Below are 72089 nucleotides of genomic sequence, written 5' to 3'. Positions count from 1 at the left end.
AAAAAAAGATAAAGTAATCTAATCCTTACTGCAATACAGATTTTTTTCCCCCTAAAGGAGAAGCCACCAAAAATAAAGCAGCAGCTAGGAATAGGGAAATACTCAACATTTCATAGAAGTGGGAAGAACTTAAGAGCAACGGGGCTGTGATAATTCAGACCAGCTGGAGATCCAGTCTTAGCAAAACAAGTCTATTATACTCAAAGTGATTAACCCTCAAGAGCTAATAACATCTATACTACTAAATTGTGAGACAAATGTATGTCTTAAGTACAAAAAGTACACTGATAACAAGACCCTCCTTGATTTTAAATAAACTTCAGACTGAGCTTTCCCTACAGGTGTTTTATTTTGAGAAGTATCTGCCTACTGTTGTCATTTATCTCACTTAGGCACATAGCACTAATTTGGCAGTATTCGGGTCCTACAAAAAACAACCCCCATGAAGAGACAAGCTATGAAATTCTGTCTAATAATTCACCTCCTTTTCTATACCACTCAGCTGGGCATGGAGTGGATGAAAATGGTTACGGAATGGGCATAGTCAGCTCTGCTGTCCCATCAATGTCTCATCCGACAAAGATGAGGATGCACCTAATAGGAAATAATAGTATGGCAAACAGAACTTTTTTTTCAGACAATGAAAGAGCAGGAGATTGTTTTTCTGCTTTGCATGCTTTCTGTATGGAGACGAAAAGTTACACATGTTCAGTATGCAGCATGCTTTATTCGTATGTTGATATGCACAGCAAACAACTATATGTTGTTTTCTGATTTAAAAAACTTCAACCTAATTATAAATGGTAATTAAGACATAATTATTCTGGCTCCATATCCATTACCATAAAAATTAAATCTTCATGACATTTGTAGTTTCCAACAATACAGTAAAATAAAGTTGCATAGAAAAGAAACAGGGCTTACATCTGTTATTTTAACTATGGGAAAAGAAGAATGGCACATATGTTAAAGATTAATCCTGATCAATTTACATAGAAATCTGGGCTCATGGTAATGCCAAAGATGAGGAAACTGAAAAACCTATCAAGGGTCATATCTGAAATCCAAGAATCAGAATATAATAACCTTTCCATGTTAGTTTGCAATGCATCACTGATCCGTGTATGAACCAGCACTGTGGTACCAGAAACAGAACATAATGTTGTTGGTTTTGAGGCTGAACTTCCCGTGCAGGTTTTCATGGTTATAAAATCCATTTGATACCAGTAGAGATACTTCTGATCTGCACCAGAATAACACCTTGACAGCTGCAGTTATTTAAGTTGCTGCCATCACCCTTTTTGCTAGCTAGATGCTACTGCCCACAGTGCAGACAACAGAACTGATCATCATCTTACCTCTCAGTTTAACTAAATTTTTTACTCTATGCAACCCCCAGCAGCAAACTTAGAAGTCCTCACTCGAGAAAGAGAAACCTGCTGTCTTGTCTGTCTGCAGTTAAAAGAGAAGTGACCATAGGAAAAATTAAACCATCAAATTAAATACCCTGATGACATAAGGAATAGAGTTATTCATGTGACTTTAACTTTACAGTTCAGATCAAAGTCTTTCAAAGCCAGTCAGACTCTCATTCAACTAAAAGGCATAAGCATCATCCCAACAGTGAGATTCCCAAGGATTTAAAACATGTATTGCTATTACGGGTACACAGTTTGGAGGGGATAGTTTGCTCATGGGGGAGGCTGGGAAAGGAAAGGCAGAGTGCCTCTCTGAGCTGGATGCAATGATGTCAAACTCCAAGACTCAGATTTGAAATACACAGGCTGCCTAGAAAAGCCAGGTCTAGGCAGGACCAGCTCTGACTCTTGACTAAAAATAGAGCTGGGCATGTAATGTATGTAGTGAATGTCAGTACTTTCTGGCTGTAATTTGCCAGCACCTAAATAGTTGAAGCACAAAAGTAATTGGTGTTTGGTTTTGGTTTTGTGGGGGTTTTTTTTGTTTTGTTTTTTGGGGGGGGTTTTGTTTGTTTGTTTGTTTTTTGGTTGTTTTTGTTTGTTTGTTTGTTTTTGTTTGTTTTGTTGGGTTTTTTTTTTCCAAAATTCAGTTTCTTGTCATATACTTGTTGGGCTGCAGATCCTTCCTGAACTATACCTGCAAGATAAGCCAAGAGGTATTGTTTTGGGACTTTCACTGTATTGTTTCCCAAACAGAAAGTGATCTTAACACATCAAAGAAAAAGTAAACAATCCTCAAAACATGTTAACTAATCATCACAGTACTTCTGTGATTAAGAACTCATTTTAAAATTCTACGTATACATTCCATGTCACGTTCTGTTATTAAAGAAAATTCTTCTATATCAGAGGTCTGCATAAAGACCCTGTGAATGACATGTGTAACACGATGCACAGAGCACTGTGCGTTTCCTCCTCTGGATTTTGAAAGTGTTTTGAATTTCCCAAGCTAGTGAAGTTTGGTCAGCAATAAATTCATGGAAAGGAAAGGGCAGCAAATACCCTGTTTTCAAATCTGAATTTGCATTTTGTTTTCCTTTCTGTCCGAGACCCTACTACTAGCAGTCATTTAAGCCTTGATGGTAATGTGCCAAAAATATCAGGAGAGCTTGACCACAACTGGCATCTTCTGAAGGTGGAACTGTTTTTTGTGAAATTGTATTGAACTAAGTCATTCATTTCTCCACATATACTACTGAAGCCTAGAAAGAAAATCATAACCACAGGAATACAGGGTTTCAAAATAGCAGCTGAGTCCACAGAGGCAGCTAGACCAGAGAATCCACAATTGATTTGGCGTTCACATAAAAAGAGAGAAGTAAGGAACTTCTCAGAGATCAAAAACTGAAACTATATCTATCAGGATGAAGTATTTGCCCTAATACTTTTAAAGTATTTTCAGTGTGGCTGAATAAGTTATTTTTCCTCCCCGTATCATTTTATACTGCGCTGCTAAGGGTCAGGTATATGAGTTGTTTAGGGCTACTAATCTGGAGCTTCAGCCTCAACCTACAAAAAGCGTTCAAGCAACTGCTGCTTCAAAAGCATTAACCCACTGCCTACTGCGAACTTGGGATTAGACCTAGAAATTCATTACTCTCTTGTGGTCTCAAAAATACAACTTTCCACCATGCACTATCTGAAGGGAAAGGTATTACATAGAACATTAACAAACACATTTCAATTTCTCCTTCTGTTTTTAATAACAAAACAAAAAAAGTACTGAAGTAACTAGGCAATTCCAAAAGCTTCAAGTTGTTGCAATTGGAAAAAAAATTTTTTAAATAACTAGTTGTAAATCTACACATGGCTATTTGGTACTATTTGGACAATATTAGGTTAAGTACAAAAAAAAAAAGCTCTTCTCCTTCCTGATACAAACAGCCACAATAGCCTCTTCAGCTTTTCTTTTTTGACATTGAATAAGTCATGTTTTTCCACCTCCTTTTATACAGGGAGTTTTCCATTCCTCCGATTATCCTGGCTGGACATTCCAGTTTGGATCCACATCTTTTGATCATGAGTGATTAGAATTGCTCACAACGTACCCAGAGAGGTCTCTTGAGCGCCTGAACATGAGTATTAGAACTCACCCTTTGGGAGTACTTCACTGGATACACATTTCATTTTTTCACGGCCATGTCACACTGATGGCTCAATACTCTTCCTGTGTAGAAGTATGCAATCAATGCACCCAGATCCTCTTCCTCTGTGACTACTTCCAGCTGTGAGCCTCTGGAAGAGATGTTTTGATTCCCAGGTGCCTAGGCCTGGGGTTTGCTCTATTGATTTTCTATTACTTTGGTCTCCAAGGCTGTCCAGTTCTTTCCTTTATAATACAAAATAACTGTTCTTATGGTCCCTCCTAAATTTTTGTCATCAATAGATTTCATCAGCATAACCCTATTGTTTATACCGAAATCATTAATAAAAAACACAGAACAAAAGTAATTCTTTCCAAGCTAATCCTCGAGGAAATAAGAAGTAATCTCCATCCAGACAATCTTTTTTCATAACTATTCATTGTTGACGTATTTTAAACAGTTCCTTATGTTCTGTGTACATTCTCTACCACTTACCATCATAACTAATAATTTGCCATTATTTCTCCCAGTCCCTAACAGTTTCCCAGTGTTAGATTTAAATTGCAAAGACTCCAGCGAATAGTAAAGTATAAAGTATTTAAAATTTCTCTGTAAACTCCTGTATTGAAACTATTAACTCTCTTGTTCAACTCATGGGAGATGAATTTTCTCTTTTCCCTCGTGCACAAATAGATGTCGATCCCAGTTGCTGTGAGGCTTTGAAGGAAAAGAGCAGACATAACTATGGAAACAGAACTTGCAAGAATATTTAAAATATCTGTCAAGTTGAGCAGAAATCCAAAGAGCTCCAGTGGGAAACTTCCACAATGTAGAGTTAATGCACTCCTCCTTGACAAATCATTATCTAAAACAAAACCGTGTTGTATTTCATGTTCATCCCTCCTTAAAAGTACCTCCTCTAGATGTCAGTATGTCTGAAAAGGGTTCTCCATGAATCCTTACTATGGTCAGCTCTTTTTATAAACTGTCAGTTATATATTCAAACTTTTATCAACATAAAATCTAGAGAGTAATTTTACATTTCTATTATTCATTTATGAATTATCTTGGAAAAAACAAATATTTCTACAGACATTTACCCCCTACAGTCTGCACACATTTAACTCAAGCTTCTTTTCAAAGTACACCCTCCTCCCCCAAAAGATCAAAAAAAAAAACAAACAAACCACCCACCAACATGCCTCCCCAGGTTTACAGTTCCCTGAATAAAGTTTATTTCTTAGTTACCTATTTCTTATATATTCTAACTCAAAATAATTTTTTTTATTATTATTTTTGAGACTAGTACTTTGGTCCACAGGTTCACTCTTCATTCACTCATTCACCATCCTTTTGGCATCTACTCTAATATTCACACCTTAAGTTTAACACTCAGCAAGATTCATCCCAGTCCCCACTTGCATGAAAATGTTTGCACTCACCTGCAACATAAAACTAACACACATGGTAGGTGATAATGCTTCCTAAGTGCGTATGACAATACTAGCCACATGGAGTGGGAACACGGGAATGCAGCCCTTAGCCTCTCCCTCCTTTGTTTCCAAATACTTTTAGATCAAATGCTGTATACATGTGAGAGGCCCTCGCTGCAGTAGGCATGGCTACTAAAAGCAAGAGATATCCAGCAGCAAATTCTGAAACAGATGGTGTGAGGTCTTTCATATATTTTCAGCTTCAAAGACCAACAGACTGTATAAAAGACAACAAGGTTTTGGTAACAGATTTAAGCAGTACTAGAAGAAAACCACAGAAGGTTATGGCAGAAGAAATGGATTCAGGAAACTTCAACTCTTCCATTGATTTTTAAACTCAGTTTCCCATCCTCAGGGAATAATAGCACTTTTTGCTGTAATAGTCCGTGACAGAACGTCCCAGCTTTCATACACTTAACAGGCTGATTTTCAGGGATCTAGCCACTAAAAATTCCATTATTTTTAAGCACTAAGAGCCTGGTCAGAATCTAGGGTCTATCCATGAGTCTTTGGAACTCTAGAAAGAGTTTTCTAATTCAAGCTTGGTCCATCACATCCTCATGGGGTAGCTGGAACCCAAAATGACAACATCTGTTGCCACCCCCCATCAGAGCTGCCTCTTTGCAAATTCTCACTACAGATGTATATCTCTTGCTGAAGATTAACTCCTCAGAAGTCACAGCATAAGTATATCCAAATGGGTTTACACATAGAAATAAGGCTTGGCACAGAATTTCTAGAAACAATGTTGTGAACAAGAAAACAGAGATTATGAAACACTAAATAACTCTAGGCTGCTGCTTCTTCCACACAGCCTTTCCTCGGGAATCCATTCCTGCTCAGAAAAGACTGGGGTTCAGTGCTTAGTTCTTTCTTCAAAAACTACCTCAACTACTCCATCACTAGGAAGCATGTTCACTATCTTCCTTACCAATCAAAGCTTATGCCCCCATCTTCTCTTTCCAAGACCTTTTAAAATTATTTTTTATACTTTCTCTTGCTATTAATAGTTTCCCACAATTCCAAACACCATTGTTTCACTATTTTCATAAATACTGGCAAGCTGTTGCTGAGCTTCTGTTACCATCTTTCTAGAATACTGCACACCACAGAAGCCTTTCACTAAAAGTGAAATTTCATTAAAATTTAGCAAACCCATGAAATAATACAATCCTACCAACTCGTGATGAAAATACATAACAGAGATTCTTAGGCCTTTTGTGTATTCTTGCACACATCACTTATTCTTTCTGTGCTTCATTTCCTCATGTATAATACTGGAGCAATACTTTATTGCTACTGTTCTTTGACTGCTCTCTGTAGACTCCAATCCTGCAATGTGGTGTATTTCTGAGGAGTCCCACAGTATGTTTTTCCTCCTACATGTTTACAGCACCTTGCAGAAAAGGATTTCAATCTTGGAGAAATAATTTCAGTACTATTTTAATATAAATACTGGTGCAAAAAGATAACAAAAAGAGTTTAAGCACTTAATAAATAAGAAAGCACCATAAGTTAAATGATTTCTTGTATAGTTCCTGGGATCCCAGCCACAAATACCAGAAACACAGTTCAAGAAGTGTTGCTCAGAAACGGAAAGTTGAGAATTAGATTAAAAATAACCAAGGACAAATGAATAATAATCTTATTTAAACTTAGGTTTAAAAATAAGATGGTTTTATTCTGTAGTATTAACCAAATAAGGCAGATCTTGCCACAAAAAGAAAAATTGCATTAATAACACAAAAGAACCATTAGAATACCAGTGAATTAATTTTCCATAGAAATTATAAAGAAAAGAAAATAAAAGGTGCAAAAGCACAAACTTCTGTAGGGAAAGAAACTCATGATAGTGCATTACGATGGCCGTTACAGGTGGTCATTGGTCACTATAATATTGTGGGAATTTACCAGCACAAGATGTCTGTAAACCAAGGAGTAGCTGGTTAATGAGGCCATTAGCTATATCAAAAGTTGGAACTTTGATACAAACAAAAATATTCAAAGGTGAACAGCAAAACAAGGAATCAGTTAATAGTAAATTTTAGCCACAGTTACTGTAAAGTAATTCTAATCACAGACTGGCAAGGATGAGACATAGATACAAAAAAGGTAACATTAGTATATAAAATGGGACCTGCCATATTAGACCACAGCTGTAATTCAACCACGTGAATATACTGCCTCTGAGAGCGATTTCAAACATTTCTCCAGAGGCACCATAATCCCCCCAACTGACAATTACAGATTACTCTGCCCACAGACATTTTTACTTAGAGCCCTATGGCTATGTTTTTAACACGGATTATGAATCATCTCAATAACATTTTCAGCACTGGACTCGTTCTCCATCCATATTGCTAATACAAAAGGTAAGAAACCACGAGAAGAGACTTTGACCCCCTACTCCATTACTTGATGTAGGTGGGGGGCTGAGGGGGCTCAGCAGTTTGCTCAGGCCATGCATTGTTTGTGTATCATAGATGCAGCAATCAAAAAAATAGTTCCCAAGTAGGTATCTCAGAAGACCTTCTGAGCAGAAGGATACCACCTTAGCAAGGAGCTCAAAGACATCAAAGCGACCTAGGTAAATAATATTCACTGTCCAATTGCCCTGACAGGGTCAGATTCAACTTTTTATTCCTTTTCCTTGTGAACCAAGAGCTTCCTAGGGGCCAGGAGTTGGTCTGTTTAAGACCAACCCCAGTAAAACCAGGACCCCAGGATACTCCTACCTATTCACAGAAGCATGTACACATGCCTAAAATCCTTCCTTGTAACTAGAGGTCTGGATGTTTTGTGGAAGAGCTTAATCTCATTCTAAACAAATATGGCAGCATACCAAGGCGGGCAACCAACAGCAAAGTGAGAAAGCTGAAGACATTAGTGTGCATCCAAAGTCAGCATGAAATCAGCCAGATTTTCAGCTAATACAAACCAGCATTAACCTCATTAACTTCTTTGGCTCAGAATCATCTCTAGACTTACAGGACACACACCACACGAGTTCCCTCATCAAACTTTTCACAAGCTGAATCTCAGCCTCACCCACCTCTTTCTCCCACAACCCCTCGGTTGTATCCTGTTACCGACACAGCTGGTCATCATTATTGCACCCTCTGCAACCCTGCGAAAGCACGTCCTGCACAAAGCTAAGTGCTCCTTTTGCTTCTCTCCTACTGCTAGAGAAGCTTGAAAGCACCACCTAATGGCACAAGTAGCATCCTGAATATTAACTTTTTAAACTGTTTCTAGAGTACCTTAAGGAGATATGGGTTCATGTAAGTAACTCTAGTGGCCACTTTCCATAGAATGTAAGGTACAAAAATGGGAAATATTATTTTATACCACACTAAGGATGAGACATTGCACTTTACCAAGGCATATTTATACAAAGGCATATCCTTCTATATTGTATGTCAGAGTTCACTGATATCCTCTATTTCCAAAATGGCTTAAATATGGAGTTCATTAGTGCAGTGACCACAGTTTTGCATCTGCATTTAAAAGCGAACCGAGTGAACTGTACTAGAGATAAGTAAACAAGAACATTGCTACTGTTAACTGCATCTGAAGCAAAAAAAAAAATGTGCTGCACAAGATATTTCAAGAGCTCAACTGTGGGCTGCCTTATATCATTAATACTTACTAAACAGAATTTGGAACAACGGAAAGCTGTCTGATTTCTTACTTTATCCAGAGTTTACCACTTGGCTACTGTAATGTTCCCAGCTACTTTCAAGAGTACAACTGAAATGAAAAACTGTGATTTCATTCACAACGGTTTGGAGTGGAATTTGGCAGGACACCACAGATTGCTGTGGTCAACCTCTGACTCTGAAGTAAACTGCCTGTTATTTTATTCAGTCCTGAGCAGAACAAATAAAACCCTTCTTGCCTCCATTCTCGCCATAGGAAGCCAGAACAGGAGTTAGTGGTCAGTGTATGCCTATTTACATCCTTTATGTATTAGTATCCAAACACACAAGACAAGTGGCACATTGTGACTAATAGAACTTACATTGCTCCATCACCATCCAATATTTTTGTCTTTATAGAAAAAATTATGCAAGATGAACTGATGATACTCCATCACTAACAGTTACGAGAATTCTACCTTCTGTCTAGAATGTTTCTTTTATGCACATTTTACAGCAGGTCAGCAGCAGATCTAGAAACAAAATGCAGTATCCCAGCCCTGTTCCAAAGCTCTAGTTGCTCGACTGTATATAAAGCATATGTCATATAACAACTTTACCAAAAGCAATAGCATAGCTAGACATCTTCTCAGCTTCTAAGTCTTTTAGATGAAAACCTAGAAATAATGGCAATGCTGTTCTCCTGGTTCCAACTCTTGGATCTGACTTTATTTAAAAAAAAAAAAAAAAAATCAAAAAAATATCAAAAAAAAAAAAAAAAAAATCTATTTCCTCCGTGGAAGCAAATATGCTTAAAGTAGGTCTCCAGCACCGTGCAGGGACTTGAGTTGCCTACATGCACTAGAGGTTGGAAATATGAAACGTAAATAAAAATGTCAAGAGAATAAGAGACACAAAAGAGAATGTTTTCTTTTTCTTTAAGAGCATCAGCGTTAAAAGTGAGGGTATTGGAACAATTTTATCATACACAGGAACTTTCTTCCCTGTAGAATTTACAGCTCCCAGCAGGCTATAAACTTTTCATATTGAATGCATGACAACCAAGTATTCAGATGTCCCATGGCCTTCACAGACACAAAGGAACAACAGTGTTACTCTTCCTTAAAAGTATTCAACTATGGACACAAACATGAACGTACCTGTACAATCTTTAATGTCAGTTATCCTCAACTATTGATATATTGATGTCTCTAGCTATGTTTTGGGGTTTTTTTCTTTTTTCATTTAAATCTCATAAATCTGTTATTCTGATCCCTGTTTTAATTTCCATTTAATTCTGCTATAATATTTGTCTCTGACAAGTGGCTACCAGATGAAGATTTACAAGAAAAAAAATTTTACCTACTTTGAAATAAGCTGGTACTGAAGCTATTTCCGTAGGAGCTAGCAAAAAACTGCACCTGTAAATCCTTATTGCTTATTACCTACATTGCAGCTCCTCTATACAGCTTTACTTGACGTGCAACCTTTTTTTGTCCTAGCCAGTCATGGTTTTCCCATATGAAGATCTGTTTTATGGAACATTCAGTCCTCTTTGGAACGTCAAGGTTTTCACTAAGACCAGATCCAAAGCAATTTGAAGCTTAACTAGGGCTTTGGATCTTACAATGAAAGATATTGCTATTTGACTCAGCCATACTAGCTACATGTTAATCTCTTTCTTTTTTTTTTCTTTTTTTTTTTTTTTTTTTTTGTATTTTTTGTATTTTTTTCTTATTCTGATTGCGCAGAGGAAATACTAATACTAGCCAAATGAACAGAGAACTAGTTTGAGCCTGGGATCATCCATGAACAATCAACAATGAAGGAAAAGAGATAATTCCATTTATTACAAATTATAACATTTTTACAATGTGTTTTGACCTTTTCTGTATGATTGCCTGTTACACTGGGTATAAACCATAACAATATTTAGCATACTGAGAACTGCCTATATATCTTGTATTTAGAAGTGCTTGTTGTTTTTATGTTTAAACCAGATAACACAGATGGTTTCCCCCTCCACAACTGTATAATAAATCTAAATTGTCAATCCCAGCGTGAAGGTTGGAACGAAGACTTGCAAAACATACTTAAAGCTCTGTGGAGCTGAATTGGAGGTTGCATATACTCTGAAAGAAGCAGAAATTAGGACATGCCCTCTAAAAAAAAAGACAGAATGACTCCCAGTGATTAGTTTAAAAGAAATTTGCATGTTTGCTAAGTGACAGAAGTTAAGAGAGCATCAGCATAGACATTACATTCTCCTATTGCTCCTAAACTAACTAGCATGCACTTGCCCTTACTAGTAAGGATAGATATGTTTGTCAGCTTAAGAACCAAAGTTTTATTAAATTTTCACTAAAAATAATTTTAAAAAATAGCAGTTCTGGAACACTAAAGCATTCTGACTGAATTCAGGTAAGGAACTAGGTGATTAACTCTTTACTTCAAGAACTGGAGGAACCTAATCAAGGGAGCCTTTCCATTACTTCAAAAGAAGCCAGATTTAACTGTCACAGAGTTCAGGTGGAGGCTGGGCACTAAAATCCCCTAATACACACAGAAGAGAACAGTCTTTTGTGTTTATACCAAACACACTCCATAGAAACCACTCAGTGATAGCAAATTATAACACTAAGTAAAGCTGGACACACACACAAACACAAATCCAAAAAACCAAAACCACATTTTCATATGAACGGAAATTAAATCATGAATTTGGTTCTAGTTTGGTAAATTTCATCCAACAGTAATTTTTTTAAATATCGTATGTCAAAACAGTTCATTAGCTCATTGCCCAACATTTCACTGCATTAACAAATGGATTTTGTTTTGGACCTGATGCCTTAGAAGATAACAATGCCTTTGCAAGTATTACCATGCAGCTAAGAGAGTATTTGCACTTCACTCTTACTTTGAGCTCAAGCTTTGAGTCTCTCATCCTATAGTTAAAGACTGTCCTAATTACTGCCTCAGGATATTCCTGGGTAGGTATCCCCTTTTCCATGAAAACAGATCATCTAAATGACATAAAATCTGTAGAAATTGCCTGGAGGGGGAAAAAAAAAGTTTATCTGAAGAAATACCACTGATCACACAAAGCCACCATTAACTTATTATAAAAAATAAATATTGCCTACACTTATTCAGAGAACATAGCTCACCGAGAATGCCTTTTCTAAATAACTAAGAGTAAGCCATCTCTTGTGTCAAGAAGGAAAACACATCATTTCAAAGTTGTCCAGGTCAGTGGAATATGGGTTTGGAAAGATGTCAACAAGGTAGGAAGAATGAAATCTTTCCATTCCCTTTACATACTTCAGTATATTTAAGTATGTTAAACTAAATGTGCAATGCAACAAAATTGTCAGGTATTCTCTGAGCCGTTTCTATTGGTTGCCTTTCTAAATTTTTTTTTTTTTTTTTAAACATTTCTGTCCCTCCTTTCCTCCAAGTGTTGCAACTCCACTATAAAAATTAGATGTTTTTTCACAGACAAAGGATCCTAGTCAAAAAAACTTCAAAAACTTCTGGAAGAAGCACTTGAAGAGGCCTAAGCAATTCAGTGACAAACCTCCTCCTACTTCTGTGCTCAGTGGGGGACCTGGATGGACACACCAGGGTTACAACCACGCGATACTGCTCCACAAGAACTCCATCTTGAAGACCCTTTTAGGATTATTGTGCATTACTCCATCAGTTTGCAAATCAGGCTCTTCTTAAATTGAAGACTGGGGGAGGGGGGCAGGGGGGAGAGAGGTGAATCCATAAAATTACCATGCGCTGAATAAATAGTTTTCTGTTAGCTGATGAGCTCCTATGACACTTCCATGGGTACCTCCATGTAACAGGCTGGTAACACAAGATAGTAAAGCACAAAGCCTAAGAGAACCAGATGCAATTTCATCTTTAAAATGTTTCAGTTGACTTCACAGATTTTAGAATTTACAATTTTTATTGCACAGCAACAAGGACTACATGTGAAGGAAAAACCATTTCATAAAAGGCTGAGTATATCCTTCTATACCATTTCTACATTGCCTTTGGTTTAAAAGAGTTTAGGAAAAAAAAAAGGCAGATCACTATGCAGAGATATGGATCATGGCAAGTAGCTCTAATGATTCAGTACTGAGAAAATCAAAGATGTGTATGTTCAAAGGCATCTCCACACTGAAGTTCCATTTAAAGGTTTTGTAGAAACTATTTTAGCACACGCAAACACCCCTTAAAAGGTCTCCTGGCCAGTCAATTATGTTGGCTGTATGCTATTAAGTACAGACAGCTCTACCATAGGGCTGCAGAACAGAGTGCGCCTTCTTGCACTCTGCATATCAATCTCATCTTTCCAGGGCTGGTATACAACTTTCACATGTGTAAACCACTTCACCTTCGAATAAGAGTACAGCTGGGGCTTTCCTTTGGTAACATGGATTTTGGCCAATGTAATGTTTACAGAACCAAGCATTTGAGAAGTTTTATTACTAAGTATATTCCCAGAAAGTGAGGAAACTTTAAACCATGCCTTATGCTAAAGAAGAAGTGAAGCTAAAACACCTAACCGCCTCTCTGCTTCCTGACATTTATTAGGCTGGCTTTATAAAACCAGGTCAAAGAACAGATAAAAGTGGTTGAACCCATTCTTTCAACAACATGTTTTTTAGCAACAGCTTTTCATGATGATTTTTTCCCAGACAATCCATCAACTAACAAATTTTTTTATTGGCATCATCAGCTTGCAGATGTATGCATAAGTACGAGAAAACCAGTACATGGATCACAAAACAGAGAACACAAAATTCACAGAGACAATGCTTGGAATTTGCAGATCAACACAGAAATCCTCACCACTCGCACTTCTGACTGATAGCTGCAATGCTCACAGCCTCCCTGCTCTCCTCGTGAAGCATCAAGCCACACACTCCCTGCCTTCAGTCCCAACACACAAATACAAGATGTCAGATGTGAGGAATTAGGAAAGGAGAAGCTGTTTTTTCTTCTTTCCACAAAATAGCATGTGCAAAAAGTGACTAAAGCCATTTTTCATGAAGAAGGCTCATGCTCCTGCTCCAAAGCATAGGGCCTCCAATACAAAAGTTCACTAAAATATATCTTCCTTTTTTTAAAAAAAAAAAAAAAAAATAACATTCTCTCAGAATTCAATACACAGTTCTGACTAAAACCTTGCAAGATTTTTCAATTTTAAGACAGGCAACCATTATGCAGCACAACAAAGCACACTAAAAATGTTGCAAACATCCAAAAACAGTAACAGGAAACAAACATCCAGCTCTTGATCTGTACTGGAAAACACTCAAGAACAACCTACAGCTTCAGCTCTGTAATAATTCTTTTGGTACTTACTGTCAACGGGACCAAATTCTTGATGCTATTGAAGTCAGTGGCATAACTCCCAAGTCACTGCTCTTGACATAGCTCCCTGGCCCCAGTTTAGCTTGGGAATGTTTGTTTTAAAAAGTTTTGAATGTTTCAAATGTACCTATTATTATCAATCAATAGGATATATTTATATTTCTCCTAAATGCAACATTTGGTATTAATCACATAAAATACAAATAATTTACTCCATATATCCATGCAGGAGCTAAATGTTTTTCTCTGGAAACACCAGCTTTATTGCATTGCAGGGCAGAGAAGAAAGCCTTAAAATATTAGCTTCTGAATTGAATTTAGACACTTTCTGAAATGAAATCTCATCTCCCTTACTGAATTTAGTAATCGATCCAGATACTTTTCTTGAAAGCTATTTTTCTCCTGCCCCAGACAGAGATAACAAGAGTCCTGAATCATCCATTCATTTCTTCATTTTTCACATTTAGACTTAAATCTCATAACAGTTTAGCTCTGACACCAAGGGGACATGACCACACAAGTCTGACTGATTGTCAAAGAAAAAACATCACTTTAACTTGACAGTGTCTTCTGAGACCAAACTCTTTCCTTCAAAGGCTTTAATAAAGGTCATAGGTTTCATTTAGAAATAGAAGGAATGTTTTTAATTTAAACTCTTAATTGAACAATGATAGTGTTTCCACTAATAATGCAGGAAAAAAAATCCTATCAGGTTGTCTTCAGTGTACAAATTAACATCTGTCTTTTGATGATTCAAAGTTAGGTACTATTTTAGGACCCTGACAGTAACCAAGAAAAAAGGATGAAAAAATACACTCTTTGGAGAAAAAAAAAAAAGTATTTTGCTTTACTATACAAGCACAACAATAAATGATCTCCTTATCCAAATTAAAACGTCCAACCACACCACAGCTTAAATAAACAATATTACTGAAAAGAAAAGCATAGAATTTGGAGAGGATTAACTATTCTGTGATGCTATTAACACATTATATGCACAAGGTGGTCCTTCGTGCACATACAGCAGCTGCAGGGCATTGCCATCCTCAGCATGAATTCCATCCTGCTGTTAGCTGGGAAGGACTGAAGTATCCCCATTAGTACGGTCCGTTCATAAGGTCTGTAAATTGACTAAACTTCTACACCTTTCAAATAACAAGAAATATTGCATGCTTAAAGGTTTTCTTCCACCCTTAACATCTTGTGTCTGATATGCCGCTGTTCTGCATGGTTACAGAGCACAAACACAGAATTTCACTAACTAGTTACCATAGATGGGTAGAAGCTGTACCACGCTTAGGGTACTGTATGCACAACAAGAAATTCAAAGAATTTGAATTGCTTGCCCTGTTCCTAATAATAAATATGCTTTGTACCTCTTTTAAAAGCCGTCTTGGCAGACAGCTTACATTATTCTTTTAATGCCACTGGCCCCATAGCTCTAAATCTTTATCTGCATCACTACTCTCAAACATATTGCTAACATTTAATACTTATGGGAGAGGGAAAAGCCATGACCTCTTCCATCAGGAAGTTGTTCATCACTGGATTTTATCCAAGGGGAATGTTAATGATGATACAGAAAAGCAGTTAACCATTTTTCATAAATAAAAGGCATCTCCTGTTAAGGATACGTTTCCGGCTTACTGTGGGAAATACACTAAGAGGTGACATATTAACCTTGGTTTGTTTGTATGAACTCTTATCTTCACATACGGACAAAAAGGTTCTAAAATTATTCTACCTGACAGTTGAGGGACTGTTCCAATTTGTCCGCTCAAGAGAAAAGTAAGATTTAAACTGATTACATGAGGGAATGGACCAGGCCCCTGTGCATACTTTGTACTGTGCAAACATACTCCACACAGCAGCACTGAGAAACTATTGGGGAACAGCACATAAGCACACTCTCTATAGTCCCTCTGCCTTGCCCAGTGTCTACAGCTTACCTTGATTAGGAATGCCAGAGGACACATCTCTGCCTATTCCCTTTAGCATTGTAACAGATACAGGCAATGGCCTCTGCCTCCCTCTCAACAAACTTCCTGAGGATGCCCAACATTTTGTTGGCTTTTTTGACCACTGCACACTGATAAGATGATTTCAGGGAACTGTAAAATCTCAAAGACCTCTTTCCTGAGTTTTAACTGCCAGCTCCGAGTCCAAGATCATGCAGGCATGTTCCCTCCACAATGCATTACCTGCACTGCTTACACTGAAGCTTATATACTGCCTTTTTGTCCACTTTATAGAGTTCTTCCCTATATGCTCTAAGAGTCAATGAACTCAAGGCAGTGCTGTAACACAGACACATTAAGAAATATCTGGTAACTGAATGGTAAAATTAGATAAAGAAAAATCCAAGGGGTTGTTCTGGTTAAAAATGAGAATTTTGTTCTCAGTGATAATAGGCAATTATTGTTTCTTTTGATTCAGATTGGTAAAGTAGGAATTTAAATAAAATGCAGTCATTCCTTTCATGTAGTAAGTGACTAGGACTTGCAGTTGAAGGAATAAAGTAGGTTTGTTATGTCTGGAAGACTTAGAAACCATAAAAATCAGTTATTTCTTTCCTTCTACGAAATTTCAGGAGTGACATGGTGGCATTGGAAAGGGCGAGATAAGCCATTTATTACTATTATCATACTCTTATTTGGTTAGTGTTGGGAAAACTACAGTTCCCTTTTGCAAACTACTTCTTGTGTTAAAAAAATATCATTAGCACCAGCTCCACAGCTGCTTACACAGTGAGTACCTACAGGTAGCTTAATTGACAAGTCCTGACTTTGGCCACACTTCCACTGCACCACCGAAGTTCACTCGGGCAGCAGTTCACACACAGCACAAGTAAGACCAAGCAGGGTCAAATACAGGCCCCATCATATAGCTCCCCATAAGCAATAAACAAAACATGAAGGATGTGACCTATGGTGTATTAGATTTGGCAGCATTTTATAGCCCCATCTCTGTGGCACCTATGCAGTTGGAAAGGTAGAGCCATTGTGCTAGTGAAATGCTAGAGCTAGAGTTGGAGGGGGGCTTTTCACTCCCTAAGGGAGGATTCCTCTTGTCTGCTGTTCTCTGAAGACAGTAAGCCTGCTCTCTCATACCCACCATGATGAAGCACGGAGCAGAGCCACAGAACACACTCAATATCAAGATTAAAAAAAAAAAAAAAAAAAGGTACTTTGATCCATTTTGGAGATCTCCGGGTCTCTGTCCAGCACTTTCCTTTTGCTATCTAACTCTGATTAATAGGAAACTGCTCTTTGAGTCATTTGTAATAAAAAAAAATGGACCAAAAGATGATCTCCTCTTTTGCCATACTGGAAATTAATTAATTTTGCTCAACTTCAAAGCAATCAGCAATTTTACGGGTGTTAAATGAAGTTAAGTCCTTATTTACCAATGGAGCTGTTCACCCGAATGAAGACAGATTACACAATAAAAATGTCCAGAGTTATATCCCTAAATAATGTCCAATTACCAGTCGGTTTTGCTGTTTGGGACCTATTTTGCAGAATGTTGAATATTATTGTATTACAATACATTTAATATCTTCACTGTCCAAAATGTTATTGATACAGTGTCTCCTGTATTTCAGAATTTAATTATTTAGCAATTCATTAAATAGATCAGACAAATCAGATTCTAGCACAGCATGTAGTAGAACGGACTGCAGTCACTGGTATTTATGATGCTTTGCAATTGAAAGCAAACATGCCCTTCCTAATTATATTTATGAGCTTTTTATTTGTAATTTTGTTTATATAAATAGTAGCTGTTTATACAAACAGTAGCTGTCAGGTTGTATTAGAATTGAATGTGTGTGTACATGTGGAAGGTGTATAAAGCAAGGTTTTTTTATATATACATATATAAAATACATATATACACAATGCTCCTAAACTTTTGCATTAACAGCTTTTTTCCCAACAGATTTTCATGAGGCATGAATCTTTATTAATTCAGGATTTAGGCTGTTAGTATAGCATAAAGTGAGTTTATCAGCCTGCTCAAATATATGAAGTTATTTTATTAGTAATGTAAACCATTCACTCGGTGAGTTTCTCTGCAAATCTCCTTTCCCTGCAAATGAAAATGCGATTAGACACAGCACCATGGAAGTGAGAACAAATGGGTGAAGTGTGAAATAAATGTAGCAGAACATGGATCTCGCGTTCCTAACAGCTGTTTGGCAGTACAACGTGTGTATGTGACAGTAATGACAACATACTGTCCTCAGAGGTAATGAGACTCATATCTAGACGAGCACAGAAGATGCGTCATAGTTCCAGGGAGCCCCAGGACAGACATCTTGCTGCACAAGATGCATCACTTTGGGTTACAGGAAGCCAGGGAGCAGGCATTCCTACAAGCAACAGTAATTTCCCTACCCAGGTGGGAAAGCAGTATTGATTTGTTGTGTCATTACCAGAGTGGCATAGTTAATGGTTAGAGCTGATGTAATAATATAGTATTCCTTGCTGTTGTTAGGTACTGAAATGTAGGTCTAAGGCCCTACTCTGGTCTCCTTTAGGACAACAATATTTAATTCTCCTTCAGTGAGTAAACAAAAAATCAGAAAAACAGAGCTTTTTTTCTTTTGTCAGCTAGAAGCTGCTGTCATTGCTGACAAAGGAACAGGGCAATGCAGCAAAGGTGGGATGACTACATCAGAGAAAAGCAAGACCACCAAGAGCTTCCAGTGTAGTGTGAGAGAACAAGACATCCATATAAAACATACTGCCAGAAAGCCCAAAAGACACCTCCAACATAGAAGGGAGCAAGTATCAAGAAAGCTTTTTTCATGGTTTCCATTATCCCTTTTCTCTGGTGAGCTTGTTCTGAGAACAACCCCAGTCATGAAAGTTTACAGACACCATAAAGGCCTATTCATCCACAGAAGTAACCAAGCTCACTTGGGAGGAACCATGCTCTCCTCCAGGCAGACTTTGCATTACTCCTGTTGTGTGGGAACCAACGCCTCAGGTGAAAGGACAGGCACAGCTGCCCAGTTCATCGCATAAGAAGGACGCACCCTGTTACATGACAGGGAACGTGCTGCTCTGCTCAGCTCAGCTATGAGCCTTCAAACAGACCTTCTCTCAGTGTGCAGCATCACTGGGACTGCTCAGTGAAGGGGCAGCATCTCTTCCTCAAGGACTCCTTACCTCAGGTACCACCAAGTCTTTTCTCTTGTGAGGAGCGAAACGATGCACAAGGTACCAGAGATGGAGTGCAAGATACAAGGTGAATGTGAATCAGGTGCAAATCCCAAAGCGCACCTGATTCACATTGCCTACCAAAATCAGTGGTGAGCTATGTGACCCCTCAAGTAGAGAGCAGCTGATTACAGCTCTGTATCACCACCTATTATTTAGTTTAAAAGACTAAATAGCTTGAAGGAAAGCATCAATAATAACTGTTCTTGGGTTAGAAACAGAAAATGCTGTTTGTCCTGTGTAACTTAAGGGAGGGTATTTGTCAGCTCACAAGGTATTGCTTTCTGTTGCAAGCACAGGAAACCAACTGCAGTCTGATGCACGTTTATCACAGATAAACTACCTGGAAGTTTCTGAAGGGCCAGCACTGCCAAAAGATTTCTGTTATTAGCCATACACACATGCTGAAATCCCTGCAAAGTCAGTATTTGACTACACACAGACCAGTCCCATAGTCCTCACTCACATCAGCAATCAATTAAAAATCAATATTATTCTAACAGTAGAAATGTAATGCACTCTTCAATAGTAACAGAACCTATGTAAGGTATGCAGGAAAACCAGCAACTGTGCATTTAACTAGGCAATGCTAAATGGCAGACAAAAGTAATTCTTATTTTTCTCAGAGTTGCGCTCCCTTCTCTTTCTACTTTCCAAGAACAGTTTTCAGGACACAACATGATGGTTGTTGACACGTTGTTGGTGTTTTGGTCTAATAAAAGTAAATTTGGGATACCATAAGTCTAGATAGTATTCAGTCATTTCTGACTTCTCATAAAAATCAGAACAGTTAAGAATCATGATGAAAATTTAGACATCCTATTCTTTAGCTAGCAATCTTCTGCTTTATTCTTCACTAGCAATTTCTCCAACAGCAGCGAAAAATAATAATTATCTGTTAGTCAGCCATTGGATTTCAGAGGGACTAAATGGATTCATAAGAAAGGAACAGATATTAGTGATAACAGAAGCGATTTCTCTCTAGTTCACGCTCTTGAGGGAGTGCATGGGAAGGATGGATTCAGAGAATGCTGAAAGGCTAATTATTTTATGAGGGTTTTTTAAAAACTTCTTTTTTTTTAGAGCAGATATAATCTTATAACAATTTGCCCAGAATACAACCTGATTCATTTTGGAGGCAAGTGCCATATTTTAACCATTTATAAAGCTAATATCTAGTAAAATTAGTATTTATCAACACTACTTACATATGCATCAAGTGTCATATTCAGACCACTTATACTTGAGGGCAACCATCCTTCAGCCAATGCAGTAAAATGTGCATAGTATAATAAAACAACCAAACGATTATTTAGCACACAGGACACTGCAAGATTCGGTCAGGCAGGCACTTGTTATTCTGCTACAAACTCACATAACACATTGTGATTCTCTGAAAGCTAATTCCTAAAAGCAAGCATGGGCAAAGGAAATCAAGTGTGTTTCAGATCAGGATCTCCTCCATATACAACAGTAAACACTGCACAGCGCTTGCCTACATGTAGATTTTCACCATGCAAACAGAAATATTAGGAAGCAGATAGAAAAACAGCACCAAAATGGAATAGCATCACAAGAGGAAGAATGGAATGCAGATAAATTCTCTTTAATGTATATTTCTGTGATTCCTGGATATAAGATAAGAGAATCTAATTCCCTGAGTTCAGTTTACAATGCAACACATAGCTGTTCACTAACACGATGTAATGAGCCCTATATTTTAAAACCACTTTTGTCTTCAATTTGCAGCAAAATTTTTATCAAAAAAGATAAACCATCAGATAAGAATGATTCATCACAGCAGGTACAAAAAGGACAGGATTAAACATATGTACATATCCAAAGTTAACATCCACGTACGGTAGACTAACATATTAACAGAAAATAACTTTCATAAATTGACAAGATGTTCTCTGTGTAAGGGACCACAGAACAACCAAATATTGAGCAATTCCGTATGGAACAGATTTTCAGGAGAACATTGTGAAAGGTGCATCTTCCAAAAATCAGTTCCATAAGTGAAAAGTACTTTTGCCTACCACTGATGTCATCATTTCATCAGGACTTGGGATCAGAAGATTTAGCAATAGGCTGTGACATACCACCTTTCACAGAAGTGATTCGGTTTTACAGTGCATCCAAATCCACATTCTGCACAGGAGACAGAATTCACTGTAAAGAATCACACTCATTCAGTTACTGAGGTTGAGTATTAATTTTCTGAGACTGAAGAACAGAACACAGCAAATACTGTTCATGCATTTCTAATCTTTAGTCAAGCTCATATATCAGTATTACTCCCTTTCAATTTGCTAGTATTTCTCAAAGTGGAACCATTCCCACTGGATCTCTTATTTGGCCCTTGAGTCTTGCTGGTGCTGCCACTGACCACCTTGGCAAGCATGTCTCTGATACTGTGGCTATGACCTCTGCATACATTAACACAGTAAGAGAATAATGCAACATATGTTTTGACAAAACAGTTGTGAATAAGAGGAATCTGCTACTTATTATGCAATAAACACCATAATCAAAACCAGATGTGTGTTTCCTTCACCCATTTTAATTACCAAACTGAGAAATATGCAGGAGGTCAGAAACAAGAAAGACACTGACAAGGAGTTTTCCTATCACTTACTGTAAAATAAACAGATGTGCACTTTGTCACATTTGAGAACTTTTTCACATACAAAAGAAGACATGGCAAGACCGCACTCCAACCTGCCTCAAATGTATTTCTTCAAAGCATTAAGTAAAACAGATGAGCATTTTGTTGATAGTGAGCTAAGATATGAAGTTCACTGACCAAAATATCAGCAACTGATCACAAGGCAACTTGGGACAAGATTTTCATTAAACAACCCACATTTGCAACGCTTCAGATTTTACCAAAAAGGTTTTGGTATTGGTTAGTTATTAGTTTTGTGCTTATTATTAGTTATTGGTTTTCTGCTTCCACCACTCCAGTAAGTTCAAATAGAAAACCATCCTTGTCTCTCCCTCTCCTGCATGATACCATATCTTGCTCACTGAATTTCACAGTTATAACAAGAAGTGACAAGAGAAGTGCCAGACCTTACGCTTCATTTTGTTCACAGGCCATTTAATACATGCTTTGGAGGAGATGGCCATATGGGCATCTGAAATTGTTTTCAGTTTTTACAGTCCTCACTGATGAGCAACGTGAGATAAAAAGCTGCTCACCCAAAGTCAACTGTGTGCCAGTAACAGAGAAAGAACTTGAAGGTGTTAGACAAGCAACATTTCTCTTTATTAGTGTCATTGAAAGGGTCTTTTTGCATTATCTAATCTGAAGCTTTAATTTTGGGAGGAACAGTCAAAACCAGTAGCTTCAGTCCCTTATTGTTCATCTAAAGTCATTAATAGAACACAGGCTTTACGCTAAGCAATGAAAAATAAGCTTTAACTGACATTTCAATAGCATTTCTCTATTAACATTTAGCAGTGTTGAGAAAAGAGCATCATTTCTCTATTGGCCACCTGAAGGGTCCAAGGGTTGATGGTCCTCCAGACAGCTGACTCTTGTCTAGCACTGCTAATGAGTTGGAATTTTTAGATAAAAACCTTCAAATTTTACCTCAGAATACAAGAAAAGCAATTGCACTTTACATCTTCTCATGGGTACAAGTAAGTGTGTAACAATAAGAAATTAATTGCTTAATTTCAAGTTAAAGTTAACTACTCTCTCTGTAGAATCAACACTGCCTACTCCAGGAGGCAGCCATGAGGTGAAGTCCTTAAGCAGAACATTAGTTATTCTACAGCTTGCTACCACATGGCTCCTAACCCCCAAAGCATACAACAGAGCCAAATATCTCCAAAGAGCCACAAGTCTTACCCAAATATGACACCAAAGTTAGAAACAAAAGCCCTCCCTTTAAACTCTTATTTAGTTTTTGCAGCTTTTCCTCCTGAGAGACTTTTAGTAATAATCTGAACTTTTACACATCACTCATTTGACATGGACTTAGAATGTTGCTGGTCTAGGTAAAGGAAACTACGGTTTTCTCATAACATTGCATCTTCTAAGAATGCTTAGAAACAAAATGAAAAGGACAATTAATAAAAAAAAAAAAGCACTAAAATATCTGTGATCCAATATACATACTCAGCTATCCAGATCTTACTCAGTCCAAGTTTCACAATGGATAAAGGTGTAAGAGAAAGTATATATTCTGAGAAAAATAGATCCCAAGTTCTCTAGCCCCTCTCAAAGACTAACAAAGGATGGCATCTCATCTTCACAGTGAGCCAATTTACATTATAAAAAAACCTAAAAAAATCACAATGTTCATTTCCTCAGTAACAGAAAAGCATACAAACAATATACAGGTTTCTGGTAGAAGCTGCATTTAAGAAGTATAGGTATGTGCCCACCATAATCTCCTTCAAATCCGTTCTTATAAAATGGCTACAACATTATCTTTCATTTTATTTCCCTTGTTTCCCTGCCAGTGCTAGACACTGGTTTTTACTCTTACTTACCAGCACTGAGCTAAGTAAGTGTGAGCTCCCCAAGGCAAGGCTAATGGCAGTGGACCACTCTGCTTTACCAAGGAAGGGTAGAGCCCTTTCTCTGCAGTTTTAAAGGTCTTGACACAACAGGTTGCCATTGAAAGATTTCTGTCTGGAGGTTACAGGGACTGTGAAGCAGACTTAACAAAGACAAATACATAGCAGTTAATCAAGCCCAACATTTCTTCCAGCTGCTTTAATTTCAGTGTTCTCAGCACAGCATCAGGTACTACGTGATCTAGCTCCGGCTGCAACATCCAGACAGGCCAGGTTGCAAGGTGCTCAATATTGGAGCTGCACCCAGCCACATTTATAACCTCACAGTTTACTAATGAGCCAAAAGACACTAAAAAGAAACAAATTATCACACTAGGAAAAAGAAACCTACCTAACTGGGTTGTATCGCCTCTTCCCACTTCAGCCTCCACCTCCAGTGTTCAGCAGTTTTCACAGGTGGGGCAGGTAGAAGCTAACAGCACTCACAACACCTGATTAACCCCAGGTGGGCTGTCATTATTTCAAAGCTGTTTTCAATATTCAGGTATTTTTAATCATCTGCTATCTCCATCAGTTACAGTCACTGTGAGTGCCTTGAAGCCCTTTTCAAATTGATAATGCCTTTCCAAGGTCAACTTTGAAAACTATGTTAGAGCAAGCGTGCAAGATTAGCCAGATGTAACACACTAACCCTGATTTGGGGAAAGAAGATAGTTATGCAGTTGCAAATACAACCATCTGCTAGCCAACTGGCTGCAAAATGAATCCAATCCTATATTCCTATATGCTTTAGAGAACTCTGACATTTCTTTTTAACTGGGAACATCCATATTAACCTTGAATAACTGTATGCTCTGATCTCTCAAAGACAGATAAGGGCTTCTAAAGATATGAAAAGACTCATTAGAATAATAAAATATACTTAAGCATCAGTTTCCACCCTTGTGGGCTCTACAATAAGACAACTGGCAGAAGCAAGTTACACATCTTAAGCTGCAGGCATCAAAATTAATTATTATACACCAAAGCATGCCTCAAAAGGGACCAGTGTAATTAGGATAATAAGCATTAGTGCACATTGTGAATTTTATATGTTTTTTTTTTAAGTTTATAAATCCCTTTTGTACATAATTGTTTTGTTATTTGAAATAAAAACACAAACCAGAAATTTAAAATCTTATTAAAATATATGCAGTTAAACACGGACTAAAGTGTATATAATCCTCCTACAATTTCAGACTTTATGGACAATATCTATCATTCTAAGTCTTTAAGTATATTAATTGCATGGATTTTAAGTGCCATTAACATTCATTCAATATTGTTATTCCAGAAAGCTTCCAGCTAGGATTAGGACCTTTTGGAAACAAAATTTAATTTGCAGGGAAGATAATCGTAACATTTTAATCTATCTCAATGTATTAAATATGAAAGGAGAAAATCAGCTAATATTGGTTTTAAACACTGGAGACCTGGCCTACAGCTTACAGAAATTAAAACCTATCCCTCCATTGACGGCAGTCTGTAGAGCAGGCTATAAGTGAACTGGGGCCCCAGTTGAGGTATAGTTCACTATGTACTACACATTTACTGCTGCATGGGAGGTGTGAGCTAACGCGCCTTTTCATACTCTCACCACCTCGTCTGAGGCCCCTAAGAAAGGGAGCAGATGCTGAGATGGAAGCAGACGGTGCATTGATTGCTTCTTTTAGGATTAGCATTAAAGTGTGTAATATATAACATTTAACCCCCCACTCTCACAAAACACCCTCTGCTCCTGCACCTTTCCATCAGCCACTAGCACACTGCACAACAATGGAAAAGAAGGATTTTGCCTTAAGCCAACAGAACATTTATAATTATTTGACTTTGTAGGAACAGCATATGTTAATCTTGCTCCTGTTTTTGAATACAGTAGTTGTTTGCTTTTGAAAGTGCTACAAGGCAACATTAGGTCACCATATTTATTATACCATATTTATAATTACATCTCAGAGTCACTTTATAAAACAGCTTGTTAACATATAAAAAATGTTGCTGGCAAGAGGAAAAATTTGGAAGGGTAGTTCTGCATATAGTGACTTTCTCTGAAATTTAGGTTTGTTAACCCCAGGCTCCAAGCAATTTTTTCCAATTAATTACTGTTTTCCTCTCTAATTTTCTCCAAAATTTTGGTTGTCACAAAATATGCAATTTCCTCCCTCAGATTATTTCATAGCATTACAATTAGCTTTGAAACAGCTATCATTTTCCACTCAGAACTTGCTATGTTTTAGAAGTGAACAAAACAATTTTTTCCTACTTTCAGATCTGTTGTAAAGCCTAATTAACATCTGTAAAGTACTCCCAATACCTTAGATTTAAAGTAAGAGCAGGAAAAGAGTTGTTAAAACTGCCCCTGAATTTCTTCAGGAAGAATGGGGGGAGGAGTCTTCTACAAATTTCTTTCCACTATTCTCTTTTAATAGAAACACTGTACATTATATGGCATAAAATTTGACAAAAAAAAAAATCATTGTTTTGTTGTTAAGAACTATGACATGTATTCACTGAAACATCCCCTTTAGAGAGAGGGGATGTGCATGCTGCAAGCACTGCCTGAAAGAAGAAAGGAAAATTCCACTGAGAATTTAATTTGCCACTTACCATCGCCAAAAGAAGGGCTGATAACACAGATCACACTAACTAATCACACTCTTAACATCTCTTTCCACATTAGTTTAGACAATTCCTCTCTGTGAGCCGTTGCTGTATATCTTAGTTGTTTATACATATTACAGATATGCCCTTCAGGACATAGGGATTTGTGATCCAAAGCTAAAGGAAACCGTTTTGTTAATGTCAGTGGGCTTTGGGTAAGACCACTGAACCCCAGACAAGGACAGAATATGCACCTTAGCTGCCTTGAGCCAGCAGCTACCAAGTCCTCATCTACAAAATTAAAAAGGAAAATCTCACAAAGTTAAAGTTTCATAATCATGTAATCTAGGGATGCAAAACCAACTTCAACAAGTTTATGTGCAACAGAACTAGAGCATTTTAATTAACTAATAGAAGTTTTAAAGTTTTCTTTTTTTTTGAAAAGTAAAAAAGACAAAAATCTGAAGACCCTCAGAAGACATTTCACTCTACATGTACGTAAGGGGAGACAGGGAGGGGAAGCAAACAAAGCATTGGTGATTATATGACACTTATCAATGAGAGAGAATACAAGGAAGATAAACTTGACTGTGTAAATTTTAGTCATCAAAACAAGCATGTTTAGATTTGTCCAAAATGAAAGGCAGGGACTGGTTGCAGTGGTGTCTGGCTTATGGCAAGCCTCACATCGTAAATGCTTTGGATAAATATCTGCTGACCAAACACTGACTTGTCCAGGACTTTCCAGTAATCATTATAGAGAAGACTTGCTTAGAAACAAAGTTTAATGTATCAACTTTGGCCTGCTTTAGAATCTGTTTGTAGCCTACATAAGGATGCAGGCATACCAAAGAATAGCTGAATATTGTAATCCATGCTCTCATGCCTACCTGAATGTAGATGATTGCCATTACCACAAAGAGAAAAGCAAGCTCCAAAACAAGTCAGAGGCTTAAAAACAGGAGGAGGCAACTCCTGGACTTATCAAAATTGTTGATAAAATTTAGGAAGCAGAACAGGGCAGCAGTTGAAGGAACAGTGACACTACTACAGCAGCAATGCTTATATTACATTCCAAACAGGTGGCGACCAACCTCAGCACACACACAGAGTATGTTAGTCATTATAACTTTATACAGCTCCTAAATTCAAACAGAGAGTAAAAACCTACAAACACTGGCCAGGGCCTTTCTTCTAAACTCTAAGCACAAACCAGAGGTAGTACTGCTGTAGGAAAGAAAGATGCTCCTGTATAAAGCATGGTACAACACAAATCATCAGTACAGCAAGACCCCCAGGCATTTACAAAGGAATACAATTAGTCTGTGTAAAAGAATATACAATCCAGCTGCCTCCGATAGCAGAGTCTGGACTTGATAGCAAGTTGTACTTCCTACATGCCTACATCCCAAGACCTCAGTCACTTGGTTACACAGGTAGAGTGCAAGCTACCTAAAAAGGCTGATAGAAAATGCATTTACTACCACCTACCTACTGAACTCTCAGGACTCCTGACAAGTTACCAGTCCTTTTCCTGACATCTGTCTTTCAAAGGCACATCAATTTGCTCCCTCTCCTAGAAAACTGGCTTTTCCCTCTCCTTCTTGGGCTACCTTTTGGAAACACAACTGCAATTTATGTACTTAATCACTAGCTACATTCTAAGTTTCCAGGCACATAATGGTTCCAACGCAATTACTTCTAAAAAACACCACAGTGGAGACCACAACACATTTCATTCATTTCTGCATCTCTTATCTGGCTCACCACACCCATTTTTTTTCCAACTGCTTGTACACCATCTGAATGCTTTTCTTGTATCAACTGTATTTAAGGAAAGAGTTTCTTTACATTTTTGCAGGTGAGTCCCAAGTCTTAATGACTGTATGACTTGCTGAGGGAGTGGTTTTCCACACACACACTGAGCAGTATCAAACCTTTTTGAAGTCAGATACATGTTTACATTTCCTCCAGCCACCTATGTTTTTAAAACTTTTTTTTAAAATTTATTTATTCCCTCACTCTAGAATTAGCATTTCATACGCTCACCTCTTACAAAGCCTATTTCTTTTCAGTTGCTTGACCTTTAAGTCATTTCTTCTCTTTATCACCCAAGTTCTGCAGCTGTAGTTCCTCATCATCCAGCTGGAGTTCAGCCCATTCAAGCCCCTCATGAGTTGGAGAATTTAACCCTGAAGGGTCCTTCCTTTTTTCTGCAGCTGACAACAGTTACTCTCTTTAATGAATCCTAGTTATGACTGATTTCTTCTTATTACTATTTTCACTATCAGAATAGGCCCTCACTTGTTCCTCTCTTGTTTTCCTTTCCATCTATTTTCTCCTAAAGCAAGGCACATGGATATACTTTGGTGAGCTTATTGCAACTTAGCCCCCTCTCCCATCTTTCCACAGCCACATCAGCTACTTCCTTGGGGTCCTACCATTTCCATTCCTTCTTTCATAAAATAACATGAACCAATTTGCTTTGCTACATTTTAAGCATTCAGAACATGCTGTTTTATCACTTTCAAAACAAAGCCGTCTCATCCAGCCATTACACCAGCTGGGACTCTTTCTGCTGCATGACAGGGCTCACCATACCTCATGTATGCTCCAGCCTCTGCTAACTAACAACAGAATTTGAGCATCCAGCTCTCCTAGATAGGAGTTTCAGGAGTCAGATTCAAACATCAGAGAAGTCCTACCCATGACTCTCACAAACTGTTAGCTGTTGTTACCTGCTTACATCGTCATGGCATTGCAAGAGGGAACCTGCCCTCTCCAGGTGCATAGTGTTGACTCCCTCTTGGTATCATCTTGCAAGCCCTTCCTGTAACCTGTTACGCATTTCAAATGTTTTTGTCCCCCATTTGCCACCTCTGTGTCCTCTCATTTTATTTGAGCAGAACTGGTTTATTCCTCTGCGTTTGTAAACCTTTTTCCGGCTTGTGAAAATCTTCAAATAAAAGCTGCCATGTAAATTGCCTTTTGGATGTGATAATTGAGCTACCTCAGTTCTTTGTTCACACTTACACTGCTGGGTTAACATGTAGCTCTAGCATGATGTATCTCTAATCCAAATAGTTGCCAGCAAAATGGTAAGCTGAGGCATATTTAAAAAACAAAACAAAAACAAAAAACAAACAACCTACAGGAACCTCCCACGTTCTCCATAAAGCAGCACGTAAAATGGACAAAACAAACCAAAAAAAAAAAAATCTGTTAACTCCAGTCAGTAACTACTGGCATCACAGAGACAACACAGAACAGCATGAAATACATCAGGTAGTGGTTCACACCTTTTTTGCAGAGTCATGCCACGAGAAAAAGGAACAGGGAGTATTCATGTTCATATAACTTTTGCATTTAAAGACATAAGAATTACACATTGATAGAATTTGTGTGTCTGAACAGGCAGATATTCTTTCTAGAAGTGTTTTGGTTTTCTCTGATAAGTTCTTTTTCCATTTATATGTTATTCTTGACCAATTTCACCACTTTTTAAATAAAATAACATTTTCAATAAAATCCTGTTGTTATTTGTTTCTGCCAATTTTGTTCTACTAAATTCAGTTTTGCCTGCAGCAGCATTTCAATTCTGACTTATGACTTTTACTAGTAAGGCCAATTAAATCTCATGATATCACTTTCATTTAACCTAAACAGAATTAAGAGCTTCCCTCAAAGCAGATTGGTTTCTTCTAAGCCATATTTTAGGCGATACAAGAATGTAAAACCACAAAAAAAAAGCCCCAAACAAAAACCCAACAAAAACAAACAAAAAAAGGCAAAACCAACAAACAAAAACCAAGTTACAGATCAGAAAATACTCAATGTCATTCAAATGCATTTGCAAGCACTGGCTATTTTAAACCAAGTCTCCCAATAAAGGCTCAAATGAATCTTGGAGATACTGGGGATAGACTATTATAAGCATTGGCTTCCAGCAAAGTAAAATAGAAAAATGGCGAAGGAGGGAAAAAATAATAATTTCTGATTTGCAGGGCCTCCTAATCAGGTCTTTCTGTTCTGTCTTCATGAGTAAAACAGGCATTCTAAACTCTTACTATGAGTTCCTATTATTAACATCCTACTGCACTTAGCTGAGCTCTTGTTTTTACTATGTGTCCCCACTACCAACAAGCTATAGGCACGTACCACTAAAACCAGGGAGAAGCATGCTAAATAGGACCTTAGCCCTCTTATTTTGCTTACCTTATCTCTGTGATCTATCTATAGCAAAGAGAGCACATCTCCAAGAAGGCACATTGCCTCACAGCTGAAACAACCCAAGCCATTTTATTTTCATTTACCCTAATTTAATACACCTGGAGGCAATCCAGAGACACTTGTATTTGGGTACCAATTTCAACCTGATCAGCCTATATTAGGTTTGGGGATTTGTCTACTGTCTTTTCTCAGCAATAATACAGAAGGAAACAATGAGCACTTCAAAAAGTGGTGTTAGAGTCACAGACCTTAATGCTGCTTTAAGATACTGGGGTACTATAAGAATAAAATAAAAGAAAGTCAAGAGGCTTTTTTAGTTGGGAATGCATGGAAGCAGGGCAAAATATCTGCTTGTGAATTGATGTTCTTCCTTCTCTTTCATTTCCTGATTTTTGCAAGCTTTTCTACAATGCTAATGCTCTTTTGAAATAGCTCTTAAAAACAAACAAACCAACCCTATGCTTTTACTTTCTTCAGAGCACCCAAGCAGGAAAGGTCCCAAAACAATGCGCAGAGGCAGATAAATCCTGTAAGACCTCCCTATATGAAGAAAGGGTTAGAGGTGCTGAGGCAGCAAAATTATGAGGAAGAAAAAGCAGGAAAACAGTTAACAGAAGGGGAGGGGGAAAGGTGACAAAAGAGACGGGATGTGATCACTGGTAAAAGGTGGAATACCCTTTACAAAAGGCAAAGTAGTATGCTGGTTACAGAAGGCCTCCTATCAAGGTGCCTGTGGATGAAAGTTTGAGGAAGACACAGCCAGGTCCTGCTTTGCCTCAGGGCAGCCTGCCCAAGAGCAACATTGGCCTAACGTCCAGAGGCTAACCAATATGAGACTCACACCCTAAATTGCAACACAACTGACACAGTTTGGCCCAAGATTTTCATTGTTTGAAACCCATTGTACACATACTATTCAGTGAGGCAACACATGAGTAGTATGTGTACATACTCCTCCCGTCTCTATGAATTTCTTCAATTCCAGCTTCTCAGAAGTGTCAAAGCTCACAGTGAAAGTTAGACCTGCCAGATGATAGCTATTCTCCTGCCAGCTCACTTCTCCACATATAATTCTGGAGAGTTCACTACAGCTATAACTTCTAGGTAAGTAAAGCCAATATTCCTAGTACTAGATTCTTCCACTTCACTCCAAATTAGAACTAGTTTTTATCTTGAACAGACCTATAGAAATATATGGGAAAACTAGAAAACAAGATACAGTTCTGTGAGAAGAAGAATGGCATGTTTGGCCTTAAAAAAAAAAATCAAAACAAAGTATACTGTGCTGATTTCCCGTTGCTCAGATACAAGGCAAATTATCAAGAATGTTGCCGATTCTGTGAATTGATAAAGAGTTATTATATCACATAGCTACACTTTCCTGTATGGATTCTCTTTTCTTGGCTTAATGTAATTAAACCAGAACAAACATTGTTTCCCGTCAACTTGCCCTAATGTTGAAGTATATCTCTTGTGGTTATATCCCAGTGCTCAAAGCTAAACACCCAAATACTGCAAAAGAAATAATAGTTCTTGAAACAGACACAGAATCTTGATGCCTATACATAGTTAATTGAAATATGAACAAAGACATGTGCCTGGAACTTCCAAACAGAGGTTTATAGGGTAGTATCAATTCACTAAGATTTCTGTGTGCTTATGTTTTAGAGTTACATGCCACAACAGAGAGGTAGTAAGCATGTTTTTCATCAAATGTTCAAAGCTCTCTACAGTCCTTCAGTGGCATAACACTGTTCCAGCTGGGCTGTGTCAGCTCTTCCTTCAGAAAATAGGTATCCAAATCCTTGCAAATTGGTCAGGAAAACATGCTCTGGGCTGAATATAAACTAGGAATGGCAGAAAAACATGCTGCTTCCCAGCCTCTTCCAAAAATTGACCTGAACAATTAAATGTGTTCATAAATACAGCCTCACTCCCTGCTTACCTGTAGGAAGCACACATATTTAATCCAGTACATTTCTAAAAGGATTTATATGTCTTTGTACCAGTATTTTGATTTTAGCAGCATTTCAACATGTTGACATCACTCATTAGACTATTTCAACATCTAATGATTGCTGACTTCATAACCCAGAGTGACCCTGACCCTTTATGTACGTTTCAGAGGAGAAAATTAAAAACATCAGTCATTATGACCAGAATTGTCCTCCTAAGCCTACTAGTCCAAGCTCCTGCTATAAAGGGCAACCACATCAAAACCACAGATCTGTACTTCGGACAAAAAAAATTTGCATGACGATTGTAACACACAGCATGCTTTTTTACATATGCTTATTTAAGTATACAGAGAATGTAGGTAAGTATACATAGATATGTTTACATGTCTATACATGTTTATGTTTCTTTGTGGGTATGCTAAGAGAGGCTTTAAGAAACTGGCATTCACCTTCTGTATTTCTTATTTTCTAAAGATCAAAGCACTATAAATGCTGCTACTCTTTGCTGTTAAAAACTTAATGATGTAAACCTATTCAATAAAAACACTTTGAAGAAAAAATGCCTGATAACCATGCTATGATCCTCTGGTGGTTTGCTGTTCTCATCCTCAGATTGACATAGGTCACTGTTAATAAGCTAAGCCAGCCCGTTGCAATAAACCAAACATCACAGTAAACAAGCTAAAGTCATCTAAATTATGAACAAACTAACATGTTCTTACCGTTCATTAAGGTTGCCTAGGAACTAGTTTACTTTTCTGAAAAACAGTCAATGCCTGGATAAACAACCCAGCCCCCAAAACGTGCAGTGAAAACAGATCACATCTGAAAGCTATAGAAGGGGAGTATCAAAGGCACACCCTGGCCTAGCCAGGCTGATGAGAGCACTGAGAGATAATGACTTACAAACAGGGATGACAGTGTGCTCTGGCCAAGACTTAAATAAAGCAAGCAGCCGCAATCTAGCTAAATTAGATTTTTAAATCATAAGAAATCGTATAGAGAGATGTTCTGATTCTTTGGACCATTAAGAACCAAAATTAGCACAAATAACTAGGTCTTCTAGACATTCATTAACCATGAAAGAAAATGGCTCCAAGGGGGTAGTTAGCCCAACTAATTAGCCTTGTCCCCCCATCCTCTGCCCTAGCAGTGCTCCCCATGTTTTTTATGCAACTCCACAATGTTTCTCTAGGCCCTCCACTCTCTGTGACATGTAGCAAAGCGTCAGTGAGGAAAAATACAGCAGAACTTTCTTTTCCCCTAGTCATAGCCTCGCAACACAGACCTCTTGCAGGTAAGAGAGGGGAGCTCCTGCTACACAGGCAGGTGCAGGAGGTGGAGGCTCCTGCCACAGCCTGTTCACCCAGGTGCTCTTCCAGCTCCACAATAGAGGGACTTCAAAATGCATGTTGAATGTGTAACTGAGTCTCTTGTGGTGGATTTTATCCTTTGAAATCTGGACCAAAACCAAAGTCCTGCAAACACTCCAAACTGGTGGAGTGTTTGAAAATTGCAAGCTGATCTAGATTCACAGTTTTTGGAAAAATACATAAACACTAATACAACATACTGAGAAGTTGGCTTTTGTATTGCAAAAGGTGATACAGCAAGGATACTTGTTAAGATATTCAGGGGAGTCAGGAAAGTATAAAGGACTTTCAAAGAAGATGTTATTGAGCCAAGGTGATTATTCAAAGTTCATATTTTTATGCTACAGTCACATGCTATTTAAACAAATCAAAGATTTCACATGCACCTAAACACTAAAAGAGAAATTCTCATTAGTGATCTTGTACAACAACAGAATCATTCTGATCAGGTAAATTGCTTCAACGAAGCAATAATGTGTTTTTAAAGGTAAAAATATTCTAGTTTTCATTCGGTCCTAAATAACATAGCATAATATTACGTATTACATTTATCACAACATGTATAAGACTCCATACTATCATCTTTCAAATCAATCCAACCATTCTAGGCTAGTGTTTTCCAAACTTCTCCCTTCACAAGAGAGGCCATCCGTTTGCTCCTGTTCAGGATAAACACACATTTTGAAACATTGAAATTTCCTGCAAAATGGTAGCTCCCATTTTCTACCCATTTACACATGTAAACATTGAGCGTCAATTTCTTCCATTTTTGTTCTGCCAGGACATGATACTTAGTCCGTATAGGTGTAAGTAGTGACATAAGGCAATGAAGAGTCAAGCTCTTTGGCTCTGTAGCTCATACACACCTTTTCAGTAGCATACAGGTTACTTTGATTAGATTTTGATTGAAGTGACAGATTTGCAAGGAATGGTTACTTCTACAGTAGATCAGGTACCACTCCGTACTTGGAAACTTGCACCTATTTTTAACATTATCAAGCTGATGAGTACTGGAATTTAGCTGCTTTTTATTTTACTTTATAAAACGTTTGCTATTATTTAGAATAACTTGATTAGAAAGTGCAGATTCTCAGACCATAGCTGCTTGCAGATAGCACTGCTCTGGGGCTGAGTCAGTAGGGGGGGTGAATTTTCACTCTGCCGTAAGCTTCCTGAGGACCTCCAGCAAGTTACTGAGTGATTAAGTGGCCTAATTCCCCAGTGAGATGACAATAATACTACTCCTGCCCTGTTTTCATCCCACAGGAACTGGGCAGGGTCAGGTTGATATGCCTGGAACAACTGGGTGTTCAGCCACAACTACAAGAATTGTTATCCTCATTCTTAACTGCTCTGATGAGGAGGGAAAAAATGGTTTTGTATAAAGAAGCAGAAGAAGCTGCTTAATATCTCTGTGTTAAATATACCATTTTTCACTGTCCTGTTGGTTACATTTCTTTTTCAGAAACAGCAAAACCCCCTTCTAACTAGAAAATAGTGTTTTCTTTCATCAATCTGCACAGCGAGAAAAATCCATCTTTTTGTGCTTCTGCTTAGGTCAAAGAACATGGTAAATAATGTTAAGAGGGTCTTATAGCTGTAATTCTTGGTAAATTTACAGAATTCCAGAAGTAAAAAAAATGGACTTCAAGTCTTTCCACAGTTACATTGGAGAAGAGAATTTTTCACAAGGTAATTATGACTGATAACACTGCACTCTCTCCATTAAATTTTAATCACAATGATTAGGTTCAACAAGAAGCAGAGGCCAGCTCAAACACCAATTTTTGTTTCTCCTCTTGTTCCAAAGTATAAATGTGTTTTTATGAATACATACTGTATTTAAGTTTACCACAATGGGAAGTCTTGTTTGTTGTTTTGAGAAATGAGATTTTAAAAATGACTAATTACACATTAGCCCAAACCCATTTTTCGGAGATGATTAAGCAACACAAACAACAGCTTGCTTTACCATAACCACAGCCCTTTCCAGACACTGATAATTTTATGATCAGTTAAAAATTAAAGGGGATAGTTCTTCTGACCTACAAGAGCATTCAATCATTAACGTGTCAGCAGAAGGTGCCCAAACCAGCCTCTTCTACTGCACAATAAAAGAACCACATATACAATAGCCACAAATTTTACAACTTAGATTTCTCTATTTCAGTATTTAATATGCTCCTTTCAAATTTTAACTCCGTTCTGCCCTGAACATTATTTTTACATAAAGTTTGCTTCAGATGAGATGAAGTTACTCAAAGGAAGGGTAAATGAAGGGCTACAATATGTTCCCCCACTAACAGTACTCAATTCAGTTCACATGTGGCATCACATACTGAGAATAAATCACCCAGCCTCTCCAAACATACATCACCACCATCATCACCGCTTCCAGCAATAAGGAATTTAAACACAATTCTTTTTACAGGAAAACTTTCTTGGCTCAAATTCTGCCTTTGTATCACCTGAAACATAAATGATGCCATTAACATGACATTGTCTGGAGATCAGAGCTGAATCTGGAACAGACACACCAGTCAGTGACAGAAAGGGGAGCTGTCTCCATTTAGCCTGCACCTGGGGCTAGACAATAATCAGCTGTTCTATCACCCAGTGTCACTTCCTCAATGGAGAAAGGGAATTGGGAAAAGGAGGGACACTCACAGGTTAAAATTTAAACAGATTTAATAAAATAAAGAAACCAATATCAATACTAATACAAAAGACACAAAATTATACTTAGCCCACAGAGCTGTTGCAAGGTGCTCCATGGACAGCAATCGAGGAGAGGAGAGGAGAGGAGAGGAGAGGAGAGGAGAGGAGAGGAGAGGAGAGGAGAGGAGAGGAGAGGAGAGGAGAGGAGAGGAGAGGAGAGGAGAGGAGAGGAGAGGAGAGCCCCACCCCTCCCCATCACACTTTCCCATATATAGTGAATGTGACACTAATGTTATAGAACACACCTGTGGGCCACCCTGGGTCAGCTGCCCTGGCTTTCACTGCTAATGGCCTTGATCACCATCCCACAGCTGGCCACAAACTGAAACCAAATGTAACAGAAACTTGATTCTATAAATTTTATCCCCATGAAACCAGGACAGTAGCATATGAGCAGCAAACCCAGTCTCTCTGCATTTTCTCTCCACATCCTACATGTCTGGTACGTGCCTGCACCCAAAGGCCGGAGTGCACTGCCCTGATTGCAGCTCTACCAGCTAAGGTGGCAGCCATGGAAACAAGGTAAGAATATAGTAAGTGTTCATTGAACAATACCATATTGCAACATTGCTGTCTAGGATTTTGCAAGCAGATGAACTTTATGTCATGAACTCTTAAGATAGTCTTCAAAAGAAGAAGAAATATCTCCCAAATTACTCTTCCTTCTAGTTATTTTCTCAAAGAGCTGGCTATGGTTCCCTGACCCTGTGGACTGCAGAGCAGCACAAGCACAGTTCAGGGAGCCCAGCCCAGCCCCTGGATGCTGCCTTGTCAGTGCCTGAGCTCCTCTGGCTCAGGTCTTGCTTCCCAGCAGCACAGCACCCAATACTTGCTGCTGGTGTGGAGATCCCTGCCTCAAAAAGAGGCTGGTCTCTGTCATCTACTTCCCAGGACAGTCAGAAAATGACATGGCTCTGTCACCTCTGCTTCCTGCACATCCTCTCAATGCCCTGGGAGCCCCAATAACATCTGGAAGTTTGCACCAAGGCAGCTGGCCTCCTGTCACAGAAAGAGCTCTGGAAGAAGAGTCAGGGTTCTGCATTAATCTTGTGACTTGGCAGTTTCATCAAGCATGGATTTACTTTAGGAATAAAGAGTAGTCTAAGTCTGCATCCCTCCTCTGGCCGTAGAACCATCTAATACTACTTCCCCACTAGTAAGGGCAGCTGCCCATGCAGGGCTGGATGCATTGTACTCACTACGTACCCACAGATGTGATACCGTCTCGCTGCAATCCAGACCCAGAAGGCAGCCAGCCTGCTCTTGCTGGCCACCTGCACAGCAATCCCTACGCTCCAAGCCCATTACACGTGTTATATCTGCCACTAAATTCAACAGTCCAAACCCCCAAAGCAGTTGCTGTTGTTGTTAAATTAATGATCTAGAAAACCCAATCTAGATATAAAAGTAAGTATACAATTGCCCTATTTTATAAACTTCAGAAAATGATGTCACACACTTCTCATTCAGTTCAGCTTCCTAAATTGACAGTAGAAGTCAAACAAAAAATCTACTACTTATCTATCAAAATAAAACCAGTTAAACTTTAAAGTGTTAAGAAAATGCTGAGATTTGAAACACTGGCTTCCTTAGAGTCTTCATATTTTCCAGCCTCCCTTTTTGCTGTATGCTATGATAATTATAAGGGATACAATTAAAGCATACAAGCTGAGGAAGACTTGAAGTTAAAGCATATAGCTTCCTGGAAAGAGATTAACTATCTTAATTATTCAAGGACCTCATCAGAAAAAAATAATAATGTAAATTTCCATAGCTCTGGAGAGGCAGACCACGCGGATATTAGCACCACTGCTGCTCAAAAGTCTGCAAATGACTCTCTCACTTGTCCCAAAAGACATTTCTCCCTCTCCTGCTCTCTCCTTCTCTCACATACACAAATACATGTTACTCTTAGCAGACTCTTCTAGCCTTATCAAAACCTTATGGTCTCCAATGGTCTCATGTAGAGAGTGGATGACAACAGTGACATAAATTCCTACTCCTACAAGACAAGCTACTAACATTATTTCTTTAGCTGAACAAGTTTGTGATAAAGAGGAAGACACTGAGAATTACAATGCTTACTTTTTCTTCAGAATTTTCTTGTCTTAACATTTTCCAGTAACTTTCAGTTGTAGTAGACCTGAAGGAAGGGAACACACACTGAAAACCCAGTTCACAGACAAAAGAGAATGAAAAATTCTAAATAATAAATGCATTGACTTGGGATCAATTCCTGGTCCCTTTTCTCAGAAAAGATTTTGTTATGTAAATAGGATGTGACTGAAATACTCATTATGGCAGAATGAGAGTCTTTTGACAAGAAATGTTCCTTAAAAAAGCATTTGTAAGTTTTCTTATCTTCAGGCAAATCATCAGCATACTCAAATCAGCTTGCTACCAGGACATCTACAGGTTTCCAGTACAGGCAAAGACCTGCCTCTGAATTACTCATTTTCTTCTAAGCAAATGCACAGCTATATTCTATGTGCAAAAATCCAATCTATTTCCTGAAAGAAGAAACAGTGGGAAAATGCACCAGAAACACATACAAAAGAATACAATGAATAAAAGCAACATGCCACAAATATCACAACCTGTGGTGCTTTCCTCAAGCCTGGCTCTTGAAGCCCAGAGGCATGGGGATCTACATATGGAACATCAGCTTTCAACAAAGAAAATAATTTTCTACTTCTCATTCTTGCAGAAAAAAAATCTTGGAAATGTGAAAACGACACAACCAAAAGGTTCAGAGGTGAAACATTCCAAATGTATTGCTTACTAAAAATCAGAGGGTTTTAAAGGCAATATTATTTTGATGTCTCAATGAAGATTTGTTTTAAACAATTTATTCTCAATATAGTACTAGTGATTTTAATAAGCATTGCTATGAGAAGAGCTATCTATTTGATTTGATAGCAATCAAATTGCCCATTCCAGTCACCTTCTTAATGACAGCTGTTTGCTCTAATGCAAGCAGTAGAATGAAACCTGCTCCCTGAAGCCCTTTCTGCATTACAGACACCTCAATCAATTCTGGTGGAAAGAAGCCTCTTTATTTACAGCAGTTCAATGAAAACAGAATTCTAGTCATCAAGTCTATTATTCACTGGATGTTCCTGTAAATCACATTTCTATAGTGAGTGCATGTTTCAGTGCTCATCATGACACAGTTCTGTCAATGGGATTCCAGACACAAAACTGCTGGTAAGGAGGAGATTTTCCCAAAATCACATGAAATTACATCTTCTCTCTTGTGCACATCCACCAGAGATGGACTGAACTCAAGAGAGAGATGCAGACCCAAATTCAATTTTACATGCATCTTTAAAAAAATAATCCAATTAAAAAGAAGTTTATTTTTTCATTTTATTCTGTTTAAAATTACAGTTATCATCTACTTCCCCCATCCCTTTGCTGAAGGGATGACAGAAAGTAATAAAGGGAACAACTGATCCCCGGCAGTGATTCACACATCCAGAGGCATTTTGTGACTCTAAGTAGCCAGTGTTTGATGCTGGCATTGGGATTTGGCTTCAGTTCCTTCAGCTCAGCTCTCGGAGAACTAAAAGACAAAACCCTGCAAGCATCAGCTTATGGACGTCTCCTCCCCATCAGCTCTATCCAGCAGGTTTTACCATAGAACAGACTGAGGCAGATTTGTGCAATAACTGCCAAATATAATGATACTTAGTAGAGTTTTGTAATCAGTCACACATGTAAAATGAATTGTTTGGATAGAATAAATGTGTCCAATATGTCAAAAAATCCATGTCATACAACCAACAACATATATGGGAATAAAAGAGCACACTGCTATGGCTGGCTTCAGGGACTGTAGAGGCCTGAATAGTACTTACTGGCAAGGGGCTTCCAGTCCGAGTCATGATAAATCTGTGAACATACACACAGTTAATCATTAGAAAATATCTCAGCATGATCTCTTCAGAGATGAAGCCAACTGCAAACTCCCCAAGTGGCAGGAGGGTAACATGCTGCCAATATAGACGGCTTTGATCCTGACTGCTCTTCTGATGAAAACGCAGATGATTTTTCTTGACATGACATAAATAAGATCAGGGCAAAAGATTATATCACAGGTGAATTAGTGCCTCCATGTAATGCACTTGTGGCCCATCAGACACAGCCTGGAACAATTAAGTTCATGTAATGCGCCTCAGTTCTGCATTTCTATCTGAACTTCTGATTTAGCTAACAGTCTTTCAAAAACAAATTATAGCCAGGCAAGACCTTACTGATTATACATGTGCAGATGCTGAAAGCAATTATTATTCCAGCTCAAGTTGTTACCACTGCAGAATCCAAATGTTTGCTCTTGATTTGCCTTGTCCTGTCACTATCACTAAGTATTACTCCTAGCCACAATAAAGTTACACTGCCAGCCCTTGAAAGATATTACCATCCTAGGTCACAGTGTCTTCCTTAGGAGGGCGTTCAAAAACACACTAGGTGTATAAAAAGATTAGAAAGCAACCTGCAGCTGTGCAGTTCTCTTTGGAAGCATTAGCTCTGTCCATAACTATGGTCAGATGACCCTAAAATAAAACAAAACTTCCGAAATCCTGTTCTTGATGAGCATGACAATCTCAGAAATCCTGCCTGAAAAGTTGTTCCCTGTCCTGTTTACCAGATCCAGATTAAGAGAGACACAAAAAACCAAGAAATCCCTCAAAGTCCTTTTTTTTTTTTACTGTCAACCAGCAGTGACATGAGGAGTATAATTCCTAGGACACATACTCCAGGGGGGTTTAACATACCTGTTTCCTTCTCCTATCTACTCCCAGAGAATAAAGTCTGACAGATTTATTATGGCAATTTTACATATATTGCAACTTTACTAGTGAGGATCTGAGCATTTCGGTTATGCTCACAGGCGACCAGAGGGATTCCTAGAGAAACTGGAAACGTTTGTACGCCGCTTGCGACCCCCACTTCAGAAAGATGAAGGCAAAAGGAAGGAGCGGGCGTCCCACGCCCACCCCTCGCACTACCCACGCCGCCTGCGCTGCGCTGGCAGTCGCCCTCCTCCGAAGTAACCCCAAGTCCCTGGGCGCTGGCTCCGCACTGAGATGCCCAGCGCCGAAAGACACCCGTCCTGCCCGTCACCCCGCCTCGGGCACCCCCTCGCTGCCGGCGGAGCGATGTGGACCGGCTGCCTCCGCACTCCCGCAGCGGGCGATGGGGCACCGGCAGCGGGAGTGCGAGCGGATGGCGGGGGGGGCGGGGGGGGAGGGGGGAGCGGGGAGGTGTGTGTGGAGGAAAGGGGGGACGTGGGAGGGAGACGGGTCAGAGGGGTCCGTCCCGGGAGATGGGTGGGGAGAGACAGCGGGCGAGCTGGGCTGAGCCGCAACGCCCCTCGCTATAAATGGAGGGACCGCGCAGCGGAGCGGGGGGAGCGGTGCGGCCGAGAAGGGAGAGCGCACAGAGTCCGGCTCAGCCCGGCCGAGCATGGTGCGGTACGAGCGCCGTCGGGGCTGAGCCGCCGGCCCCGCCGCGCTGCGGCCGCTCCTCGCCCCGAGGCCGCCCTCCGCGGAGCCAGGTAAGGCGCGTCCCCGGCTTCCGCGGGCGCGGGGCGGCCCCTGCCGCGGGCTCTGCCGCTGGAGCCCGGCCGGCAGCCTGCCGTCGCGCCGCTTGTCACCTTCCCCTCGGCAACACGCTGCCGGGCCCCGGGGGAAGGAAAGCGCTTGTGGCTTCCCATAGAGCGTCCTGCTGACTGTGTACCTTGTTTAGATGAAGTTGGCAGAGGAAGTCTCAACTCTGGACAAAACGCAGGCACGTAAGCCCTGGGCCCTGGCTTGCCCTTCGAGGGCCACCCCACATGTTTGTTTTGGAGACAGCTAAGTGTCCCACAGACTCACAGCCATGTCCTGTGTGTCAGCTCTAGTGTCTTGTCAGCAGTTTGAAGATAAAGCAAAGGCACCCTTTGACAGGAGGCACAGCACTCGGAGCTGTAACACCTCCTCACCCTCGAGGCTCTTCCGAACAGCCAGCCCTCTTATCTCTGGCCAAGATCAGATGAACATTTGAAATTTTTATTACTCTGCTAAGCTCATGATATAAATTAATCAAAAATCACTAGAGGCGATGCTGATGATTTTTGAGACTTTTGCAAATGCTTATGTTTTTCAGTCTAACAGGCGATACAACTTCCACCAGTTAGCAACTAGTATTGGTTTCACCAGAATTGTGTAGCACACACTCTCCATAACCAGAGAATTATCCCTTGTCTACAGAAAAAAAATGGACTGATCTGCAACCAGAGATTAAATTTAGGTAATAAAAGGTAAAATGCCCCCCCCCCTTTTTTTTTCCCCGGCATCACCCAGCTTCTAAACTTGGCTTGGACTCTTAAAAATGGAACTGGACTAGAGTTCTTCAACATGTTCAGGTGAAATCCTGTAACATATATACTGTCCTCCCACTCTCCATACATTAAAATGTTATCGGTTATTTGCAGGCACACAAGCCCTATATTCTTCCGAGCAAGTGAACTGACGTATCAGTAACTAAATACGTCAATTGGATCACAGTATGTACAAGCAGTAAATTTGCAGGGTTCAGTCACACCCATTTCTATATTTCAGCAAACCCACTAAAATTAAGGAGATGTACAGCAATAAGGCTTCTGTCCAGAGGGTGCTACAGTTCACTGTACATTTCCATCACTTCCATAAGTAGCAGCACTTGTTTCGATTGTGTTGTGTTGCATGGCATGGGACAGGCTAGTAAATGGGCTCAGTAAAATCACAAGCCCCAAAAAGGGATGAGGGTTAAGAGTGGTTTTTGTTGTGGGGGGGATGGGGGGCATCTTCTCTTTTCACTTGCATGAACCCACACCACTAACATGATTAGATTTTTGCCTGAGTAGGAGGATTGAGTATGGCCTGAAGCAGGTAATTACCATGGTGATGTAGAAAGGCTCTTTTAGCTCTGTTTTAGTGTCAGACAACTGTTTCACACTCCTGACTATAGCAGTCCATTTTCCTTGTTGACACCATAATCTTTTAAATAACAGCATCTTTCAAAAATATGATGAAGTGCCTACAAATTAAGTTTTCGCTCATGCATTAAGAATTTTAACTATATGCCTTCCCAGCAGGAACGTGGTATTTCTGTACCTATTTCCTCTCTACAACTTGAACAACATAGCAGAGAAAAACCAGTTACAACTATGGAGTGCTTTCTAGTTTATATTGCTAAACTGAGAAAGGAAAGCGGTCCTGTATGATTAAGAGAAGTCACATTTATGATTAAACTTGAATATAGTTGGTTTCATTCTCCCCTTACTTTTGTCAAGGTAATAGATGGAAACAGAGTTAATTCTCACACTGGAGGAGAGCAGAAGGGTGCCTGTTTCTGATAGTGTGTGGTGTCCTGTCTTCCTCCTTGGAAACAGTTACCTTGCTTGGGTTGGACAGCATGTGCAAACTGCAACTGGAAGTTACCGGTTTAAGAGGCAGTAAATACCAGCCTGAAATGCCAGTATCCACAGCACTGCAGAAGCGAGGAGAGTGTTGCCTTTCAGTTTGCAATGTCACAACTCCACAACCTGCTTTTTACCACTTAGAACAAGAAAATGCATGATTTGTGTTACCCACTGAATGAATATTATTATCTTTAATTGTATTAAATATCTGAAAATGTATCTCATTTCTTTTTGCTCTTTGTAGTACTATAAAAACAGAGGCAGATGCAGAATGTAAACATCGTGATTTATTTACACTTTCTAGAATGATTCTGTTGAAATGTATGGACTGTGTTTTCAGACATGGAGATATGTGTCAGAGTTAATTCCCGTTAAAAATATTATTTCAGATAGTGGGCACTCACTGCATTTTCCTACACTTCTAAGTTTCCTCCACTGTGGTAATTTTATCCTCTGTGTTCGTTAAAGGAGTACATTTAGGTAGTCCTTTTCTCTGGTTCCTTAATGTAGCTCCAGTAATTAATATGGTAACTTAAATTTACATAATCTACAAACTCTCATTACACTGTCTTAATTAAACTCTTGTTTACGTAAAAGTATAATATTAGTTGAAAACGTTTTAAGCAGTCACAAATTACTCTCATTTGCTCACTACCTCTCCTTTTTCTCTGGACCTTCCTGAGGTCCAGAAGCTACTAGTGTCGCCAGGAGTGTTCATAATCTCTCCTGTGGCTATTGCTGCCCAGATTTTAGGGCATCTAATCACACTGTGAGAAGCATCCAATTGTTTCTGAGTGGTTAGCATGTATCTGTGTTCCCCACACTTCAAGTCTCCTTTTCTGCCTTGATGAGTTCATAAAAGGTCATGTTCTGTCTTGACCTTGATAGAGCACATGGATATTTATGCATTATCAAATACAATGTGTGACTTACATTACATGGTTAATCTTGTGCTTTTTTTAGCTGAATTTAATGATTATCTTCCAAGAGACACCTCAATAAGAGGAGAAATAGACTAAAATTTAATTTGGATATGTTTAACCTAAAGCTGAGTTGGGGAAACGGGTTATCAAGATTCATCGGCATATGAATAGATCTGCTTGAGCAGTATATTAGATATGCCAAAGAAAGTGGCCAAATGGCTGAGTCAGGGGAAGAGGGGTGGACAGCAAAGCAAAATAAACACCTCACCTATTTCTGACAGTAATACTGGCAACCCAGCAATGATCAGGTATCTCCAGAAAGAGAAGTGTAATCACAGAATCCTTTCAGAGTTGCAAGCATGGTACAATTTACAGTTTACAGCTGGGAGGACAGGGTCAGGGTATAGCCTGGCCACTACAGGCCCACAGTGGTCTACTTGCATTGTAGGCTCTATTGCATGTTTAGCTAAATCTCTACTCTTTGGGTAATCTTGTTTCAGTTTTTAAGCCTCGTCTAGCTTACCACTGATATTTGTGCCTCATGCTCTCAGTTGTGCAACAATTCCATCAGAAGTGCACTGACATGGATGTTGTGTTCTACCATGTGTTCCTTTCAAATATTAATTAACAATTTTGCAGTATTCTTGGGTAGCAGTTCTGATTTTTGGACAGTTAGTCTGAAGGGAGACTATGGTATTTTGAAGCAGTTAGTCTCTGCATTGTTAGGATCAAGTTTGAGAACCTAGGTAAGAGAAAATTGCAGAGCATTACAAAGAGAAAGTTTTAGAAATCTCGTGGAATTCTGAAGGCAAAATGGAAAATGTGGATCATTTATGAAGAGGGGAAAATGGAGGGAAGACTGTTTTTTTTCTTTTCACTGTTGGAGGGTTAGTTTCCACCAAGCTAACAGGAATAAACAGGTTGCTATTGCTGAGAATTGAACCCCAGCTACTTATCAAGACATGATGCATACAGATTCCACACTAGAAGTGTGATACTATTTTCCAGGTGAATAAGAAAGCAGTTCTGGAATTAAAATCTTCTGCAAAGTTAAAATTTTGGCATGTATACACAATGCGAGTTCAAATACATTGGAGGGTTTTGAGTAGGTGGCCACATAATTTACTCTTAGAGCTTAAAGGTGTATAGACCTCATGTATGAGGCCCAAACGCTGCAGCCTGAAGATCAGAAAGGCTCCAAGCAGAGCTGTTTTCTTATATACAGCTGCTATTGCACAGAAAGTTACTAATCCTAAAAACCCTGCAGTGAAAATCAAGCCAGTAAGCTTTTGCTAACCACACTTAGTTCCCTTTCCATCAACAAATTTCTCTCTTAAGATCACTTTCACTGACAGTCAGTCACTGTGCTCAGAGCGCTCATACTATGTTCTGTACCATCTTAAACTTATCCTTTACCAAAAAAAATAAATAATTTGACAGATGTACTCTAGAAGAACCTGTGTCATTTTTGAACATTTTAGGAAATTTAACAAATCTAACAAGCAAGGGGAGTTATGAGTTACTTGTACTTGATTTTTTTTAACCTCAGCTGTAACAAACAAGTGAAAAGAAGTTATCTTGACGGTAAGTCCTAACAGCTGTGATTGAGACAAAACACATATGAAATAAAATGGCTGGTCTAATCATTTATGGCCTTATCTTCAGATAAATGATACTAAAATTACTTTGAGCTTTCAAGTGAATTGCAACTAAGGGTAGGAAAATACCATGCTCCAAATGGCATGCTGTTAGTATTCTCTGTTGCACCATCATCTGAAAGAACAACAGATTTTGGGCTGTCAGGTATCATTTACAATTTTCATTCCATTCGTTTCTTGTTTGATAGCAAAACTGTCCACCTATCTGCTATAACAACACTAGCTAGAATGCTTGGTTACTATTTGTGGTGTTTATCTCCTTTTATTGTAGTTGAGTAGCATTTCTCTTATAGGCACAGAAAATGGGTAATAACTGAAGACAACCTCACAGCAGGAAAGTGAGATCGGATTGGCAATGCATCAGTGAGTGGCGTGATTGAAGACAAGACAAAAAGCAGGCTACAGCAAAAGGTAACTGGCAATATCTAAAGAAACTGGTACTGAATTGGGCAAGGTCAATCTTTAGACAGTATTTCACTGTTTGAAGTGAAAGCTGTAATTAGTGTTATGGCCAGAACAAAGAATGACTTAACCAAACGCCTAATTTCAGCTAATTCACCTATTCCTTTCTTTATTTCTAGGTCAGACAAGTTTGTCAGTTACTGATAGATCGTTGGCTAGTGGAATTTAATCATCAGTAGGTGAAGTATAGGAACAGAAATAGAAAATAAAACAGCATTCCTGAGTCCCCTCAGTTTTCTGAAAGTTGGGAGGGATACACTGAATGAGACTACTGTGCCTCAGCATTTCTAGCTCAAAGGGACCCATGCAAATAGTAAAACATTCCAGAAAACCACTGAACAGCTGTACTTTTATGTTGGGGGGGCTTACGCAAGGGAGAAAAATGCACTAGTTGACTTCCCTAAAAAACGTTCTGTTGGCAGTTATCCTCCATTTAACCCTGCTTTAGCATCAGCACAGCCTGGCCAGACCCTTTGCTTGAAGCACGCAGCACATAATGTACAAAGATTGAACTTGTTTATTGAGGAACCATGTGTTCCCCTCCCAGTCCAAGTTTATAGGATGTATATCACCTTTTCATCTTTTTCGTTATGAACTCCTATTGGTTTTCATAGTTCATCCTTTCTCTCCTCGTTCTCGTTACCCAAACGTAAAAGTTTATACAATTTTTGTTTTTTCCCCGCTATGAGATACATTGAGCCCAAGAGTTAGTCTGCTACTACTCAGTTTCTGGCAGTTGCTCAGGATTTCCTCCCTCCTCGGGTTCTCTAATTAGTGCACAAAAATCAGAAATGGTAAGCATGAGGCAGGAATCGACACCTGTTTTCAAAGTGGGAGTCTAGCTCTACTGTTAGATTTCTCTCTATTATTTTCCTCTTGGCTTTGCTATTAGCAGCTTACCATGATCAGACAATTACAGTTTTTCTTTTTCTCAACTCAGGCTTTATTTCAGGTAAAAGATATTTCTTTACCCATGTGCTTCCTAAAAAGCACTTCAAAGGAAAAAGAGTTCAAAAATATTTTGCCTTTAAATACATTTTGTGATGCTGTTCCATGTTCTTAAACATCATCAAAAAAAGTCGTGTCAGTACAGGACAGCGACACATCCAAGCATTTGCTCAGCTCAAACGGTAGTTTTCCTAGCAATAAAGTAAAGCTCACGTGGCACCTTTTGGAGGGCATAGTGCTACCCTTTCTGGGCATCTGTGCAGTTACATTTGCTTGAGAACCAGGACTGCACTACGTTGAGGACACACTGATTCACAGCATCGTAGCTTAGCTCACACTCCACCTGTAACAACCTTCTTGGTTTTGCTACCTCTGTTGCTGCTTCTCAGTACCCACAAGGAACATCTCAGATCCAGGACAGTAAAGAGCATTCACTAGTGAATTTTATTTTCAAAATAGAGCAATAAATTTTACTTTAAAAAAAAAAACAGGAAACAAGCTATACAAATTTGGCAGAACATCTGTATTGGTATCATTCTATTAAGTGTGCTGCCTTCCAGACAAAGCACTAGGGATCACAGTACCTGTTTTTTTCATGGGTGATAATACCTTTCACACTGACATGGATTAAGGTGTCTGTATTTGCCCTTTCACTGTCTTTGATTAACCCCTTAGCACCTCACTAGTCCAATTGACTTGTACAAAAATCACAGATACATTGCTTGTCTTTATATTTGGCTACTCAAATTTTCTTCTAGTCCTCATTATGATCTTGCCTTAAGAGGAGTTTTGTGCAAGTGAAAGCACAATTGGGCTTCTGTGTTTTCCATGTTATGCTTACTAACAGTTACAATGATACTAACTTCTCTCGGGCTTAGCTGCATTACCATTTTAAAAGATTTTTTTGGTCTGAATAAACTCTTGTACTTTACCAGTTACTCATACTGTTTTCTTTCCTTTCTGCCTTTGGTTCCCTTTTTCTGACCCTAATGAGGTATTCATTAAGAAGCCTCCATGCTGATCCTTTGCTTTTAATCTTTTAACTTTTCCCTCCAGGCTGTTCCTAACATTCTCATTTAAGGAAGAAAAGTCTTTTCTGAGGCGTAATGTGATATTTTCACACTATAAGGATATCTAAATTAATTATATGAAAGAAAAGTAATCAAGTGTCTCTATCAGACACAGTGAACCAAATCCTGTTATGTATGGCGAAATTACGACACACAGAAGACAAAGCTTCCTCTGAAAGAAGGTGTTGAAATGTAATGTCTATTTCCTTGCACAGAAATCCACAATACATTTGTTTTTGTTTCTCCAGTAAGACAAACACTATTTTTCAGCATGAAGTCAAAAGGAAAAAAAAAAGTTCAACGTGAGGTTTGTTTTCCCCAGAGCCATAACACTTTGACTAGTGGGAAGTTATGTGGAAATCACTAGCCATGATATTGGAAATGTAGTGATAAAACTTCCCCATTAGTTGGTTTAGTTAACATGACATACTTCAGTGACATTGCTATGTCTGTGTCACATGGACATGCTGCATCTGCACGTGTGCTTGTTTTTCAGTTAATTTCTTCGTTACTCAAAGCAAAAGCTTCTATCAGTCACTTTAACCACACTGGTGATCGGTAAGAAACAGTGATGTGATTTGTTAGAGGTTTTTAGAGAGGGAAAGTCTTTTTAGATAACAATGTGCAACATGAACTACTCTCAGCTGACTTGTCTCACCTCCATTAGGTTAGAAAGTGGAATGCCTCTGTTTGACAGAGTCTCTCCATTTCTGGAGTAGAAGCAGAGAATTTTAAGTGTTTCTTTTCTCTCCCACTTTCTGACAGATGAGCCATTGTTGCAGATGAATATAACTGTTGTGATCTGCACAATACATTTCTAAAGCTTGTTATTCATTAATTTACACTGGCCTTCTATTTTTGCGGGGCGGGGCGCGGGGCAGGGAGTAAAAATAAAAAGCACATCCTGCAGAAGGGACTGTGTATTAAGCCTGTAGAGCTCTTAGGTGCATCATGGCTTCACCCTGGTGATTTAGCTTAATGGCAGGAAAATATCTTTTTGAGGATTAATGTATAGGTAAGGCCTCGCACACATCAGAATTTTTCCATGCATGTCAAAATGTTACTGATTTGCTGCATGACCTGGAGCAAATTTATGTACGTGAGCTCTCTTGTAGCACCTTTCTTACTGTTTTACAAGAAAGTACAGGGAGGCAGTTCCTTCTACCAGAAAAGCAGAAGTAATGTTATCTTGCAGAGTTCATTTCTCATCATGTTGTTATCTCACTTTAAACTAAGAAAAGTTGTTCAGGAGCTTAAGTTGCATCGTAATGTTAACTTTTACCTCTGCATCTTCTGGCTTAGCAGAGGAAGAGTAACATGACCGTGGGAGAGTAGGCCAATGACACCATGGTCTCTGAATAAACTAAACTACCAGGACAAAGCAAGAAGGCCTCTATTTGGACTAACCTGAAATTCCACAAAGAACTCTTATCACCTCCCATTTTGTCTACAAAGTTATTAACTGTGTCCCCTGCCCTTCCTCCTGCAGCACCTTTGCCTAGAGGAAGCAACAGAAACCTAATTAAAACATCTCTTTCAGTAGTTTTGTACTAGTGACACCATTGATTTTGAGTTGCGTCTTTCACAGTAAAGCTGTGAAACCAAAAAAGGCCAAAGAACTTGCACCTAGTTTCAGAAAAATCCTTCTCTCACAGAAGTAGGTGATTTGGATCATGAGGAAACAATTGAAGCTTTGACCATTCCATTCCATTTTCTATTGTGATCTCTGCCAGTGACAGAGAAGATTCTGACAGCGGTTGCATATTGCTGTGGGCATTTCATTCATGCATTAACCATTTTAGAACATTATCATTTCTAATTTAGATGCATGAAATCCCATTTTCTGGTAAGTTACGAACAACCGCTAATATAACCAAGAGTTTAAACTTATGTAAATTTTACCTGTTTTTACCCAGAGGCTGGTAAGCTTATACTTACTGACCTCACTCAGTGTCTGGACTTTCACAGAGTAGATTGTAATACCCCTCTTGCAACCAGTCCCTCTCTGACTACACTGATTTTTTTTTTTTGTCTGCCTCCCTATAATAATACTTATTTTCCATCCTTTAATGACATGTCATTTTATTATTTAACATTCTTAACAGAATTTGAGAGATGTTTTATCCTTTACCACATTTTTTTCTCCCTGGACCAAGAAGCAAAAGAGGCCCGCATTTCATGACACACTATGTTTCATTTCACACACATTACGTTGCAGTACAGCTACCTATAATAAACTAAAAGATATAACCATGTACCTTTGTCATTGGCTCATCTCAATTAATAAAGCTGAGAATGTGGAGAGTCTTCATCACAGGAGGCAGGGGAGTCTAGAGGAGAAGCAAACTGTGTACCTGTTGCTTCCTTACAGCTGCCTGTGGGAGTAGCACCTCATCCCTGTAGAAAAATAATCTGTGTTGCAGAAATTGCTCTGGCCCACTGCCACATTAAGTGATGCACATTTCTAATATTTTAGGCTTCAAATTAAAATACAACAGCATGTTAGAGTTTTATATGCTACAAAAACTGTGAGCAAGAGCCAATACATACGTGTGTCCTCTCATGTCCTGGAGTCAGTAACAGAATAACAGTTTGTGAGCAAGGAATCCCCATGAAATACCAATATTTTGGGGCTCAGTTCTACAAGCCAGTCTATGTGAGTAGCTGTTACTCTCAAGGCCCCAAAACATTACCTACACAAAACTGTGATCATCAAATGATAAATCTCAGAATGCAAATAATAACCCCTAGAGAGGCAAAGATTTCATTCGACTCCCAGAAGATTTATGCAGGACTCCTGAGTTTACTAACCTCTCATTCCTTTTTGCTGTATAAAAATGATTTCTATATGCTGTGAATTTTCAGTGTGTGTTTTAACAAAAGAAGGGCTAACTCTTCTTTTCCTACCAATGCTGGTGCATCTGATTCATGTATTTGGACTCCTTAGCAAAAAAACCCCTTTGTGTTTAGACTCCTTAGCAAAGCTCAGCCTTCTTTCCTTTACCCATCCAAAATGTTTCTCTCTGCATCTTTCATATTGCCCTTAATATCATGCTGCTTTGAAAGGTCATGATTCACACAGCACCAAAAGAGCAACTGTCTACATGAGAGATTTCCAGCGTTTGCCTGACCTTGTCTGTAATGACCTCAGTAGGAGCTGTGTCATCCCGTCCAGTGGGGGTTGGTTTCTCAAAGTTTGGCCGATTTTCAGGAGCTTTGCAAGATCTACGTGGTAAAAGCACATGGTAACTATGTGCTTTTCTAAGTTAGCAAAAGCAACTTCCTCCTTAGAACAGTCTGTGCCTTTTGCAGCAGCACTCTAAAGCATCATCTTTTCAGGTGTTTAAGATTACAGAAATGCATCATTTCTCCTACAGAATCTGATATTTGTAAAAAGCTCGCAGTGGGAACAATGTTCCATCAAAAGACTAGCCCCAGCATTGCTACAAGGCAAGTTTCTCAATGCCTCAGTGAAACTAGAGAAAGAGCAAGTGGCTAACGTATGGACAAGTCAGCTGGTTTAATCGCGGAATATCATGCCAATAACAGAAATCCAGAAAACTTGCCTTTCCTTGAGCACTGTAGATTATTTCAGCTTGATAATCATATCAACAGCTTTTCAATAGTTTTGAATTTCAAAATGGGCATAAAAAACTAAAGATCTTCAGTTCTATAAAGGATCTTTACATGCCAGTACTGTTTCTTCCTGTCAGAGCCAGTTCTGGCATCAGCAACTCCTGGCACACTTGTGACCTCCAATTTGCATCTTGAGCTGAAATGATTGTCTTTCTAAATTCAGATATTGTTAAAAACCAGCAAAGTATCAAGCTAATTGCCTAGATGTCTCTCTGTGCTGCTCAGAACATCGTCTCTTCCTTGAACAGCAGTAGAAGAAAAAGGCTCTGTCTTGCCTTCAGAGCAGTTTGTTGAAGTGGCCTTTATTCCCCCAAAAAGGCCACTCTCCAGGTGATAGCTACCTTCTGCTGGACCAGTGAAACCATTGACTAATACTGAGAAGATCTGGACAGTGAAACTAAGAACACTTTCAGTGTTGGATACACAAAGACATTCACTCCAGCAAGAAATAAGAATGACCAGAGACCAATGATACTTAAAACAGCGTGGAAAATGTCTTGTAACACCTTACTAAGCTGTGTGTGCTTGAAATCACAGTAATATAACACAGTATTTCTCCTACAAGCTGGGAAGGAAGAATAGTTGTTATTGCTATTTTCATATACTTATGGGGGCACCCACAAGCTTCATTGAAGAAGACCGCATAACCTTAAAGACAGATTAATAGGTATATGAAATATCCAGTAAGTCAATTTGTGATTGTATATATGATGTGAAAAGAGGTAAGGTACCTCACATGTATCTGATCTCTGCTCTGTTGGAAGCGGGCATGATAAGGGCTTTCAGCAGTGCTTTTCATTTCAGTAAGATTTTTCCTCTCTTGCCTCTCCACAGCCTTTTTAATATAAGGCTGAAATACAGATCTGGATCAAGCCCAGAATTAATGTAAGCTTCCTTACTCCTCAGGTTGGAGGAGTTCACAGTAGAAGCTTATGGTTCATACCATATGGAAATAATGATGCCAATAAAAATTTTAGGTGTGTTGTTAGGTATCCAGAAGCTACATTTGTGTAGGATGTGCACTGCTGTGTAATTAAAAAAAGAATACTTTAAAACTTCTTATTCCATGGAACTAAGCTATCAGAATAGAAACTTAAAATTCATGAAACCGTTTCACTCGCACTTAACAAACCTGAATTTGATTTCTGTCTTTTATTAAAAATAATCACATGGGGCACACTATATTTTATATAGGCAATTCCAGCTGCAATAAAGGAAATGTGTTAATCCATTTGTTTACTATCACTCAGAGAAAGTAACCATGGAGCATGTAACCTTTCACAGCTCAAGCTAATCTCACTTTTATTCGTTCTGGGACTTGATGGCTTAATTCTTGTTAGCTATTGACTCTTTCAAGTGCTTCCAAATACCCTAAAGATACTACATAACCAGGCATCAAATCTGAAGTTATGAATGTGCAGTAAGCTTTATATTCATAATAAAATAGTACCTAACATTGTGTTGCCCTTCAAAAATCTTTTCATGTCAGTGCTGAAAACCTTAGAAATTCTAGTCCTACCTTGATCTGAAATAGATTTATTTTTTTCTCTCCTGGCATCTAATGTGAAGTAAATGGTGCTGTTGGCAATATGAGGAGACGACATGTCCCTGAGAAGCAGACTTTAGCTTAGCCTGCTGATTATTGTTGTTTTTGTCTCCTAGGAGGGCACCAGTCTTCCTTTTTGGTAAAGCTAACGGCAAGAACAGAGGTGCAATAATCCATGCTGGATTGATGATGATAGTTAATGCCCTCATTTCAAAGTCTAAGCGTCTTCAGCCTCTTTTTGAAAAAGAGGCAATTCTTTACTCTCTGGTATAAACAAGAAGGGTGACTGCCTACTGCTATAATGATTAATTTTTCATATTTAAAAACTAATTCAGCTATAGGTTTAATAACCTAGATAAGGAAAATATGATCTTCATTTCTCTCAAGACAGAGCAACTAAGGTGACTGGGACATCGAGACTCACCTTTCAGACATCATCTTTTCTGAAGCTTAGCGTTTTGATGTTTAGCTACAGTTAATTTTATATTCACATCCCTTAAGGATATATAATATCTAAGACATATTAAACACCAGAGAGTTTGCAACACATTCATGCAGCCTCGGTCAAAGAAAGAAAACAGAGACTGCTGTGATGGATAAGCATGAAAGAAAGAGACCAGAAAATTATATGGAAAAATCTAAGATATCTGGAGTATCGGGTACACTGTCAAGCCAGAACCACTGATCTCTAAAACCATCACCTCACTGATCTTCCCCAAGAGATCAGATAAACACACTGCATGTTGAGAATGGTTAATCCTCCAGTGTTTTGGAGTCCAGTTCTACATTTATTGAACCCAAGAATGTTTTTCCTCCTCTTAACAGCAGAGAAAACAAAATTATGAGTGTATAGAGGAAAAACTCCCAGAAAGCAATGTTTACTTTTAAACCTAAACCTAGAGGATCTGAAAAATGAAACCTATAAACTAAAATACTGAAACTTACTCTCAACTGAAAGACTTTTGGCTAACCACAAGTGCTCTGTGGATCAATCAGTCAACAAACTTTTGTACAAAAAAAAAAAAACCCTAATCATTGCCATGCTAGCGTTCACTAAAGCACTAAGTTCTAGTGAGGTTGAGAAACTCTAGTGAAGTTGAGCAATCCTTCATTGGCAGTGACATCTGTGAGTAAAATTTTATAGAAATATGTACATCAGGATTTCCCAACTTCTGGAAAGCCATACATGAGGAGGGAATTGGTAGAGTTAACTTTGGCCAAAGAGCTTGTAGCGTGAAGAAATATTTCCAGTGTTTCTGGACTCTGTAAGTACTACGAGACTATATGCAAAAAATAGTCTAAGCTTTCACTGCTGATGCAACTGCTAGAATTGTAACTGTGACATTATTATGCTGTAGGCTGTTAAAAAGAGCATGCAGAAAATTTGTCACATATTACATTGTAGTAAGTATTTAATGTCCCAAAAAAGTACTTGGAAGATTTTATTCATCACTCCACAGCCCCATAAATTAGTGCTTTAGAGGCAGCCCTTCACTTATGCCAATTTTTGCCACATCCTTTTCTAAAACAAAGTCCTTGAATGTGCAAATGAAAGATTATTTTTCTTTATTCTGTGATTTAAATCTAGCCAACTGCTTGCTAGTTTTCTACCTCTAGATATCACTTCTATTCTCTCTAAATGCTTCTATTTTTAGCAGCTTCAAGGTATAAACCTCATATCCTTGTACCCAAACATCCCTTAAGTGCATAGAGATACACTGGCACTGTATAACCCATTTGACATAAATATAGGACAAGACACTGATTATTTCTACTTATCTGGCACAAGACAATATAGTTAATATAAATGTTTTGCTTCTACTTTGCTTACCTACTAGTTTTGATAAAATAAATGTAACCATAACACTAACAACCTTTCTTCTCTATCTGTGTTGAAAGCTGTTTGCCCTTACTAGCATTAGAGAACTATTTAGGTAGATAAAAAATTTGGAACAGTAACATCATCATGCACTGACAGTGTCCAAAGGGGTAATGACAAACCCAGGTGTATTAGTAAAAGAGGCTGGGGGCAGGGGGAGATAAATATTGAAAAGATGCTTACATTTTCAAATTGTGAAATGGTTTACAATTCATTAAATATATACAGCATTGAGGTCTAAAAATCACCATTTGGATAACAAAAAATGTGTAGGCTCATGTTGCCTTTCAACTTCTAAAAAATCCCTCAACTCCCTTTAAAAAAAAAAAAATAGTTCTGAAGTGGCATTTTCAACAATAAAAATATCTTCCTCCAAAGGAAAATACATGTTTGAGTCAAGTTAACTTAGAATTACCTAGAATTACTTTCAAGAATACTCCCTGGCTGATCTTTAGAAAAAGAGTTGTATGATTAACAACATGCCTAGTTAGTTTTAAAATAATCTCTCAGTCTAATGAGTAGGTGTCACTATTTTTCCATCCACATTTTTAAAGTAAACTATACTTTTAGTCTCCCTTTAAAAATATTCTTCTTAATTTGGCTCAGAAACTTTAGAGAGTTTAAGCTGCATATGTATTTGAAAAAAAAAAAATATCAGGACCTTGCTCTATGACTTAGAAGTGCAAGAATTAGACTGAAGGTTAGTAAAACCAGGCATGCACTAGAATAAAAGAAATTAGATATAAGCTAGTAGATACTAAAATAAACTTAAGATAGTTCACTATGGTACATTATACGTTACATAAATGCAGAAGTTCAATGATAGGTATTTTGCCTTGTGTTTAAATCTTAAATAATCTTGAAGGAAGGTGATATTTTGAAAAGTGATGGCACTTGAATGTAAAATAAAGCAATTATCTTATTTTAAAATAGGAAATACAGACCTCTAGTGGTCGAAATATGTATTATATAGAAGTTAAACTTCAAAGCAATTTAAATGTCACTATGCTTAACTGTGTTACTTTCCTTTTCCTTTATATTTTCCTCCCCACAATCATTCAAGATCACACAACCCAGTTCCACTGTTCAGTCATTCCACAAGCATTGATTTTTCCCAGAGGAAAAAGTCCTTTCATCTGTCCTTTTCTCACATAAATTTTATGACTGAAACTGAGTACAGTTGAAAGATACTTGGGAAGTGAAGGGAAAATTAATGAGAATAGTCTATGAAAACAAACAGAATCCTTCTTTCAGAATAAACTACGAAGCCATCATACAGAAGGACTGACTCTTTTGAAGTATGCTAGAGGAAATAAATACAAAGAAGTTCTTACAGAGGAGGTCAGAATACATAAACAGTTCACATTTACAAGGTAGCAATAACTGGTCCTCTGCTAGCACAAAATAAGTAATAAGCAATTTGGAGTTTTGATATAATAGAAGAACCAGATCCTAGAAAGATCACAGGCAGTTTAGTTTCCAGCTATACAGAGCTAGCACAAATGAAGCAGACCAGCTCCAACTCTCGCAAGGGGAAGGCACAAAGAATCCACATATAGGTTAGAGAATTAAAAAGATAAATACTTTAAAATGAAAAAATCAGACACCACAAAATTAACAGCAATTTCAACAGACTGGCAGTTGCTTTATGAAAGACTAACCAGGAGGAGAGCTATTGAACAAAAATACACAGGCCAGCACAAGGTCCTGCAAATTCTGTTTGTTCTCACGTCAGACCTCCTGATCCAAAACTGCAAAAGAAAGAGCCAGCTCGACAGTTACTAATACGGATCTTTCAAAGCTTTCTTTCTGTTCTTGGTGCTCATGAACTGATGTACAGACAGTATTCTGGTCCTGTACTACCCATTGCAGTGCCTTTTCAGTAATATTTTGATTTATTGTCATTTACCATGAAGTCAGACGCTGACGTCTGTGGAAGATAGTGGCAGTGATGACAGGAGGCCTGTGCACACTGCAGGGCCACAATAGTTTGAATTACATGCCTTCATTTGCCCAAGTGTTAGCATTTCTCTCACCCTCCTCAATTCACCTACAAACTCTGGACTAAAAATGCTTAGGAAAGCCGTGAGTGGGGAATACAGACTGTTAGAAGGAGCAGAAGAAATAAGGAGAAAGTTAAATTTATGGCTTCACAGTCAGGAACACCAGGAAAGCTGGGAAGAGGCTGAAGTAGGCATATGAAGTAGAAGAAATTATGTTCATTAGGGCAATGAGGATAAAACGGCTTGTTCTGCTGGACAGAAAAAAAAAAAAAAAGGCCAGTGCAATAAAGTATGTGGAAAGTGTCATTAATTTCTCAGCAATTAAAAAAAGAAGATAGAAGAAATGAGGAAGGGAGGGGACTAAACTCAAGATAAAGGAAAAAAGCTTATGCCACCAGAAACAAATAAACATAGTTAATACATTGAACATATTGTTCCAAATATTTTTCAGCCTCTCTTCTCCCTGTGCAATAATTTAATATAAAAATAGAATGCATCATCCTTGTAAACATGGAAACATCTTCTCATTTGTAAGGAAAGCAAATACTCCACCTACCATCAGAAGAAAAAAAAAAAAAACAAACCTCACATTACCTAATGGTGCGGTGGCTACACTATGGCAGGGTTGGTCAGTCAGAGTTTATTTAGTCTTTATCAAAGCAAATATCAAAATGACATTTTTGTTTAAAATCTGACTTGTGACACCTGCTTACCTATTTATAGCTGATTAAGTTCTCACAGAAAGCCACAGTCAGTGCTATCTTATCTTTCAGTAGGCAAAGTGCTATTTACCTTGCACAGGCTCAGCATTCCTTGTTGTTTCCACAGGCAGTTTAATTAGGATGCATGTTCACCCAACAGAAGCAATGAATGGAGTGGTAAATAATAGTTGGTAGAGCAGTCTGAAGCATTTCATTATCAGTGACTTATTATAATCATTGTAATTAAAAAAGATAAAAGGTCAAACAGGACAGTAACGTACAACAGGGCTTTGCTGCTCACCAGATAATTTGCTTTGAGATTGATGTTGCCACACCATTCACAGTTGCATCAATTCAATCCTCTTAGAAAAAGCTCCTTGTATATCAGCCTTGAAATGATCCAATTATCATTATATTAACTCAGGTCATTTGAGATGGAATAATCAATGGGCACAATTTCAGTACTTGCATTTAACTGGCCAGCGGTTTAACCTGCTCTGGTGAATTCTGGCAACATAAAGCTGTACCAGCCATCTATTTCTGCAGCATTTTTTAACAATCTGCAGTACTTCGCATGTAGAATTATTTACTTTGCATAGAATGTATATAACCGTGATCCTCGGACAAGCAGATGAACTGTGGCAAGTGAGAATGACAGCAGAAATACAGTGGTACAGGAAAGAAATCATTGCCTGTAAGGAGTCTGCATCACCACAGCTGCCCTGTCTCACCACTCAGCACTGCTGTGGGCCCATGCCTTCCAAAACAAATTAGTTTCCCCTCCTGTGTTGAAGCTTTTCCTATTGCTCTAAAGTTACAGATGTCCTCAGGGCAGCAGATCTACCTGAGGCTAGCTCTGAAACTACAATTTCCAGGAAATTTAAAAACTCAGCTTGGGCTTAGCAATGCCTTCCTCACTGTGCCTCAGATATAAGGCTCTTACAAGGTTCATTTTCACAGCAATACTCAGACTGTTTTCAGATATACAAATGGCAATCCATATCCATTTACCCAAAAGCAACCACATTATGTATTTCTGCTTTGTTTTCATTTACTGAAAATAGTGATGGATTTATTTATTCAGTATAATTGCTCAGTATAATTTTAAACTGAAAACTTACCAAACACATCCTTTGTGCAATTCCACTGGCTTCAGTGTTACACCAAAACCTTTACTTCCAGAAGAGTCAGTCTTACACAGATAAATTGAAGTATCATACTATTTCTTGACCAAATTCCTGATTCTTCATGGGAATTGTTCTGCCTTTTTTACTTCCCAAGCACTCCAAAATAAGCTCAGGGAATTCAATACCTTGCAGAGCCAGACACAAGTTTCCGAACTCATTTTTTGTTTATTTTAACACATTTCTGAAAACATAATATAATCATTATTACACTTTCTTAAAAGTACATATGCTATTAATTACATCAACTAAAGCTACTCCTGGCATGAAAAAGCACAGGCCACCACGTGGGTAGAAAAGGGAAATTGGAATTTAAACAACAAAACACACTACACTGAAGGGGTGGATGAAGTGACCATGAGAAAGGTGCTCTGGCATCTACTGCTGTACAGAAACAATCCCATCAAAGGGATTCACCATCAGCTACATTTGTGTTAGCCACCAAATCTGCCAGTTAGTACACCCAAAGCAGGATGCACTTGTCAAATAATACCACCAACTGCTTAACCTACTCACAGAGAGAGGTCTTGCTCAGCCTTAACTGGCCCCTAATCCACTTAACTGCAAGTCTGACTTGCAGTGGTGATTTTCTTAGTAGAGACTTTACTAGAGCAGTTTCTTACTGCTAAGTTTTGGGCCATAATCTCAGTGGGTATACAAGTGAGCAACAGCTATGATAATGAACAGACCATGCAGCACCAGCACGTAGCTGGGACAAGGCAAATATTGCCAGACCTTGATGTTGCTGAATCTATCTGTTATCATCAAGTCTCCTTGGGTGCTTACACAACCAAGGGGCAAGATAAGAGGATTTCTTTACCTTGAAATCTTTTTATTGTGGTTCTCCCTGTCCTATGGATAGCATGACCTTCCACAGAGCCAATGTATTCTAGATTTGGCACAGTTTGAAAGCCAGGAAGTTGAGCTCAGGCTGTATTACAGTGCTACATGTGATCAGAATTGTGTACATTTCTTTGTGTCAGCTGTATTTGCTTGACTTTTTAACAACTTAAACATAGCAAAAATAGCTGATGTCATTCTGAGACATCTGTACCAACTGAGGCAACAAGACTAATTCACAGAATGCATCGAGAGACTGGGAGGTGTCACATTGCACATCTTGACAAAGGATTTATTAGTTGCATTTAACCAGATTTTCCAAACTTGATAGAATTATCAAGAACCTAAATCTTTAAATTGCCCTGCTAGCTTTATGGGAATGAATCAGCTTCTTAATGCAAACATATAATAGAACATTAGCTAAGATAGAGAAATACTGAGTCTTTTAAAAGCTAATAAATTGAGAGCCAAAGGGCGACCTTGCATCACAAGATGCTGACTGCACCCCATATTCTGGGTTCAGTTCCTGGCTCCACTTCAGAATTCCTGTGTGGGCTTTGCCAAGACCTATCTATGCCTCACTTCCCTATTAAAAAGACTAAAAGACAATCCATTTGCAATAAGGTTTGTCTCCCAACAAAAGCATGTCAAACACTTAACAGAGCAGCATTCTGTCCTTAACAGGAACATCAATGCTGAACAATGTAAATAATGAGCAACCACCTCCATAACAACATAGCCCATATTTCTATAATGACATGTATCTTTTCTTTCTGAATGTGTCTGTACTGCCCAGGGTTTTAGGGTGTATATATTTATCTATATAAAAGTCACATTTATAAGCGTTTTATTTTATTTTTAAAGCAAATATATTTCACTTAATCTGTGTTTCAGACAGCAGAAGTTGCATTTGGCTGACAGCTGTCAGGATCCTGCAGACAGCAATAAACGCTGCTCTGCAATAATAACTGTCGACTTTTTTTTTAAATCTCCACTGTTTTTTGGAAGAGTGTCCGTTTGTAGACTCTGGAAATGATTTAGTATTAGAGTCACTTACGGCGCACTACTTGCTTCCTAAAGTTGTAAATCATTGATAAGGAAATCATTCTTGCAGAACACACAAGCCCTGGCAAACCAAACAGGTGCCCTGTAGAGGAGATTTCATCCGCTTTCCATACACTTAATACAATCCAGAAATATTTTTCATACACTAAGACTACAACTTCAACTCTTGGATACATAAATTTTGTCACTAGCTGAAAAGGTAATATGAATTGTGGTTCCCCCTTGCACCCTTCTCAAACCTTTCTACAGTTATTAATGTGCAACAAATCAGCACGTCTGGATTTTCACAGATTTTTTTTTCCCTTGTTAGCAGTTAAATACCATAGTTCCAAGCCAGATGGGTAGCTAGGTAACTTCTGCATATTTAAGGTATTTATGCTACAAGAGAACACTAGATTGTGTGAGTGTCTTCATCTTTCTCTGTGATGGAAAAATTGTCTCAAAGAATGAAACTTAATGTATAGGAAAGAAATTCTAGTGGTTCACATCAGAGATCAAAATGAGTATCTAAACTGAATTCACTTATTTTCTTAATGCGTTACACTTTGTATTTACAGAATGAAGTGGTATTCATTCAGTATTGCTTAAGTGTAGTTTCTGAGAGATCTGAAGAACTTTGCTCATATATCACCTATTTATGGGAAAAAAAAACCCTAAAGACTCTCCTGAATTTATAGTAATCTGCTATTTTGAATCTCTGTTATTATTTTTATGACATACGTTCACTAACTAGTCTTATTTTAAATTGGAACCTTGCTAACTGAAAGAAGTTTGTTAGATTTCATTTATGTTAAAAAGAATCTAGCAATGTTCTGCCAACTCCTAACATTCTTACCTGTTTTATTCTGCAAACAAAATCTCTATTAGAATAGAAATTGGTTGAGAAAACACTTGAAGATGGCTTATTTTTAAATTCAAAGACATTGACACATTGTGTTAAGACACAAAAAATTGACATTTAATTGAAACTTTTAAAACATTAAAACCCTGTCATGAACAATATTTTCTTCCTCTTTTCTCCTCCTAGGTGTGAACTTCAGATTTTCTCCCTGAAGCTAGGTTACAGCTGAAGAGATCATGATTCCAAATTACTCTACTGAAGAAACCATTAAAAGAATCCACGTCGACTGTCCTGTTTCAGGAAGGCACAGTTACATCTACATTATGGTTCCAACTGTTTACAGCATCATCTTTATCATAGGCATATTTGGGAACAGTCTGGTCGTTATTGTCATATACTGCTACATGAAATTAAAAACAGTAGCCAGCATCTTTCTTCTAAACCTGGCACTGGCTGACTTGTGTTTTTTAATAACTCTGCCACTCTGGGCAGCCTACACAGCCATGGAGTACCAGTGGCCTTTTGGCAACTGTTTATGTAAGTTAGCATCAGCAGGGATAAGTTTCAACCTGTACGCCAGTGTGTTCCTCCTCACGTGCCTTAGTATTGACCGCTACCTGGCCATAGTACATCCAGTGAAGTCCCGAATTCGACGTACCATGTTTGTCGCCAGAATAACTTGCATTGCCATCTGGCTTCTCGCCGGTGTGGCCAGCTTGCCCGTCATCATTCACCGTAATATATTCTTTGCCGAGAACTTGAACATGACAGTCTGCGGTTTTCGGTATGACAACAATAACACAACACTCCGGGTCGGGTTAGGTTTATCCAAAAATTTGCTGGGCTTTTTAATTCCTTTTCTGATCATATTAACAAGCTACACCTTAATTTGGAAGACCCTGAAGAAGGCATATCAAATTCAAAAAAATAAGACCAGAAATGACGATATTTTTAAGATGATTGTGGCAATAGTATTTTTCTTCTTCTTTTCCTGGATTCCTCATCAAGTGTTCACTTTTCTGGATGTATTAATTCAATTACATGTAATAACAGACTGCAAAATCACTGATATTGTGGATACGGCTATGCCCTTCACCATTTGCATCGCTTACTTTAACAACTGTTTGAATCCTTTCTTTTATGTTTTTTTTGGAAAAAACTTTAAAAAATACTTTCTTCAGCTAATAAAATACATTCCACCAAATGTCAGCGCACATCCAAGCCTAACAACAAAAATGAGCGCCCTTTCATATCGGCCACCAGAAAATATACACTTGCCCACTAAAAAGACTGCTGGGTCTTTTGACACAGAGTGATGTGTTTTGCAATCTACTTTTTTTTGAACAACCTTGTGAACGAAACAGCAAGAATGAAAAAACTCATCTGCAGTCCTGAACATCACAGCTTACTGCTCATTACAGAAACATTAGATCACCTCAGAGGAATCATACTGTAAAGATTTAGCAGTCGCCTTTTATTTCACGTTGTGAAGAGGACTGCTTGGTTTTCATTTTGTTTTTCTTTACTGAAAGCAACATAAATGGTGGACAGGCACGTCAGAGTTTCTGTCAGCATCCTGCCATTTACTCGCAACTACCAAAGTAGGGTAGAGAAAATTCCTAACAAGTTCAGAGATATTTTTAAATGAAAAGCTTGTATAAGGTACATAAATTAAGAAGGCCTTGTTTTGCACATACATAAGCTATTCCAAATTTTGTTCAAGGAGTTGATGGAGCTACACTGCTTGTTTTGTTGGGTTTAAGTGACATAAGTGTCATATCATCATATTTATGTTTTCAAATATATGCTCTATATAGAGACCCAATTTTAAACTCGAATGGAAATTTAAGGTCCTTGAAATTGGTCTCATTCTGATTTATGCTACTATTTTTCATTTTTAAAATGGCAATTTTTTCATAATAATATATGCAATAAAATCCAGATTTATTTATTAAATATAGAAGAAATATATTTTTAGATTTATATTCCTACTCATAGATTTCAAACATTGCTTCATAATTGTACATTTATATCCTAGTGGGTATTTTTATAGTACTTTAAAAAAAGTAAGTATATATACACACACACATACAAAAATGGGGTTCACTGAACCTCTCCTCATGATATGCCACACTGACTTTGAAGAACATTACTTATGACTCCATATTCTGTGTGACTAAAAGTAAAATTCTGTATTTGAAAACATGAGTTCTGGGACAGAGGTGATCAGAAAACTTCAAACTATTTTTGTATAATAACCAGTGCACTCAAATGAGAGAAAACACCGACTAATCAAAAATCCACTCAATTTTTCAAATTCCTGGACATTTAATAAACTCACATTCTGATAAGCAAAAATGTGTCAATGCTTATATTACAATTTAACTAATAATGCTTTTAGTCACATCACAAAACATCCGAGACCAAACTTTACTCTTGGCTTTTACAGAATTACTCTCCATTTATACAAAACCAATCCTAGAGTATTTTCTTCCCGTAGAACTTTTTTTTATGTGTATGGAACAAATTCAAATTTATACTAGCATAAATCAGAACAAAAGCCTGGCTCAAACTCCATACAAATGAGGGGGAAGGCAATAAGCACTGTAGGAAGTTTCAACTAATGATATCCTCATATGTCCTTTTTACCTCAAATAACAAACTCCAGAAAATATTTATTCTTGGTTCACATTCATTTATTGTCTTCAAAGATAAATGAGTTCATAATATTTTTCGACATAGCAAAACTTAAGAAGAATTCCAAAACTTTACATGTATCATGTGGACAAATACATGACCCTTGAGAATTTGCAGTATTTATAATCTTCATTATACATCTAATGTGGCTTTGTCTGATGTAGCAAGAAGTTGGATTATCGATACTTTCTTATTATCAGTCTCTTGCATATACACAAATAATATTTTAAATTATTTTTTACTTTATTATTTTATATCAAAACACAACAAAAAAGTTGTTTCTGTAGTTTGATACTTTTTAAGAAAAAAACAGGACTACAACCAGGTCTGGGAATCTTGTGGCTCTTCCTGCTCTTTCATTATTTTAAGGCAAGTTTCTTCAGTTTTGCCTTTGTTCTTCTAGCTGCAAAGTGGGAACAATCTCTACTTATATATGTCACAAGGCGCTGTGAGGATTCACTAAAACTTCTAAAGCTGTATGTTAAAAAAATGCTCTTTCATTAGAGATTTAATTTAATTACAAGCTAGTATCTCAAAATTTGAAACCTGAATTTGTGATTTGAAGACTCAGTTAAATTATTCCTATTATATGTAATGCTTTATATTTCGCTTGTATCTATCCTTACATGTGAGACAGCTGTTCCTTAAAACTGACTGTGGCAATAGTCCCACGCATTATAAATAGCATCCAGAACAGTACCACTGCCTCAGCACTCAGTAAGCTGGCGAAGGACTGACAGAGCTTGCCATTTATCTGTATGATATTTTGTTCATGTACATGGGTGCACATGCTGAGCAGCACCAGGAGCTTCCTTCCCCTGGCAGCAGCAGCTCTGTCTCAGACCTGACTCCATGTGCTGTGCTTGCCACCTGCTGGGTGCAGCCACTAAGTTGTGTTTCATCTCAAAAGTTCTTATAGGAAGAGACAGCAACGTTTCCCTGCCTCCTGATGGATCTGGAGATCCTTACCTGTGGCAAAGCTCCTGTAGAAATGAAATACAAACTTGTCCACCTGGGAGGCAGTTAACTGTCTTGGCAGGGGCTAAGCAAGCATTTCCTCATCACCTGCTGATCCCTTTGGTCACTGAAATCCAGTGTCCCCAATGACCACAATAGGTAGCTGATTTGCAAAACGTTGGTTGCATTACTACAAGAGCCATCCCAAAGAGAAGAAATATATATATGTATAAAAATAAAAATCAAAACGTATTTTTGCAAGTGATAATTAAGTATTTAGCCAAAAGGACTCATTTATCACCAAGAAGAAAAAGAAGCAGAACCAGTAGTGACCGTGAACGACAAAATCACTGTATTACAGCAGAAAACAGAAGAGAAGCTATTGGTCAGTGATCTTGATCATTTCATGCCAGGTCCTGCGTTTTTAAGAGACTGTGTTTCCTAGGCTGCTGGTGCCACCTGTGCCTACCTGCATCATGGGAAAAACCACGAGCATGCACGTCCAGCTGGGTTGCTGCAGGAAAGGCAGGAAGGGATGGCAGCTGGTGTGCTTTGAAGGCAAGACTGACCTTGAATTGATAGGCAAAGTGGAGGGCAAAGCTGCTGTTAAATAATGCTGGGAAATTTTTGTTCTCCTAAGGGGTAGGAAAATGGTCATCAGCTGCCAAATATAGTGGATCCTAGTTCAGCGTTTCCTTACAAAAAAAAAAAAAAAAAAAAAAGGCAAATTAATAGATACTGAAAAGTATCCAGAGATAAAACTCTCCAGCAACTCTGACTGGGCAGTAGCAGAGAGCAAACTTTTGGAGCACAGAGCTACCACGTACAGTCATATCCTGCAGTTTCAGGCATCCCCACAAAACCCCCAACTGACAGCTAACTGAAGAGTCCCCATTTCCCTCAGCACAACCAAACCACTTCCATCACGCATCTAGCTGCAATGCATGCAGGTGCTGAGAAACACGTTGTTGCTGAGCCTTACACTCCTCCGCCCACCTACTTGCTGAAAATACTGTGCTGGAAACCTGTGCCTGGTGTGTGCAGAGCAGCAGTTTGACAGAGTGCAGGATCTGGTCGCTGTTGCGGACCCTTGGCTGCATGATCCCTACTGAAGTGCAGGTAGGAGATGGCCAGAGTATCCCTTGGTGCAAGAACCTACTTCTTGCTAACAGAGGAGGAGGGAGGAAGATTTGGCTTTGTATGACTTTGCTATCTTTGGGGAACTTTGAGTTGAGCCATCTTAATATCAAAATAAGAACTAGCTATGTATGTTTAAGAACACACTCCCACTGTCTTAAAGAACACAAAGTTAATTAAGATGCAGTAGTATGCTGTTATTTATAAAGATGTATCCAAAGTGCTTTTCATTCTCAGGATGACTGAAGTAAAATACTTGACAAACTCTTAGTCTGTCCATGTAGTCTTGTGGTGTGAGGAACTCAAGCCAGTATTAATAGGGACAGCATATAGCCAGCCCTAAATACAGGGATCACTACTCCTAATCTATCATAATTATATTCTGTTGGCTTGTTTGAATGAATACTTTCTTTCTGCTGGCAGAGTAATTACTAAATCACATTATGTTTGACATGTACATGCATAATATTTATTTCTATTTATTGTGCAATAGTATGTTATATGACTCATGTTTTGTGCTCTGCTTTCTACTTGCTTGCCCATTATATGCCTATCCTAAATCATACTATAGGATATGATGGTTAGCCTAAATTCCAACAAAACAATTACAGATAAAATAGGGATTAATTTGGCTTCTTAGCTTAACAATTTCCTTGTGTTTACATTGTTAATCAAGATGTTGCAGAGTAAGTATGAGGCCAAAAGTCCTTTACTTTACCAGAAGTACTATTTAGGTGATGGTTTTCATCATCTACTTGAAACCGTGACAGCAGCAGAGAATATAGTAGGATTCCTAGGTTTGGTTTAGTTTTGCTTGCATAGCTTCAGCAATGATCTATCGTACTGACCTCCTTGTAAAGTATACTGGCGTGCAAGTATTCCCAGGGAGAAGTTTGCAATGGAAAGGAGAAACAAATACTTGGGAGGGAGCAGAAGGCCTAAAGCAGGGACTTGCTGATTTTGGAAATCTTTAGTGTTAAATGTAAATACTTAATTTTATTTTTGCAACAGATGAAAAAAAGAACCCACTAATAAATCTTTCAGCTAAGTAGTGAAAAGTTCCAGAAAGTTCTGAGAGGCTCTTAAGTTTCTTAATAATGTCCTGCTCAGTTTGGAACATATGAAACCGTTCTTAACCCACTCACAAGGTCAGGGTCTCCAGCTCTGCTCTTCTACATCCCATTACAGGCTTGGCCAGACCAACATCCTGCCAGCTGGTGCAAAGTGATGAGGCTGTTCTATCAATCATTGAGTCTGTTTCAACAGTGACCTCACTACCAAGGCTGAGGTAACAAATTCTCAATGTTAATGGCAGAGCTGTCAACCTCATTGTCACTGGTGAGTTCTGCAGATGTGGCTAGACACTCAAGAAACAGGTATAGATCACATATGAGAACAGCATTGTGCGATCTTTTTAGTGGACTAGTGCCATGGCCTGCAGCTTTAAAAGTACGTGGTAAATTAAGTAACAAGAACTAGATATTATTTTCTTTTAAATATTTTTGTGGAGTCGTAAGTTGTGAAGTGGTGGATGTTAATGTTTTCTATTTCAATAGAAATAGCTTTATATTGTAGAAGTTCACTGCTATTATATAAGAACTTTTATTGTCTGAAGTATTACTAAAAACATACACGCCATCAGTAGATGTCTTTGTGAAAGCCATCTCCACTGCTGTATTAATCCACCCAAAGCAAAGAGATAAGTTTCTGTATTATTGTAAGTACTACACTATTATCAGTATATCTACAGCTATATATTTTAGACAATATCATCCTTACCAAAGTATTTGTTTAATGCTGTAATATTTTGTACCACTATTCCTCATTCCTTTTAATCCACAGTCTAATCCAGCTCCCCGTAAACTCTTGAGATGAACAGGCTGTATCTGCAATTCATAGTGGAAAGAATACCTGGCTAGCTCCAAAATCACATGTAGAACTGCAGCTCAGTAATTCATTTGTGTTTCCCAGAACTGGCTAAGCTAATAAAGTTTCCTTGGAGTGGATATTTAACAAACTGATAATTTTCCCATACACAGGTTAGAGTTTAAAGGGGAATTTAGGCTTGGCTTTTTAGAAGTTAAATTAAATTATAGGGACAGATTTACCCAGAGTATTGTGTCAAATACAGGATCACATTACATTATGAATAATGGCCCTGAAAAGCCAGACTCAGGCTGCCTCTAGCTCAATGTAAATATATCCACTTATTTAGAATAAGCTTTGGCGTTTCTAAGCAGTGCTACATTGTACAGTGGCTTCAGTGGAAACAGGATCAGGTTCCAGCATAGTAAGAGGGGACTGGTGCTTTCTTTTTGCCAAAAGAATGGTAGAACGGATCACATATTTCCATTTCGAATTTGTATGAAAATAAAATTGAATTTAATCTTGCATATCCCTAGTCAGCCCCATTTCATACTCTGTTTTATAGTGTCACACACTGGAAAAAAGTGAAAAACAGTTAAAGGCTGGGCCTATGAAATTTTAAAGCTTATCTACTGAATAACTTATTTTCTATGTATTTTAATTATTCCTCAGCTTTATGTATTGGCAGTGCTGTGAGGCTAAAATCAAGCACAGGCCCTGGTGCAGGAGGAGGTACACGTACACACACATACAATCCCTTGGAGCTTTACAACCTAATCAGAGGGTGAAAAATTGTTAGAATAGGGTGGAAAGCAAAGACTGTTGCTAAACAAACACAAAAGTGTGAAGATATTTCAACCTGTGGTAAAATAAAAAAAAAAAAAATCTAATTTTTTTTTTTTAACCAAAGTGAACCAAAAAGCTTCTCTCTCATTGAAAATAAGAAAGCAAAAAGAGTAGAAAAGAAAATACTGAAAGGTTTTATGTCACGAGTGAGGAACAACCCTGCACATACACACACACAGACTTTCAAGCATCTCCAACTAATATTCTCAAGCAAATGTAAACTCAGCCATTTTTATGAAATTGAATTAATAACCAGAAATGTTTTAGTCAATTGATGTGTCTAAGACCCTAGCAGCCTATTTGCCACTATTGACTTTTCTTAAAAAAAAAAAAAAAAAGTTAAATTATGCATTAGAAACCCATCAGATAATTATATGCCCAGGACAGGAAGACAATGTACTGCATGTAGACTTACATGAGCTTTGCCTACCTAGCCTGAACTCCTCCTCATGCTTAGTTTATCACTGACATACAAATACACCAAAAGAAAAAACCAACCCAAAACCAGAACAAGAATAATTTCACAAAAATATAGTATATATTATAGTAGTGCTATGTATATTTAATTTTGTTGAACAGCTATGAAAGATAGCTAAAGGATCTAAAATAAGTTTTATTTCACAAGTTTTTATTCATTTAAGTAGCTTTTTTAAGCTTTTATAAGGATTCCATTTTGCACTGTAAAAAACCTCCAAGCATGATAAAATGTACATGAGATGTAATTTCACCTACCTAGACAATTGTTAATGTTGAACCTGGGTTTTGTGATATGATTGCTCTAGACAGAAATGTAAAGAAGCGTGCAGAAAGGCATACTTTAGACTGCAGTGCAGTGTATACATGTTAAAACCAGCAAAATTACCTTTCTGGTATTCTTGAATTTCTCTGCTTATCTATGATAGCTTTCTATACTGTCATCTGTAATTTTTACATAAGAGTAGACAGTAGACACGCACTGCTCTGTTTCAGAAAAATTTATCACATTTTAGACAGGTTTCCGTCTAACATAACTGTGCAAAAGAAGTAAGCATTTTTCACAGAAACATCTACATCAGACTGATTGTATTTTGAAATACTGAAAACATTAAACAATCCAAAATAACTTTAAATAAGTGTTGGTTTAACTTAATATTCACACCATATGGTTAGATTGTTTCTTCCAAGTTTTGTTTCTCATCCAACCTGCAAGTAACTGTGTTTTTAGCTTTAACTCCAAACACAGGTATCAGAACAAAGTACAGCGCCTGAGGAGACCACTGTATTCTAAATGAAAATGTACATTATCTGTACAGCTCATACCCCAGAAATTCTGAAGTTGCACGTAATTTTGTTCTGATCAACAAGGTTTGTGACTCCATTTCCTGTTAATTAAAGAAAACTTTAAATGTTTATTGGAAAAATACATTGTAGTTATTGCTCAAGTCTAAATAATATTCTACCAAGGGATATGCTCCTCCCTTTTACCTATGACCTCTTTAAGCATCTAACTTCAGTTTTCTCGTGGGACTCACCACTAATGTGCATATCAAATACGTTTCAAGAGCTGGACAGATCAGTGCCAAAACAATGTGGGTCATTACTGTGACCCACAAGTACATGTTGGATTTAAATGTGGAACTGAATCATGATACTGTCAAGAC

General features: G+C 38.3%; 1 protein-coding gene across 1 annotated transcript; it reads left to right on the top strand.

Annotated features, from left to right (window-relative positions):
• Nucleotides 1–42168: 42168 nt before the first annotated feature.
• On the top strand, nucleotides 42169–71817 carry AGTR1 (angiotensin II receptor type 1). The gene is made up of 3 exons (XM_068406702.1): nucleotides 42169–42303; nucleotides 47065–47182; nucleotides 63133–71817. The coding sequence occupies exon 3, from the start codon at nucleotides 63183–63185 to the stop codon at nucleotides 64260–64262; it is 1080 nt and encodes a 359-aa protein (XP_068262803.1). The 5' UTR covers nucleotides 42169–42303; nucleotides 47065–47182; nucleotides 63133–63182; the 3' UTR covers nucleotides 64263–71817.
• The last annotated feature ends 272 nt before the right edge of the window (nucleotides 71818–72089 follow it).

This window comes from Nyctibius grandis, chromosome 8, assembly GCF_013368605.1.
Source record: "Nyctibius grandis isolate bNycGra1 chromosome 8, bNycGra1.pri, whole genome shotgun sequence".
Lineage (NCBI taxonomy): Eukaryota > Metazoa > Chordata > Aves > Nyctibiiformes > Nyctibiidae > Nyctibius > Nyctibius grandis.
The sequence above is the reverse complement of the archived record's forward strand: the minus strand, read 5'-3'. Positions and strand labels throughout refer to the sequence as shown.

Bases quoted from the DNA above. Each gene is read 5' to 3' on its own strand.
- AGTR1 (XM_068406702.1), top strand. From the start codon at position 63,183: ATGATTCCAAATTACTCTACTGAAGAAACCATTAAAAGAATCCACGTC.